Source organism: Odontesthes bonariensis, chromosome 8 (genome assembly GCF_027942865.1).
Source record: "Odontesthes bonariensis isolate fOdoBon6 chromosome 8, fOdoBon6.hap1, whole genome shotgun sequence".
NCBI lineage: Eukaryota > Metazoa > Chordata > Actinopteri > Atheriniformes > Atherinopsidae > Odontesthes > Odontesthes bonariensis.
Window position 1 is genome coordinate 41,069 of NC_134513.1, and position 70,999 is coordinate 112,067.

General features: G+C 45.8%; 1 protein-coding gene across 1 annotated transcript; it reads left to right on the plus strand.

Annotated features, from left to right (window-relative positions):
- Positions 1-10,382: 10,382 nt before the first annotated feature.
- Positions 10,383-59,886, plus strand: camk1da (calcium/calmodulin-dependent protein kinase 1Da). Its single transcript, XM_075471244.1, has 12 exons — positions 10,383-10,614; positions 37,775-37,906; positions 38,627-38,701; positions 44,720-44,858; positions 46,249-46,375; positions 48,550-48,625; positions 50,871-50,983; positions 51,414-51,492; positions 51,570-51,657; positions 52,030-52,088; positions 52,167-52,336; positions 54,618-59,886. Exons 1-12 carry the CDS (start codon positions 10,517-10,519, stop codon positions 54,740-54,742), a joined length of 1,281 nt encoding a protein of 426 aa, XP_075327359.1. The 5' UTR covers positions 10,383-10,516; the 3' UTR covers positions 54,743-59,886.
- The last annotated feature ends 11,113 nt before the right edge of the window (positions 59,887-70,999 follow it).

The window sequence follows — 70,999 nt, forward strand, 5'->3', positions numbered from 1 at the left end:
TGGTAGTTTATGCTGCTGAACTAGCCTGGTCCCAGGCAGGCTAAAGTTGAAGCTTAGCTTAGCTGCAACTCAAAAAATGTCCCACCAGCTCAAACAGACTCCCGAAAGAAATGTTCACCTAGAATTCTGCGCTCCCGCAACTCATGTCTTGTATAAAAAACTAAACAAAAACTGTGGTTATCATATCACCACTTTCACTGTCTCGAAAAATCAATCAGTCGGTGCCAGTGCAACTAAAGAAACGCAACTATACACACGTATTGAACATGACATTAAATGAGAGAGAACATGGTATTCATTAAAACTAATCAATACCTAACAAACATCCGATCTACACCCACGTAGGATCAGACTCAGAAAAATGGGGGACAGGTAATAATGTTAATGATACAAATTATTGAAAGCTCCTTTCAAAACAGTCAAGGACACTGTACAAATAAGATATTAGATAAAACGCAGGAATTAAAACATCTTACCATACTAAAAATACACAGAACGGAGCAATCAATGGAGGTAAGCCAAGTTAAACGGATGGGTTTTGAGTTAAGACTTGAACAGAGGGAGAGTGTCATTATTGCGAATGTCGGGGGGGAGGGGGACCTCTGTCCTTTCAGGCTGCTGCTCCACATTTACAGTAGCCGATAATGTAAAACAACCTAGTGGCTGAAGTATTTGCATTAACTTCATCATCTCCCTCAGGCTTCCCTAATGTTATCGGTGCACTACACTGTGCCCATGTACGCATCCAAGGCAATTTGTAGAGCACAATTCGTACACAAGGCAATTCAAAGTGCTTTACAGCTACATAAAATCACAAGAAGGGAATAAAATCATTCCAAAAAAATCATTAATTAATTAATTAATTTAAAAGTGAAGAGTGCAGATAAAATACTTTCAGGTGTCATATGCACATCTAAATAGAACTGTTTTCAGCCTGGATTTAAACATTGTCACATTGTCCAGGCCCCTGCTGGACCCGTGGAGGCTGACTATGTAAACTGAAAATTTTTCCATATCCTAAATGTACAGGTACACTTGGGGATAATTGTCCATAGACTCTGAACTGGATTTCTCATTTTGAAAAATACCACATCAACCCCTTTGAGTAATGCTGAGCAATGTTACATTTATGCCCTGTGAAAGCTCATCATTGACTCCTATCCTTCGAGCATACAGATGATCTGTGATGGAGCTCATTTCATTTCCAACATTGAGGCTAAATGGCCGGGATCAGTTCATGATTCTAGGATCTTCCGAGCATCCTCACTGGCACAGAGGTTTGCACAAGGCGCAAGAATTTTACTGACATGAAAGAGTGTACTTTTGAAGTAAGGTGTAGCATAGGCAGAATTTTGGTAATGTAATCAGAGGTCAGGTGTAGAGGTCGGGTTAAGGAATTTAAAGTGCTCGCCATACTTTATTATTGATAGCCATATAAGGCACAAATTGCATCAAATTGCCAAGTCTTAACACATTGACTCCCAAGTCACGTAAAACTACGTTTTTACTGCCCATGCGTTGGCTCCCAAATGGTAAAAATATGTTTTTACGTTTTTTTTATGGATTCTGAATCTATACATTCTAATGCACATTCTGTGTGATTTTTGTAATTATGTGATGAACAGAACTGACATAGATGGCAGTCAAAAATTGGTGTCATCATCTGGACATTTTGATCATTACGCCAATGGCTTTGCGTCAACTCAAGAACAATTTTGATAACGCTGCATTGATTGTTGTGCATTTCCGCATTTTGTCCAATCGCACGTGTCGGTTTCCAGAGGGTAACGGTAAAGTAACATAAACAAACAACAAGAAGGAGAAGAAGACACGCGACAAGTCTAAGGAGGCGGTCTTATGAACAGGTTAGCTTTGCAACATGCGACACGACGCAAATCCTCTGACCCGGATATGTAAGTATCTAAAGTGCGACAGGCTGAAAGAGCGCACGTTTCACAAAGCCCCGATATCTCAGTTTGTTGTTGATTTTGGTGGATAACCGCCTTGGTTTAGCTAAGGATAGCTCGCTAATGGCGACACCTAGAGACACGCAGAGTTTAAAGTCTCAGCTTTCAAACGAGCCATAACATGTTTCAGTGGCCCTATCACATAATATGCTGTGACTGTACAAAAAACGTCAAAAAAATGGTTTAGAACGCTGGGATTCTACGACATAATTCTGTAAAAACCGCTGGTATTCAATGTGTTAACACATGTATATCCATCCAACATTTCTCTTATTCTGCAGGAGAGTTCAATGGTGTCCTGCTTGGAGACAGAGGCTATGCATGCTGGCCGTACCCCCTCACGCCATATCCTGATCCAGGAACAAGGGCATGCACATGCACATGCACATGCACATGCACATGCACATGCATATGCACATGCACAAGCACATGCACATGCACATGCACATGCACATGCATATGCACATGCACAAGCACATGCACATGCACATGCTACAACAAGGGCACGGATAGAAATGACCTTTGGCCAAATTAAATACAGGTTCATTGCTTAAAGTTCTCAGGCACCATGGCTGACTTCTGACAGAGCCATCTTAAATTTGATAGTTAATATTTTATACATTTTGTCTTGTGGACAACTTTTCAGGCTGAAGTCTGAGTGCCTGGAGCTTCCAGTGCCTGAAAGGACTCAGTTTCTCCTGACACAGTGAGTGACCTGTACAGGGACACATATTTCCATTGATCCCTATTGTTGTGACCTTTGAGTTAGAACTTCTTTTCATAATTTAGCACTGACACAGTAGCAGTTTAAGTCAGAGCAAGTGTAAGAAGGCTAAATGGACAGAGATGATTTATAACTTTCCACACGTTAGGTCATGTTACCCCACTGTGAATATAAATGTAAAAAACACATTTCTAACACTTTGCATGAACCGTACAATAATGACAAGTTTGAGTTCAAGTTGTGTTGAATTGTTTAATTATTATTACATGTTTCTCAAGCTGTGGAGAGAAAACAGAATTAAATACAGTTCACAATACAAAATTCTCCTTTATCTGAATTTATACTAACATCCATCTCCAGTTTCATAATCTCTAGCTTGATCTTTTTTATTTTCAGTTTCTTGTGTTCCATATCTAGTTTGGTACTCTCTTTATTGGACAAACACATTTCTTCAAAGGCTACTTACCACTCTGAAACATCTTCCTGTACTTTACCTTCACCTGCTGCCAGGTACGCTTTTGGCTGTTAAGATTGCTCCTGTTGAGATGTAACAGTGAAAAAATAATATGTGGGTCACACACACAGGATAATATAGTCACTACAGTATGATGATGCGTGTCGATTATTGGGTTATTAATAAACTGAGCAGGGCCAGTATATGTGTGCTGTACATCTCATACAGAGACAATTCAGCATGTTTTATGTAAACACATTATAACACAAAGAGGAGAGCATAAATACATGAGGACAGTAAAATAAATGCCTTAACAATTGAAACTTTCAGAACTTACGCATTTAGTCTGTCTGCAGTTGTTTGCCATGCCATTTCTTCGCTTTATTGATCGCAGCTGTATAACCATTTCTGGTGATGACACTTTTAAAATCCTCATACAGCTCCATCAGCATTATTTGTTCAGCTGCCGAAAAAATAACGGCTCTTCTCGCTCTCCTTTTCACACAGATGTCCGTTTTTCCACCATCCACTCGTCAGGGTTTCTTACGTTCCTCGTGCACTCGCACTAAGCTAGGCTATGTAAGCCTCGCTAGGATTAGCCTCACCGAGATGCAGCTAAAATATCTTTGAGGAACAACTTGAAGCTTAATTGGGAGATGGCGCTAGTTCAAGCGACGCTTTCCGGCTATAGCCTGGCTTTCTTTAGCTACTTTCGAGGAATACCCCCCAGGACATAAACTGAACACCAAAACGTAACAGAAAAATTAAAACATGAGTCCCATGGCGTGACATCTTTGATCCCTCAGGTTGGGACCTCTTTAATTTAAGAGAAAAATGAGTTATTCCACTCGGTTTGCACTTTTTGTATTTATTTCTTTTTATTTCTTTTTTCTTTGATCTGAAATAAAGGCCTTGAATTTATTGGATTGGGACCGCTTTTATTTATGGTAAAAGAGATAGTTGTTGTGGGAGAGAAATGTCATGACATGGCCTAATTACATCGTGTGCCTTGTTGACTGGTTCATATTGTTATAAATTGGCTTTATTCTTAGACTTTATGTATTCATATTCTGTAGTTCTCTAGATAATCTATTTTCCTAGTTTGTACGGCACACTCTGCTCATACAACGCAAATATATGTCCAACACTTTAAGATGACGTAGCGGCATAAAATAACTGGGTCAGATAAAGCGTCTCTTAGGACAGATAGGTCTGGTACAGTAGATGCACGCCTGAAACAACACGCACACACACACACACATCGCTTATCACATCCAAAGAACATGACGAAGACGGTGGATGGCCTGCTCACAGCATGAGTAAGTGTTCAATGATACGTTGTCAAGTGTAGGTACAAGCTCTGTGATAAGGGTGAGCATAAATATGAAATGTTTCCGGATCTCGGGGCTTGGACAGACGGATTTCATGCGAGAACTCTGTCTCTCCGAGTCCAGCGCTGATACTTGACCTGTGACCTCCAATAAACACTTTGTTTAACTTACGACTGCTCCAACTGGTTCTTGGGCTTCCAATATAAAGAATCGGATCTAACAATATGAATATTGTTGCTAGTTAGAATGAGCTTGTTTATAAAAATGGCGAGAGCTAGGCGCCTCCAGAGAAGGCCACGTACGCTTGTTATGATCCAAGACAGTATAAAAGGTTGTCGCAAAATGAGGTCGTTGGAGATTTGTGAACATCCTGTACGCATGTTTGATCTGACGGCTGGTTCAAATAAACTTCCCCAATGAAAGGCTGACCGACGCGGATTCGACTCCTTTTCTCCACAACATTGTACACTCAGTTCATTTCCTGCATTGGAAATTAACCATAGATATTGTTGAAACCATATGAAAATGGGGACATGGGGAAGGCTATAAGACACAAGCTGGACTTCGGTTCGGACCTTTTACTTGGACAAAATTTAATAACTGGACCTCAGTGACTTTTAATGAATAACCTGAACATGAAGGTAAGGTGGTAACCTCTGTCAACATGTGCTATGTTGTACTGTGTGGTGTTTATCAAGGCCTTCAACCCGTCAGGAGTACACTTTGTGAGGTCTACATGCTTCTTCACAAAGTAATAACAATCTTTTAGCATGTGTGCCTGCACCGACGGAAGTAGGAGATAGTGTAGTTTGGCCAGCAAGGCAGTAGCACTTTCCAGTTCCAACACCAAACCATCAATGTCGCATTTGGAATACATGTCTCGCTCCGGTTCACTCACATACATAGAGTGGAAAGACATATGTATGTCCGCATGCAGAAAATCAGACACAGCATCACTGATGGTCTGAGAATTCAGCAATCCAACCTCCACCAGCTCATTCATGTCTTCCATGCTGAGAGATGTTTCCCTGTCGAGAGCCAAACCCAAATGAAGCCCTTTCCTCATGCACGCTCCCTTATATAGTTCTGTGAGCTGTAAAAACTGTGTACATAAAAAACATTGTGAAAAGCAATACATAGACATTTACACATCAAAACTCCCATTTAGCCACTCCCACACCACCCAGTGACACCAATTAAAGCACGCCCACCCCCATACACACCACGCCGACTTGCACACGCCCACTACCATTTGGCCACTCCCACACCTAACACAGCCACGCCCACTCCTATTTAATCACGCCCGCATCCGTTTACCACGCACACATATATTAGCTCCACCCACTTAGCTTAGGACACATTTTAGCTTAGGACACGCCCACATTGTTGTGCGTCACACATTAGCCACTCCCAATTGCTTCTGACCACGCCCTGGACACGCCCATGCCTTGTCCAGACCATGTCCACTTACACTAACTTCATTATGTATACGCACTTTACTCCATCCAAGAACCACTTCATATGACTCACAACGCTCCGAAAAGCACTCCGGTAAAGTTCCCACACGTAGCTCCACCCACCACACTTTTTGCTCAATTTCCAAAGGTCCTTGGATATGGGCAAGTGAGGTGTCTACGGACTCAATGGGGCCTGCTGAGCATGGGGAACCAACTCCCAGCTCGATATGACCTTCCCAGCCTGACCTGCACTTGAAAATGAATGGGAGTCTACGGCAGCCATAGGAAGGGAGTGGCCTAGGACCACCAAACTGGGTGGAGACCTGGGGGGGCCTTGGGAGTATACACACCAAGTTTGGTCCAATGAGCACTTTTTGATTTATTTCGAGTGAGCAACCCTAACCCTTTACTGGTTTTCATCCTATATCCCTAACCCCATCTGACACCAACGGTTGGAATACCTGAACATCTTAATTCAGGCACAGACAGTGTTCGAATTACGGGGGGTACCGGGGGGGTCTGACCCCCCCGATTGAGACTTGATACCCCCCAAATGGGACTAAATTACACTTTTGGGGGGTACTGAAAAAATGGATCTATTATTAAAATCAGGTGTTGAAAATGTCTTGTTACTTAGTATTTTTCAATGTGTACTATGAATAACCAAATAAAATGCGTTTTGGAACACCCCGTCAATGGACTGTACCACCAGCGGGCGTTTCGCATGTTCGCAGGCAGCTCGCGCATAGTCCAAAACATCGGCAGCACTGAGATGCAGGGTTTTGATGCCCGTTAAAATTATGTTTGAGATGCGAGCGGATTTAAGGTGTCATGGTGGAGGTTTCCCGTGATTTGTTAAATGAAACTAACAAATCAGACTAATATTATTTCAACTTTAAAAAGCACTGAACTTACAAACACTCAAGACAGGTGACCGCCCTTCCCTTTCTCCCATGAGAAAAAAGTTAGCCTAGGACTACATCAGAGGAATTCCATCGAGTCAACATGCACAAGTAGTCTCAGTTCAAAGACAGAGGCGGACTGCTCTAATCCAGAATACACCAACCAACATACTTGATGTCAGAAAATAAAGTACAAGGCTTATCATGTGTTTAAAGCACAATTGGAATAATATCCCTTAACTAAGTCTAAGTTAGAAAAAGGCAAATGGATAGTGTGACTCCACCAAGCAAGAAGCAAGGATAGCTGTGTCGAGCAAGAAGGCAAAAAGGATAGCATGCCCACAAAGAGGTAGGAAAAATGGGATTCCTTACCATATGTCCGCCGTGACAAATATAGGATTAATCATAATTTTGACTCTGTTTGAAGCCATTTCATGTAGCAGCTAGCAGTATACCATGACTACTAGCACCACGGGGCTGTCTGATAGCACTTTTCAATACCAAGAAAAGCGCACACTGTTTACAGCGGACATTACAAGCTATGTTGAATTTGGCAGTTGTAGTCTGATAATTTACAGCTTGATTCTGTATGCGTCATTGGGTTCACTTTGCTGATTGACATTTCTTGATTGCGTCTCATGGGCACTACATAATGTAGGCTAGTTGCTAGTTTGCTAGTGGGCTTTTGGTAAGCCATACAGCTGTTTGAAGTTGGGTCGTTGCTAGGTTTAATATTTATGTATTATTCTGCATGTGTTGGTTCTGCTGCTGTGCTTGTTGCTAACTGGAAAGTTAGCAACGTCCTGCTGCAGCAACGTGTGTGAGACAAACTTTGGCTAGGTGGTTGAACTTGACAGTGCTGCGTGCAGAGTTGAGCTGAATTCACCTGCGCAGCGCGGATTTTGCAGGGTTGCCAGATGATTTCCAAACATGCTCAAACCCCGCCTGGAGGCACTAAATCTAAACTAAACCAGTCTAAACTGAATTCTATTTATTTATATGGCCATAGAGCTATATACAGATACAGAAAAACTCGCCCAATACCCATTTTTACCCGCAGATGGTCATCCAAAACAGTCCAATCTGGCAACACGGAGTTTACGGAGACGAGTGCTTTGATGTGATCTTCCCGCGAACGTGGTCACTTGATTCATCTGAGGCTCTAGCAGGGAGTTTGCAAATGATAACGTATTGTTGTGTTTGCATATCATGATATTATCATAATTTTTTTTTGGGGGGGGGGGGCTGACGTACAGGATCCAGACACGTCTAACACAGAGGTCTGAAGGAACATAGCTTCCAACTATTGGTTCATCCCTTCAGTTTAAATGACAAAGGTTCATTCGATCAGTAAAACTGTCAGGTTTAACTATTTCAATACTGATATTGATTATTGATCACCCATAAAGGGTTTAAGAATCTTTATTCGGGGCGGTCCGTGGCGTAGTGGGTTAGCAGCCGCCCCATGTACAGAGGCTACAGTCCTCGCTGCAGCTGGCCCCGGTTCGAGTCCCGCACCGAGCGGCCCTGTGCTGCGTGTCTTTCCCCTCTCTCTGCTTCCTGTCTCTCTCCAGCTGTCCTCTCATTAAAGGCATAAAAAAGCCTAAAAAAAATACTTTAAAAAAAAAGAATCTTTATTCATTGTATGTGTGATGTGATTTTCTGCAGTGACCACAAGGGGGCACTGTTGCTCCTCCTTTAGGAAATGTGATTCATCATTCCTTTAGAACACCTTTTGGATTGACTATTGAGATTAGATTCAGGATTTAATGATCATTTCAATCAGTATTAAGTGTTATTGGGGTTTTCTCTTAAGTTGTGATGTAATTCAGTGTTTTTGCAATTCCTGTTTCAAGACTTTCAGGCTCTGACTGGGACGTATGCCCTAATCCTAACCACTTTGAACCCCTTATGGAAAACTGATTTATAATATAGACCCTGGCTTATAACTCAGCCCTAACCCTAACCAGAGAGACCCCGAAGCCCTAACCCTAATTTCTAAACCCCATCATCTTCACAGAACCCACTTCACAATGGACATTTCTTCCAGCACCACCAACTGTGGTTTAAAACAATTTTTAAAACACTTTAAACCAATTTTCCAAATAAAATAATTTTCTATTTTTAACCCTAACTCTTAGGAGAACCAATGAGTCCCCATCAGAGGCCTTTTGAGAAGTCGGAGCACCACAACCGTGATGGACTGTGCATTTTATATTTATGCAATTATAGTTTCCCCTAACCATGATTTTCTTTATACAATTCCTTTCCCATAACCCTAACCCTAACCTCAGTAAAACCCAATTTGATACTGTAATTATAAATAAAACCCTATTCAATAAACTCTAATCAATAATAACCCTAATAACGGTGGATATGTGTGGATATATACATATATATATATAGATAATGTATAATAAAGATAAGAGGATGTATTAATATAAAAAGAAGGATTTATGAATATGTATATAGATATATTTGTGTGTGGGGGGCGGAGCGGTCCTGGGTTTTTGGTGGGGGTCAGATGGAGTGTGCATTGACACGTGTCCAAACATTTCAGTGTTCTAACCCCTCCCCATCCTGACCCCCCCATCCCAGTCTGCCTACAGGATCCCAGTCGGACAGGAACGCGACTCAAGCTGACTCAGAGCAGCGGCTCTTCCTCTTCCAGGGGGAGGAAAGGGGGGAGGAGGGTCTATTTGTAATCCAAGTGGTGTAAAACGCAGCTGAGCGGAATCCCTGCTGCGCCCAGTTCGGCCGAACGGAGGATTGGCGCATTGCGATGACTCGGACAGACTGCATGAGCAGCATCCCATCAACTTATTTCATTTCCATAATATGTAAAGTGCTCCAGTAGCATTAGACTGTGATGCATCAGCTGAGGAAATCAGTGAAACAGATTTATGAAGACTTTGATTAAACGGTTGGGTGAAGAGTGGTCTGCAAACAACTGAGACATCAATTAAGGGCGTTCATGAACCTTTTCTATGAGTTAGAAACGGTAAAGCAGCCCAAACAGGAAATTCAAGGTAGCTGCCTTCAAAATAAAATCCCGGATTAAGTGGTATAGTTGTACAGGTACTGAGCCTGTTATTATGTTTGGTCCTAAGAGGCTACCATAACCCCAGAATGCCCTCGGGGCTGATTTCCTGTATAGTCAGTTCAGCCTTGAGTAAATGTTTTGGCAACCTGACTCCTGCCTGTCTCCTCGTTATTAACCTAAAATGAGGTAAATACATAACAGTAGTGATCTTGAATGAAACTAAGAGCTGTGATACAAACTGATCAATGATAGAGGAGCTCAGAAACCAGTCATAATATTATCAGGATTATTGGTGAATGATGATGATAATAATGCAGCTGGTTTTCTGGCATTATTCATGATATCTTTAATATATCAAATGTGTTTATCATCTGAAATTTTGATCCATCTATCTTTCTATCGGTGTTTGTAAATGAGCCGGATTTAATTTTGAAAGGCCGGACATGAGGACCGCTTTTCTCCTCGGAAGCTTCCAGCCTCTGGGGGGGATAAGGGAGGGAGGGAGGCAGCAGGGACGCGCTAACCTGCAGCAGGACTCACTCTGTCCTCCTGCAGCGGAGCTCACACCGCACACTCTCAGCTTCTTAGCCCGCAGCTGCAGCCCGGTGTCGGCCACACTCGGCCGGTGAAGCGGAGACATGGCTCGGGAGAACGGAGACACCGGCAGAGGAGAGACGTGGAAGAAACGAGTCGATGACATCAAGAAGATTTTTGATTTTAAAGAAGTCCTCGGAACGTGAGTACAGCGGCTGTGATTCAGCTGAGAGGTTTCCCTCTTTGGGACTCAGTGCTGAACCTTTGCTCATCACTGTTCAGTCTGCAGCTGCACGCGCATCAGCTGATGCGTGTTTATCATGTGTCATCACAGGCACGCGCGTGCTCAAGGTGTCTGGGAGACCAAACAGGAAACAACTAAAGCATAAAGCCAACCAAGCATCAACAATGCCAGAATTTCAGAAACAAACACTATTATACACTATTTTACAGTATTATACAGTATTTTACAGTATTGTACAGTATTGTACAGTATTTTAAAGTATTATACACTATTTTACAGTATATACAGTATTTTATTGTATTTTACAGTATTTTAAAGTATTTTATAGTATTATACAGTATTTGACAGTATTGTACAGTATTTTACAGTATTATACAGTATTTTACAGTATTTTCAGAAAACAATTAAATGAAATAAACACAGCAGTAAACACATCACATGTCTCAGACGTTGTGTCCTCTGAAACATTTCTGCACTTTTTGTTTTAACTGAAATGTTTTAAAGGTATTTTTGGCTTTTCTGAGTTGTTTTATAAGAGTTTGTCTTTTCTCAGTGATACCTGTCTGCACAGAGAATGTGAAATACATTTAGTTTCCCCACACAGAGCTGAGTCTGCAGTCATATTCCTGTTTGTGTTGCTTAGATAACGTACGAAGAGTGGGGGTGACTTTCAGAAAGCTGAGGCCATGGTGGCTGGAGGGGGGCGGTTAGGGTTTTCTTGTTGATGACAGCAGAATTAAAGTCTGACATCACTGACGCCCTCATAAGCTTTCTCCTGTTGGATTTAGTCTTCATGCTTTCAGCTCCATGTCAGGAAACCTTTTTCTGTTCCACTTTCTTTATTCTCAGTCAGACGACAGCGTTCAGGTCCATGCCCCCCCCCCTCTGAATCTGTGGCGTCCTGCTGATAGAACTGAGCTCTCTGTAGGCAGCCCTGCAGGAGGATGCAGATGGGGATTAACCTAAACCTGAGCACAGGGACGCTCGGTCCTGAGGTGTAATGACGGACTGAGGAGCTGTAGCTCCTAAATGTTTGACCGGATGTGAAACCCACCAGAGTGGCTCAGGACTCAGTGATCCGAGTCGGCCATGTTGCAGCCACACATTAACCAGCTGCTGACAGACATTTGAACCTGATGCATCAGCAGGAAGTCAGAGGAGAGGTGGACTCCACAGAGAGGGGGCCGGCTGCTTGGTGGTCCGCCAATGGAAACCTGTTGGCAGCCGGAGAGGGCGACAGGTCACTGAAGCCGGGATGCTGCATCAGACTGTGACAGCGGGCAGTTTCTGCTGACAGGATGTGATGTCACAGATGCTGACCAAAGCCTGTCTGACATGATGCTGCTTTAACATCTCAGGGATCGGCTCATGATGGCAGCCGTGTGCGCAGTGATGTCGTACACAAGGCTCTGCATGGTGTCTTATTACCCCCCCCCCCCAGTGTGTGTGTGTGTGTGTGTGTGTGTGTGTGTTCCTGTTGCTGAATCCTCAATTATTCATCCGAACAGGAGTGTGTTGTTTATGGCTGCAGATCTCAGCAGGAGGGATCAGGGAGCTGGAAGCTTCTTTCTTCCTCTGATTTCTACCAAAACAGCCAGAAAGCAAAATGTTCAACAGTGTTTTCCAGGTTCTGCACGTCCTTCAGCAGCTGAATTAGAGCCTGATATGAAAGCTGTTTGTTGCTGCTGTGTTTTGCTCTGATGAACTGACTCTGGGGCCAGGTTTGGACTGTTCCTCCTCCACAGTGTTCCCTACATGCAGCACTGAGCCCTGCATGGGCCTCAGCTTTGTATCTCACTGTTGTACTCAACATAATCTGAAGCTTCGTGATGTTGAGCAGCCGCCACTGCTTCCTGATTTAGATGGTTTAGTGTGGATGAATAAAAACAAAAAGAAATTTCACATCATAGGTCAGAACTTTATGCTCATAAAGTCCTAACTCAGTCCTTCTGGGAATGTGCACGGCTCACAGTAGCTCCATGTTTCTGCGTTCCAGTGGAAGGTCTTTCCCAGGAGTCCTGTAGAAAGTCAAAGCATGTGCACGTGTGTGCACGTGTGAGGGAAAGGTGAAGAAGGAAAGGACGTAATGGTGAAGGATTGTGGGAACGTCGGTGTGCCATCGAGGGCACGCTGCCCTTAATTGATGCTCCACTTCCCTGGTTCTGGTTCGGGCTCCTCCCAAAACTTCATGTCTCTCTTTATCTCCTCATTGTGTCTACGTTCAGCCGTGCACTTCCCCCAGTCCTCGTGCACTTCCCCCAGTCCTCGTGCACATCCCAGTGTCGGACTTCAAACATGATTTAAAACGTTCTTTTATTCTTGTTATAAATAGGATCCTAAAAATAGAGCAAAAGACACGAGACGATGCCGACTCCATCAGTGGACTGCCAGAACACCTTCAGCAGAGTGTGTGTGTGTGTGCGTGCACGTATGTGTGTGGTGCACATCTAATTTTATACCTGCGTGTTTGTAGATTTATGAACTCAGTGTTGTTCCCGTCGCCTCCGCCGAACCCTTCAGCTGTTTGTCTGCTTTTCAGGAGCTTTTCTAAATAACTCGTCTGTTTGGGATGTTGTTGATGGTGTCAGTTTTGTTGCTTCAAAAGTAGAAATATTCAGGAATTCTAGGTAAATCAGTTCTTTATGGTTCCTTATTCAGAAAAGGGTGGATTGGTCTCTTTGGACTTTAAACTGAGACTGGGTTAACCACTGTTCCACATGCCTCTGCTTCAGGAGTCCTTAAACAGCAAAGGGAAGTGGACCCCAGGAGTAAAGGCAGTAAACATCATGTGTTTTAGAATGAAATCACATCAGCAATGGCCTCAGAGCTAAAGAAATCTGAGCACAGGGGAAGGTTATTCATCCGTCTTTCTGTCAGAAGCAAATAAAACTCAGCTGTCATGACTTCTTTCATTTCTACATGCCGGTGATGTGAAATTACTGGGGGGGGGGGGGGGGGTGCAGACCTCTGAGTATTAATGATCATAAACTTTAGTCCATTATCGGATCAAAGCTCTATTTTAAGCCTCTTCACGACCACATCCAGCTCACAGAGGATCTGATCTGAGAGCCTGGCGTGATGAGGCGGCTCAGAACAGAAAGGCAAAGAGTTCAATGTGTTTGTCTCAGAGAAAGTCTGAATTAAGTTAATCTATTCCAGGCTGTCACTCTGACTCAGAGTTTCCAGAAAACAAGTCCTTTTATCTTTTAAACTTTCTTTTTCTTGAGGAACACAGCTGGCAGATTCTCCACGCTGGGAACAGAAAATATAAACATATTTCTGCTCTGTGTGACATCCACCATGAGCCTGAAACACATAAGGACACTAAGTGATGCTCCAGGTTGTTTACCCTGACCGGGGGATTTGGTTTCAGAGCTGCGGTGCAATCCTAAAGAGCCCTGACAACAACATCTGCTGTCTGAGAGAGAAATCAGGGCTGTGGCCCGCTGGGACTCAGCCGCCTGTTGGAATGGATTTAGCTGCAGGTGGGTGACCAGGTTTTATCTTTCAGAGACGAGACGCTGCTGGGGTCAGAAGACTCGCAGCAACGGGAGCCTTAGTGCTGACCACTGAGCTGCAGATCACAAACATCATTACATTACATTACAGTCATTTTGCAGACGCTTTTAACCAAAGCGACTTACAATAAGTGCGTTCAACATCGGTAGGCAAAAGAAATTCAGGTCACAAGAAATCATAAGTGCATTTCCTTCCAATACCAAACAGCTAAGAGCAAAACTAGTGCAGAGTAAGTGCGATAAGTCAGATACCTCAGCCTCTCACCAACTGCATACCAGTCACAGCGGGGTGGGGATTCAAACCCTGGTTCGGGTAGGGGGTAATGAAAATATAGAGGGTGCCAGTGGTGGAGGAAACAATAAGTGCGTAAGGAACTAGGACGGATCAGGGTAGTGTTTCCTGCAGAGATGGGTTTTCAGCCTGCGGCGAAAGATGGGCAGCGACTCAGCCATCCTGATATCAGTCGGGAGATCGTTCCACCATCGGGGTGCCAGAACAGAGAAAAGCCGTGACCGTGTCGATGGTGCGCAGGGACCCCTGAGTGACGGGGCAGCCAGGCGCCTGGTGGCCGCAGAGCGAAGTGGTCGGGCGGGGGTGTAGGGCTTGACCATAGCCTGGAGGTATGAAGGAGCTGTTCCTTCCACTGCCCTGTAGGCCAGCACCAGAGTATGAAACTGGATGCTGCAGCTACAGGGAGCCGGTGTAGAGAGCTGAGAAGGGGAGTGGTGTGGGAGAACTTGGGGAGGTTGAACACCAGACGAGCAGCAGCTTTCTGAACCAGCTCCAGAGGTCTGATGGCAGAAGCCGGGGCGCCAGCAAGGAGGGAGTTGCAGTAGTCCAGGCGGGAGATGAAGAGCCTGGATGAGCACCTGTGCTGCCTTGTCGGTGAGGAAGGGGCGAATCCTCCGGATGTTGTAGAGGAGGAATCGTCAGGAATCGGTCACTAATGCGATGTTTGGCGAGAACGACAGTTCGTCGTCCATGGTCACATCCAGATTCCTCGCGGTCCGGGTTGATGTCACCACAGAGTCATCCATGGTGATGGCCAGGTCTCTGAACGGGCAGCCCTTCCCCGGGAGAAACACCAGCTCAGTCTTGTCCAGGTTGAGCTTAAGGTGGTGCATCGACATCCACCCAGAGATGTCTGCCAGGCACGCAGCAATGCGTGCTTCCACTTGGGTGTCAGAAGGGGGAAAAGACAGAATCAGCTGGGTGTCGTCTGCATAGCAGTGGTAGGAAAAGTTATGGGAGTGGATGACAGAACCAAGGGATGATGTGTAGAGGGAGAAAAGAAGAGGACCCAGGACCGAACCTTGGGGAACCCCGGTGGTGAGCCTACGTGGCTTCGACACAGATCATGCAGCACCCTGGTTAAAGTAATGTACTGGTTAGTTTTACTCGGAGCCAACAGAGGACATTGTGTACATGAAACAGCTCTGGTCTAAAAATATGAGCTGCACTGTTTAAAAAGTGCTTTGGTCAGCTATTATTTGGTAGAAGTTGGCTTCGCCACACGTTTAAGTTGAAAGTTTGGATCCACGGGCGCTTTGAAAATGATGTCATCAGCGTGAGACATTTTCAGTGGCTCCATCCACAGAGCCAGCTGTTTAAACCCTTCAGTTAGCATGATGCACCTCTAAGAGGGACGATAACTGCCAGGAAAACACAAAAAGAGACATTTTGCCAGCGGAATGAGAGGGAAACATGGGAGAGAATGTGTCGCCGAAGGTGAAGCGGAAATATAACTTGGGTTATTTTCCCAAACAGATCCCACTGCATCAGTGACATGGAAGTAGCCTGGATTCAGTTAAATGATGAAGAGTAGATTAATGCAATGTGCATCGTTGTGGTCAGCTGGTGAACAATGTAACGGGAAACCCAATTAATCTGTTTAAAAGGTATTTTCCCCAGAGACTGCGCAGAAAGCAGGACAATGTGGGCCAATGGGACTCCAAAAGAAAAGCATCATCTCATCATGTTACATTTGCACAGCTGAGTGTCTCTTAACTTTGATTAAAAAAACTCTGCGTTTCTTTTATTTTATCATTGGTATACTTTTGAAAGTGACAGCATAACAAACTCTGTATTATGATCAAGATGGAGCAGCATAGAAAATAATATAGTGATCATCTCTTTGCCGTATGGCCACGCCCGACCTGGCTCCCCACATGGACACGGATATCGTCCTGTTGGCAGTCCTGTTGGCAGTCCTGTTGGCAGTCCTGTTGGCAGTCCTGTTGGAAGTCCTGTTGGCAGTCCTGTTGGCAGTCCTGTTGGCAGTCCTGTTGGACGTCCTGTTGGCAGTCCTGTTGGCAGTCCTGTTGGCAGTCCTGTTGGCAGTCCTGTTGGAAGTCCTGTTGGAAGTCCTGTTGGAAGTCCTGTTGGCAGTCCTGTTGGCAGTCCTGTTGGAAGTCCTGTTGGAAGTCCTGTTGGACGTCCTGTTGGCAGTCCTGTTGGCAGTCCTGTTGGACGTCCTGTTGGCAGTCCTGTTGGACGTCCTGTTGGCAGTCCTGTTGGCAGTCCTGTTGGAAGTCCTGTTGGCAGTCCTGTTGGAAGTCCTGTTGGCAGTCCTGTTGGAAATGATCTTGTTGCTTGTGTGAAGGGGTGAATTGGGCTTTGTGGTCAAAAACAAGAGTGGTCTTCTGCCAAAGATGGCAGTCATATCAAACGATGTCCCCCCCAACAGCTGAATTAACCTCTAAATGAAAGCTTTGCTTTTTGTATTTTTGGTTTCTGCAAAAATAAATTGAATCTGTCCTTTGAGCAAAGCATTGGATCCAACTCTCCTCAGCCTGTGATCAGGTTTGAAACAGGAATGTGAGGCAGGCTGTCACTGAAACAGAACAGACCCTGTTATCTGATAAATCAAGATTAACTATGTGTCAGCAAGTGTTGTGGTTGCCCTTGGGGAAATGCTTTCAGACTGCATCGGGTGGTGAATCATTTTAAAACTCTCAGAGCAGCCGGCAGTCCTCCCTGAGTTTATAAACCAATGTAACCTGCTTAAGCATCATTCCCATATTTCTGCTGGTCCATATGTTAAAGCCGAAGCAGGGGAAGGTTGAACGGTTCTTAGTCTACTACGTAGAATACTTAAAAAGCTGAAAGCCTTTTTTGAAAATGTGCGAGGGGAGAACTTAGACTCCAACCTGAAGAGGAAGACCAGTCAGAAAGCAGCTTAGCATATTTTCACTGAAGGCTCTGCTGCTTATGAGCCAGGAGAAATTAGAACATGATAATGGAGTGGAGGATGAGGATGAAGAAGAAGAGATAACAGCAGGAAAATTAGGAATTATAATGAAGGAGGAGAGTGGAAACCTAGGGCGTATTCACACCTACCTCGTTTGGTCCGGACCAAACGACCAAACGGACCAGATTTTCGTTGGTTCGGACCTTTTGGGATGGTCTGAATACAAACCACCGAACTCTGGTCCGGACCAAACAAGCGGACCGAGACCGAGCTGAAAGGTCGGACTCGGTCCGGATCAAACGAACCCTGGTGCGGATCTTTTGGAGGTGTGAAAGCAGACCGGACCTAATCCCAGACTTTTTGCTTTTTTTGTACCTCGGGAGCATCCGTCGTTTGTCTGCTGCTAGGTAACAGAACAGAGTGTCGTTCTTCTAATTACTAGACCGGCTGTGGTAAAGCTAAGAGCCCGAATTATCTCAGCTTGATGAGCACACATCAGCGTTATCCTCCGTAGCCGCCTTGCCCTTTGTCGTCGTTGTTGATAAATTACTTGTACAGCAGCAGAGTAATTACACAGTTGTGAAAATAGCAAAACGTTGAAAAAACATATAGTTTTGATTATATTAAAAGCAATAACGGCACGGAAAGCGTCCATGAATACATTCACTTTTGAACTTAGCACTTTGTGTTGCGCGTGTCGATTCTGACCAATAGCCAAACGACTTCAGGGCGCGTGGCTTTGTTGACATATTTTGGTCCGTTTACTGAAATGTACAGTCTGAAAGTGAACCGCACCAAAATGAAAAAAAAAGGTTCGGACCAAAGCAAGTGAACTATCGGACTTTCCTGGTCTGAATACGCCCCTATATAAGCCTGAAGAGAGGCTTCAGGGGCTTGTAGCATGGTTCTGTCCTGAAGGATGGATACACTGGGAGAGATTTTAACTTCGCTCTGCCACCATCACTGGGAGCTTATCAAGCTTTTGCTCTGAGGAGACAGTCCTCCTTTCTGGTGCCAGAAAGCATTTAAGACCTGTGCTTGAATCCAAAGTGGTGTCTAATTATGCCAAATTCAGCGTAGAGGCTAATAGGAGCCTCACAGTAATGAAGGCTCACCCCGGAGGGGATGAGGGGCTCCTTTCAGAGCCCAGAGGGAATCCTCCATCAGGTTGTGTCTGTCTGAGGAGGCGGGAACACAGAGGGTTGTACTTTAATTTCTTCTCCTGTTGTGACAACAGACCACAAGAGAACAGGCTCCTCAGTGAGGAGTTTCCAGGTTTATCAGAACTCAGTCATTTATTCCAGGAAACTGTGATGTGTGTGAGGGTTGATTTTCTGTTGAAAAACAGCACAAATAGACTTTAGACTGTGTATTAATGTTAAAATACAATTTTTGCTCCTGATCCAGGATCATGTTCATTACACACTTTCACCCCTGCAGAATATTTTGTCTTCTTCCTTGAACCCATTTTCTCAGAATCCCTCCAAAAACCCCGAGACCTGGTGTGAAGTTGGTGGTTGTAATGTAATTGTAATTGTAATTGTAATGTAATGTAATGGTTGTGATGCTGTGTGACTAAGGCCTTAGACTATATGTGCCTTGTGTTCTGACTGACCTTTTCCCTAAACCCTGCATCTTTGATGGTGGGAATGTTGTGTCCTGGAAGGCTTCATGACAGAACATTTCAGCATCAAGTGAAGGGAAAGTCAAACTCGCCGTTAGAAAGTCATGAATTCATATCAACCCAGCTGGAAAATCCATGTGATGTTCTGCTAAAATGAAAAGGATTTTATCTTTTTATCCAATATTTGTTATTTAATGGGGCTTAAATATAGAATAGGCTATGTTAAGTTGAACATCTGAAGTGGAAATATTAAGACTATATAGTATTTTGTATTGTTTAGGCTGTAAATGTTAATTCACATGACTGACGACAGCTTTGTTAATATGAGACCAGTAGGTTTCTAAAAGACCAGCGAGGACAAGGATTAGTAGAAAAGTCTACTAATCTACTAAAAAGGTGAGTCCTATTTTTGCTCAGATATTCAGCCAAACAGAGCAAATACAGGAACTCCTGTTACTCTCAGAAGATCAGCACCATGTTAAAAGCAAACGGGCCCCACGTCCCGGTGCTGTCGGGGGGACCTGGGGGTGTCTGTAGGGGACCCCACGATGCCCATTCAGGGCCTGATTCAGCTGACACCTTTCAGTGAGGGGGGAAAGGTGTCTTTATTAGTTATACATATATTCAATTCAATTCAATTCAATTCAATTCATTTTTATTTATATAGCGCCAAATACAACAAATGTCATCTCAAGGCACTTAGACACATATATGTGTGTTTGGTCAAACTCTTTGGCAGCGTACCAAGAACTCTGATCAACTTTATTCTGTCGCACTTTGCTTCTCTTATGGGGAATTTTATTAACAGGAACAACCTGGAAACATTTTACATGGAAGCAAACACAGAATTCCCAACGACAGCAGCTGGGTCCTCTTACACTCCCTGATAGCATCCTATGGCAGGGCCCCACTCCCACCCACAGGATATCATGGATAGGCCAGTGTGGCAAACACTAAATTATATTTATTATTATAATTTAATGCCATGTCTTCATTAAACAGTAATTCATCCATAATCTTATAGCAGTCTGACAGCTCAGAGTAGTTCAAGAGTAACAGCATGTACCCAAATAATGTTTGGTCTGCATTCAGCAGGGTCGCCGTAGTAACAGTCAGCCGTTGCCCATCAGTTTAACTGCTGTTAATGGAAGCACCGCTGCTGCCGGCCGGCACACACTCTTCTCCACAGGTCAGAAAAAAGACCGACTCAGCTGCCTGTGCAAGTCACAGAAACCAAACCCACAGTTTCGCTGCGTCATAGAAACATGGAGACAGTGACACACTCTGACATGAACACATTAGAATATCCACCTGCTTTCTCTTAGTCCCTCCACTGTACTTAGCTCTGTGTATGAAGCTGTTTATCTGGCTCAGCTTGGCCCAGTTACATCTGGGTGGCCCTGCAGAACACAATGCCACACCGCACAAACACATACAAACACATACAAACACACACAAACAACGCACAAACACATACAAACACATACAAACACACACAAACGCACACAAACACATACAAACACACACAAACACCGCACAAACACATACAAACACACACAAACACATACAAACACATACAAACACACACAAACACATACAAACACACACAAACACCGCACAAACACATACAAACACACACAAACACATACAAACACATACAAACACACACAAACACATACAAACACACACAAACACACACAAACACATACAAACACATACAAACACACACAAACAACGCACAAACACATACAAACACACACAAACGCATACAAACACACACAAACGCATACAAACACACACAAACACACACAAACACACACAAACTTACACAAACGCATACAAACACATACAAACACATACAAACACCGCACAAACACATACAAACACATACAAACACACACAAACAACGCACAAACACACACAAACACACACAAACTTACACAAACACATACAAACGCATACAAACACACACAAACACATACAAACAAATACAAACACATACAAACACATACACACACACAAATACAAACACACACAAACACAAACGCATACAAACACATACAAACTTACACAAACACATACACACACACAAATACAAACACACACAAACACAAACAAATACAAAAACACACAAACACATACAAACTTACACAAACACATACACACACACAAACACACACAAATACAAACGCATACAAACACACACAAACTTACACAAACACATACAAAAACATACAAACACATACAAACATATACAAACACACACAAACGCATACAAACGCATACAAACTTATACAAACGCATACAAACACATACAAACACATACAAACATATACAAACTTACACAAATACATACAAAAACATACAAACACATACAAACATATACAAACACACACAAACGCATACAAACGCATACAAACTTACACAAACGCATACAAACGCATACAAACACATACAAACACACACAAACACATACAAACACATACAAACATATACAAACACACACAAACGCATACAAACACATACAAACATATACAAACACACACAAACGCATACAAACACATACAAACATATACAAACACACACAAACGCATACAAACGCATACAAACTTATACAAACGCATACAAACACATACAAACGCATACAAACACACACAAACTTACACAAATACATACAAAAACATACAAACACATACAAACATATACAAACATATACAAACACACACAAACGCATACAAACGCATACAAACTTATACAAACGCATACAAACACATACAAACGCATACAAACACACACAAACTTACACAAATACATACAAAAACATACAAACACATACAAACATATACAAACACACACAAACGCATACAAACGCATACAAACTTACACAAACGCATACAAACGCATACAAACTTACACAAACGCATACAAACGCATACAAACACATACAAACACATACAAACTTACACAAACGCATACAAACACATACAAACACATACAAACACATACAAACTTACACAAACACACACAAACACATACAAACGCATACAAACACACACAAACACATACAAACACACACAAACGCATACAAACACACACAAACGCATACAAACACACACAAACGCATACAAACACACACAAACACATACAAACTTACACAAACGCATACAAACACATACAAACTCATACAAACACATACAAACTTACACAAACACACACAAACACATACAAACGCATACAAACACACACAAACGCATACAAACACACACAAACGCATACAAACACACACAAACGCATACAAACACACACAAACGCATACAAACACACACACACACACACACACAAACACATACAAACACACACAAACATATACAAACACACACAAACACATACAAACTTACACATACACACACACAAACACACACAAATACAAATGCATACAAACACATACAAACTTACACAAACACATACAAAAACACACAAACACATACAAACACACACACACAAACACCGCACAAACACATACAAACACACACAAACACACACAAACACACACAAACACACGCACAAACACATACAAACACACACAAACACACACAAACGCATACAAACACATACAAACAAATACAAACTTACACAAACACATAAAAACACATACAAACAAATACAAACACACACATACACACAGACCTAAAAGTGCTGAAGTCTCAGACTGAGAGGACTTAGGGGTGCTTTGTAGGAGTCGCCTGCTTCCCAGTTGGATGATAATGTTGATATATGTGTGTGTGTGTGTGTGTGTGACGGCTGTGCCACAAACTCAGTGTTTCATAGTTTAACTTGTGTGTTGAGGGGGTCCCATCCTCCTGCCCCACACTGCTTATAAAGCATTCACTTCTAATAAACCCAACTGCTGGTGGGCACATTTCACTGAGCAGCGATTCCCTCCTGTTTGCACTGCCGCCCGTTCTGTTTGCGTCTGTTTGACTTCTGTTTTTGTGACGTTGGCTGTAATTAAATTGTGATCAAGCCGAACCGAGCTGGAGTCTCTGAGTGAAGTGTTGTGCTGTAACAGTGTCTTGTTAACACCTGTCCTCCTGTGTGTGACTGAGGGTGTTACTGCAGGAGAGTTCGGCAGCTTGTATGCTGCAGAGCAGCTGGGGATGTGGATTTGTAGCATAATGAGAAAGAAATGTAAATGAGCATATATGCATGACTTCATGGCAGCACTGGAAACTGGCTACAAAAGATTATGATTACAATGAATTGAACTCCAATTGGCTTGAATTGGACAATTATTGAAATGCCTTCAGATGACATTTGTTGTAATTTGGCGCTATATAAATAAAACTGAATTGAATTCAGAAGAATCACTCTGACTATTTGCAGTAGGCTTCTTTAAACTCATTTCCTTCTCTCACAATTAGAAACTGAAATAAATGGGTTACTGTAAATGCCAAAGTTGTGGAGAGGCTGTCATTGTTTTCAATGTAAAAATCTTATGTGTCTGATTACAGTTACATTTTCCATCCCATAAAGTTGGAAACAGAGTAAAGGGCAGCATGACATGGTGCAAGCAGAGGCAAACTGCCAAACCACCCTGGATGAACCTTCGGCCAAACACCATTTCCAAACCAAGGCACACACACTTGTTTTTTTTTTTTTGTAGGATTGTATGACGTTCTTATGAGCAGCTAATGTCTTGTAATCCCAATGACTTGCTGAATGGGGCTGTAGAGCTTTTCTGCATGTAAGGAACCGATTAAATGAGAAGCTAATGCAAACTCTGAGAAATTAGTTTGATACTAGGTAGCAACCAGGTACTTAGCGCTAGCTGCCAGGTGCTGGGACATGGTCCGACCGAGGTGCTGGTCGCTAGCTGCCAGGTGCCGGGACATGGTCCGACCGAGGTGCTGGTCGCTAGCTGCCAGGTGCTTGGACATGGTGCGACCGAGGTGCTGGTCGCTAGCTGCTAGGTGCTTGGACATGGTGCGACCGAGGTGCTGGTCGCTAGCTGCTAGGTGCCGGGACATGGTCCGACCGAGGTGCTGGTCGCTAGCTGCCAGGTGCCGGGACATGGTCCGACCGAGGTGCTGGTCGCTAGCTGCCAGGTGCCGGGACATGGTCCGACCGAGGTGCTGGTCGCTAGCTGCCAGGTGCCGGGACATGGTCCGACCGAGGTGCTGGTCGCTAGCTGCCAGGTGCCGGGACATGGTCCGACCGAGGTGCTGGCCGTTAGCTGCCAGGTGCCGGGACATGGTCCGACCGAGGTGCTGGTCGCTAGCTGCCAGGTGCCGGGACATGGTCCGACCGAGGTGCTGGTCGCTAGCTGCCAGGTGCCGGGACATGGTCCGACCGAGGTGCTGGTCGCTAGCTGCCTAGGTGCCAAGCAGGGCTCTCAAGTTTTCAAGTTTGCTTGGAGTGAGATTCCGGCGGGGCAGGGGCCGGGCCATGTGCGTGGGGGGGTTTCTTTCGGGTTTTTTTTTGGGGGGGGGGGTCCCTTGCAGTATCACATCGCCATAAACTAGCTACTTAAAGAACAAAAAAATTGTTTTATTTATACCAAAATCACAAATCTTCACTTTTACACTAAATTCTGCTATATTTTAAAATAAATTGTTTTAGGTATGCAAAGTCTTAACAAACAAAAAAACAGACAAATTAAATTAAGAAAAACAAACATAACCCCAAATGGGCCCCTTGAGCAGTCCCTCTCTGTGTGTGTTTGTTTATGAGTGTTGTTGTAAGTGTTTGTGGCAGATTTTGATGCTTGATGACTGATATTGGGGGCTCCCATTTAAAGCACTGTGGCTCAATGTCAGCCATTTTCACAGTCATGATGGATGACAGAGTTCCATTCAGAAACAACGTGTTCCTGGTCTTGGTTTTATTGAGCCCCACCATGGAAAAAACCCTCTCTGCATCAGCATTTCAGTGCGGCAGAACTAATACCAGTTTGGCAATTGTAGATAGCCTTATTGGGAATCTACTCATACCAGTCACCTTTGAAAAAAATTAACCACGGAAGCCTAATTACACTCCTACATATTTTTCATTTTTCATTAAGTTGCTCATGTCAAAGGGTGTGTGCTGAATATTTAGGCCTACTACTCCAACGAACACTTTAACCGGCAGGTATTGGTCTTTTACAAAGAGTAGGAAAACTATAGTAACTAATAAAAGATTCAAATAAATGAAGATATGACCTGCTGATGATCCTGACGGTTCTCTTCCACCTCCAGCTCGTCTACAACTTCTGCACGCATTCAGAGCATAATGGGCTATGTCCGCTGTGCATTCATGGGACGCGTGCTTGCAGCTGAAAGCTATTTCACACCCGGCAACAAGAAATTCTGTTTTCTGATTGGCTGAGAAATTCTATTTTGTGATTTGCCGATGGGTTGCTAAATCAAGACAGCTGTACCAGAGCTATAGTTCTGAGCTGTACGAGCGCACAGTAACCTGCCATTGACTCATTTATAGTATCGGCCATTAGAATTTCTGTGCGACGAAGTTGATCATTTCTCAGCGTGAGAAATGGCATGTGTGGCGTGTGAGCGTGTGAACTTGTTGAAATGCGTGTGTCTCACGCTCATTGCGTGAGACTTGAGAGCCCTGGTGCCGGGAAATGGTCCGATAGCCTTTGTGTCCCTAAACTAGTTTAAATCCACAAGGAGTTTTTTTTATGGCAGAAACTTTGAAATCGACAGTTTTGAGGAACACATCAATAACTGCTGGAGTGGGACTTTAATGTGCAAAGATTATTTCAGAAGGAGAGCTTTACCAAAATGGTCCATCATGTGGAGCCTCATGAAATCACCACTGGGGGTGGTTCTTTAAGCCCAAGTTGTATTTGTAAATAAGTCACCCCTACATGCATCAGACACATGGCTCTTCTTTGCTCTCATCCTTTTGCCGTTCCATTTCTTTCGTTGCCCCCTCCCTCTCTTCTCTGTTCCTCCCTCTCTTCTCTCTTCCTCTCTTCCTCCCTCTCTTCTCTCTTCCTCCCTCTCTTTTCTCTTCCTCCATATGTCTCTCTCAGCATGGACTGACGTGGATGCTGTGCTGGCAGCATTCGTGCTGCAGTCATCCTGGAGCTTCTTGCCGCTCTAATGCTTTTGTAGTCCTTCCATTTTGTACTTGTCTGCTTTTGATGTAGATTTTCAGCCAGCCTTAAATATTAAAATTTTTAGAAAAGAAAAGACTTAAAAAAAAGTCAGGTCAGCCGAGAAACAAGTCATGGTCAAACAGATATATTATATATTAAATACTTATTTTTGATTCTATGACTGTTTACACTTTGTCACACATCACTTGTACTGACATCTGCGGTTTCCACGGTGACTAATGTAAACAGGTGGCACATGCCAGTGAATCTGTGATGTGAACACACAAAGCAAACAGGAAGCGTAATCTCTTTGGACTGCAGTCATTCCATTTTCCACAGAATTACACTCGCATACATCTTATGTCACACTGGAAGTGTCTCTCGTCTCCGAGGAATTTGTTTCATCAGGTTTTGGGACGAGTACATTATAAGAACTACAGAGCCAGCAGCAATTAAAGCAGAATCAGGTCATCGGGAAGTAATTCAAATGATGTAATGTCATCTTCTTTAAACATGCCAGCCTCTTTAACGTCTGTGTAAGGTCTATGTAACAGCATGTAACGGTGTTTCAGACTTTATATATTGATACATATATTTTGTCACAACACTGTCAGCAGAGAAAAATATGCAAGCTGACACAGTATCAGCTCACCTCATCCATCTAATAAGCTATTTTCACACATGAACACCGGAGAGTCTTTTCCAGGACACGAGCACATCACAGGAGACTTTCTGCCAGAGACTTTCTTTCCTGGCTGGAAGTATGAGGGAGAGGAAGGGGGATAATGGCTGCATGTGATGCAGGAATGATGCTGTAGATATCTCTGTGTTGTCTTTACAACATCTGGAAAATCTGATGGGAAACCCGTGCAAGAGGCCTCAGCGAATGTTGTGGACGAATATCTTTTGAACGTTTCAAACCTCCGTGCATGTGTGAAAGCAGCTTACGTGAATGTTGCTTTAAACAAACATGAAGCTGTTTGCAGTTAAATACGATGGCTTTCTTTGGCTTCTTCTACATGTTCAACATCTCAGTGGAAAGGCTCAATAAGTTCTAACTGGTGGGAACTCTTTGGCATTCAGTCCCCCGTGAGGTTATTAAGACACCACAGTTCATGTTAGGGCCGGTTTATACTATAAAGGTGTCCTTCTGTGTTGCTTTTAGCCAGATGGGTATGTTGTCAGTACAGATGGACAGATGTGCAGTCCTCCAAGAAGCTAACAGAGAATCAGCTTTAGAGATGACATTATGTACTGATCGAGTTAGCTCGAGTCGGGAGGGGCGGACAACAACCTAAGGCTACGGCTACACGAAAACGAAACGAGGTTTTTTTTGAAAACGGGTTCGAAAATTCTTGCGACCACACGGAAACGCGCAGCTGTCCAGACGACAACGATGAAACGATACAATACACACGCCGCTGTGTCACGCCACGCTGTGAGACAATAGAGAGGTGTTAAAATTGGCTCCCAGCGTCAACGTGTGGCTGACGCAAAAACGTTTTTGCTGTAACAATGGAAACGAAACGAGGCCGTTTTCAAACTTTCCCACTCTGGAACCCGTTTTCAAAAACTATCGTTTTGGGGTAGTGGGAACGCCGGCTCCGTGTGGCCGCGACAGCGAAACGATAAGAAAAAGTATCGTTTACAGTGAAAAACGTTTCCGTGTAGCCGCAGCCTAAGCTTCATCGTTTTTACTCTTACTTTCATCACATCGCAGAGCAGGTGGAAGATGACCCATTCGGACCTTTTTGGTTTTCCACAGCAGAACAAGGCTAAAGCACCAACAACGACACCAACACAACTAACAGCAGCACATCGATTGTTACACGTTTCTGAATCTGATCCCAAGTGGAAGGAAAGCATGAAAACAACCCTAAAGCACAGAGCCTTGAAAATCCTTAGGCTGCATTGTGAGTGGCTGATAAATGGCATCATAAAATGGTTCCAGTAGGCTTGTTGAAACCATCATAATGGTTTCAGTCAGTTTGTCAGTCTTCAGACCAACAGAACCAGCATTAAAAACAGGATTGATGGGTGGATCATTGGTCTGTTAAAGGAACAACATTCAGTCATTCAAACTTTGGTCACTTTTATGTAAATGTTCCTCACAGGTTCATTCAGGCCAGAGGCGATGATGTCGTAGTTAACATGCAGTATTCAAGCTTTCTGAGAAAGTATTCAGTGCTCCACTACAGAATTACAGAGGAAACCACAGAAGAAGAAAAAAATCTGGTAGGATTGGTGTCACAGGAAAACACACAGGGCTGTGGTCTGATTATAGCAACTTTTAGCTTTCTCCTGATGTTTCCCATGTGGTATCTCCAGTGAGATTGTAGTTTGACTTTTATGCCACAGCTTCAGTTCCATCATGAATTCTTTAACCGTCTCTCCGTAAGCATCCTGATGGGTTCAGTAACTTTTAGATAGATCCTTACCATCCTGTCAGTGATGGCATTTATACGAGCGTCCTGGCAAGGACCGGCTGTTGCTTCCTGCGCTGATGAGCAGGCCAAACTGTAACACATTAGCATATTGGTGAGAGGTTACATGGGCAGGCCAATCTATCCTCTGCTGGATCAATGAGCTGTACGACCTTCTGTAGCACTGAAAGAGTGTCATTTGGACAGGTTACTGAGGTTTAGACTTTCCATGTTGGAAGAGATGATCAAACTTTGAATGAAAAAGGAGCCTTTGGGTGCTCATTTAAACTCTAGTTGCTGTCAGACCAATCAAGAGCTGTCCATTAGGAGCTGGAGATTCTTTACATCCATCAGTCTTCTCCAGCCTAAATGTTTCAAAGGTTCCCATTTTCTGGTTTTTCGTAATATTTTCCTGAAGCATTGATGATGGCGATTTTTGACCATTTTGTTCCCCTCAGAGTTGAAGCAACCTCGGTGATCTCTTTTCTTTGCACGAGCACCATCCTCATTTCTTATTTTTCATTTTGCCAAACTTGTTGCTTCCAGCCTTTTATCAGAATCAGAATCAGAATTCGTTTTTTATTGCCATTGTTAGTGAACAGTGTTCACTAACTAGGAATTTGCTGCGGCGTAAGGTGCAAACATGTAACATAGGATATAATGATAAAAAATAAAGAATAAAAATATATGTATATAAAATGTACAAGGTGTGTACAACAATACACAGTAACCAATATACAGAGCAACAACAGTGCAGCTTCATTAGTGCAATTTTAATGATGGTAAAGTGACTGGGGCAGGTTATGAGGTGATTATGAAGTGTTTATAAGTCTGACTGCAAGGAGGAAAAACTGTTTTTGTGACGGGAGGTTCTGGTCCGAATGGACCGAAGCCTCCTGCCCGAGGGGAGCGGTGCAAATAGAGAAGGGTCAGCTGTGATCCGACCTGCTCGCCCCATAGTCCTGGAGACGTGCAGGTCATGGATAGATGGGAGGCTGCAGCCGATCAGCTTCTCAGCGGAGCGCACACCTCGCTGCAGTCTGTGTCTGTCCCTGGCAGAGGCCCCGGGATACCACACCGTGATGGAGGAGCCGAGGATGGACTCTATGATGGCCGTGTAGAACTGCACCATCAGCCGGGCCGGCAGCTTGGCCTTCCTCAGCTGTCGCAGGAACCACATCCTCTGCTGGGACTTCTTGGTGAGGGAGCTGATGGTCGGCTCCCACTTGAGGTCCCGGGTGATGGCGGTGCCGAGGAACCGGTGACAGTCCGCAGTGGTTATGGGGGTGTCAGTGAGGGGGGCAGGGGGGCTGTGGATTTCCTAAAGTCTACAACCATATCCACTGTCTTCTGGGCGTTGAGCTCCAGGTGGTTGCTGCTGCACCAGGTCACCAGCCGGTCCACCTCCCTCCTGTAGGCAGTCTCATCGCCGCCCGAGATGAGTCCGATGAGGGTGGTGTCGTCCGCAAACTTAATAAGCTTAGTCATGGCTGGAGGTGCAACAGTTGGTGTACAGGGAGAAGAGTAGAGGAGAAAGTACACAGCCCTGTGGAGCTCCTGTGCTTAAGGTCCGAGTTGCAGAGACACTCTTCCCCAGCTGCTGACTCTGGTCCGTTAGGAAGTCTGTGATCCACCTGCAGGTGGGGTCGGGCACGGAGAGCACAGAGCTTGTCCTGGAGCAGAGTGGGAAGAATCATGTTAAATGCAGAGCTGAAATCCACAAACAGGATCCTGGCGTAGGTTCCTGGGGAGTCCAGATGCTGCAGGATGAAGTGCAGGGCCAGGTTTATGGCGTCATCTACAGACCTGTTGGCTCTGTAGGCGAACTGCAGAGGGTCCAGCAGAGGGTTGATGATGGATTTGAGGTGGGATAAAACCAGACGTTCAAAAGTCTTCATGACTACAGACGTAAGAGCCACAGGCCTGTAGTCATTGAGTCCTGTGACACGTGGTTTCTTGGGGACAGGGACGATGATGGAGGACTTGAAACAGGTTGGGACGTGGCATGACTCCAGGGAAGAGTTGAAGATCCCTGTGAAGACCGGGGTCAGCTCCTCAGCACAGTGTCTCAAGGTGGAGGGAGACAGAGAGTCAGGGCCCGCAGCCTTGTGTGGATTCAGCCTCCTGAACAGCCTGTTCACGTCCTCTTCTCGGACTGAGAGGGCAGAGGGGGGAGGGGGGAAATCCAAGGTGGATAAGTTCAGGGTGGTGTGGGGGGTGGGGAGGGGTGAGTCCATGACTTCAAAGCGTGAGTAGAAGTCGTTCAGGTCGTTGGCCAGTTTCAGATCGTCTGAGGAATGAAGTGCTCTGGGCTTGTAGTTGGTGATCTCTTTCAGCCCCCTCCATACAGTGGCAGAGTCGTTAGCAGAGAACCGCTGCTCCAGACGTGCATTGTTCAGGGTACGTGAGGTTCAGGGTACGCCAGGTTCAGGGTACGCCAGGTTCAGGGTACGCCAGGTTCAGGTTACGCCAGGTTCAGGGTACGCCAGGTTCAGGTTACGCCAGGTTCAGGGTACATGAGGTTCAGGGTACGCCAGGTTCAGGGTACGCCAGGTTCAGGGTACGCCAGGTTCAGGGTACGTGAGGTTCAGGGTTACGCCAGGTTCAGGGTTACGCCAGGTTCAGGGTACGCCAGGTTCAGGGTACGCCAGGTTCAGGGTACGCCAGGTTCAGGGTACGTGAGGTTCAGGGTACGCCAGGTTCAGGGTACGCCAGGTTCAGGGTACATGAGGTTCAGGGTACGTGAGGTTCAGGGTTACGCCAGGTTCAGGGTACGCCAGGTTCAGGGTTACGCCAGGTTCAGGGTACGCCAGGTTTAGGGTTACGCCAGGTTCAGGGTACGTGAGGTTCAGGGTACGTGAGGTTCAGGGTTACGCCAGGTTCAGGGTACGTGAGGTTCAGGGTACGTGAGGTTCAGGGTTACGCCAGGTTCAGGGTACGTGAGGTTCAGGGTACGTGAGGTTCAGGGTTACGCCAGGTTCAGGGTACGTGAGGTTCAGGGTTACGCCAGGTTCAGGGTTACGCCAGGTTCAGGGTACGTGAGGTTCAGGGTTACGCCAGGTTCAGGGTACGTGAGGTTCAGGGTTACGCCAGGTTCAGGGTACGCCAGGTTCAGGGTTACGCCAGGTTCAGGGTACGCCAGGTTCAGGGTACCCGAGGTTCAGGGTACGCCAGGTTCAGGGTACGCTTCAAACACTGAAATCCATAAATCTGCTACTTCACAGTCCAGAGTCAAGATAACGGTTTGTTTTGTCTGCAGCTTGGAGACGGCCTTTGTCCAGATTGGCATCTATTTTTATAAATCTCTGTTTTGGTTTCCACTTCAGAGGCATCTGAGCCTCAGATCTTGGGTCTGTATGCCGCAGACATACATCCAGCCCTAACCCATGAAGTCATAAAGACGGTTTATTTCAGTTGGTAGGAACCCCTAACGAGCTCTCACCCTGCATGCTCTGGTTAATATGTTCCATGTTTTTGTCTCGCAGAGCTCCATTATCCAGCTGTTTGGTGTTGTTGGAGGAGTGGAGCTCCCTCTTTTTCCTTTGGGTGCAGTTGGATAGATTACCCTGGAAGGGTAAATGGATTGTTGTCCTAATTGCACATAAGACCGTTTTCTTTCAGCTCTCTCTGCCTCTCATCCTCATCTTGTGCTGACAGAGCTACAGTGAAAATACAGACTATAATTGGCACTTAATTGCTGCCGTGGCAACCGTGTTATTTAAGCCTACGAGCTCTGCAACAAAGACTCGGAGTTTACACATTCACAGTATTTCCCTCCTTTCATGCTGTGAATACTTTAAGTTTTTCCTAGAAATCAGTTCATATCAGAGTGTGTTTGTGCTTCACCTGTTTTTCTGCTCCATTGCATTTACACTCCAGCCGTAATAAACCCTCATCCATCATCCCTTACCTCCCATGGAGAGTTAAATCAGCAGCTTTTCACCTGTGGAACCTGGAACCTGGAACACCCCAGCAGGTCTTAGGATCATTCTGATCCACCTCGGTCCACTAGACGTGACAAACTGACCTGTAAGGCTGCATCGTGTGACGGCTGAATATCACTTCTCCCTGTTTCCTGTTATCTTCTTACTGCCCCCCCTCCCCCAACTCCTTAGAAGAAAAGCCACTCTGAGTTATCAGTGGAAAGTTGTTCTGTGAGGAAGAAATGTGTCTTCTGGGAGAATTTCTTTAATAAGCTGCTTCAGCTTTGTGAGGGAGACCGCCATCAATAAATTACCAATAACAACAACAACAAAATTATAGGAAGAGAAATTATCGTTCTCAATAGAGGCGCTGTGTCATAATGAAGTTTTTTCCATCTTAGTGGAAATCATTTGGTGAGGAAAAGGAGTTGAATCCTGTATCCATTTGCCTTCATCTTGTCCCTTTAAACTGAAAATCAATGCAATCATTTTACAAACTATGTTGTTTATTAGAACATTCTAGCTTTACATGGCTCTAATTGAGTAATCTATTATAGATGAGAGATTAGAGCACGTTATACATTTATCTGTGATGAAGTTAAAGATATTTCGTAAATTAGCTCGTCTTTCTGTCACCTGTATACTTAAAACGTTGTATGGATTGGGTTGTACAGGTGGACTTTGTTGTCTTAATATCCTCTTTAGATATTTAAACTCCTCTGCTTGAGCACTCCACCTTTTGCCGGTTCAGAACCATGGCCTTTGATCTAAAGCAGCTGAAGGTCATGAAGAAGCCAATAACACCGCATCATCCGCAACATGTAGAGATGTAACCCTGAGGTTCCTGAACCAGAAGCTCAGCAGAGGGACTGTGTCTCCCATCTGGCCTGGGAGGCTTTGATCTCCCACGAGGAGCTGGAGTGTGAAGCCACAGATATCATAGGCAGAGCTAGATTAAAGTGATGCTATCACAGGTTTTCTGACTGGTTTGCATTTTTCTGATCAGTTTATCAGCTGTTTAGTTTTTCTTTTTAAAAATCTGATCCTTGAGATGTGTCAACAAACAGAAGCATGTTCAGGAATACTAATGTGATCAACTGAAGCAGCTTTTAGCCTCAAATGTTTGGTTTGAGCAGCTTAATCTGACTGGGACGTCTCTCTGTCCACGAGACTTTTTTATAGTTTACTTCTCTTTCTGATGGAGTTCAGAAAAAAACAATTATTCCGGTTACTCTCTGCCTTTTCCTTTTCTAATCTGCTTTGTTCCTGGAGATGGCCCATGTTTTCTTTGACATGAAAACGATGGCGCACCATTCAGTCAGAATACTTTGTGTACAGAGCAGAGCAGAATAACAGCGCCTGTGTTTTAATGCGTGGGTATGGGGTCTGCCCAGTGGTGACGTCAGCACCGAGCTGGGTAATTGTCCTTGTCCGTGCTCTGTCATTATCGGGCCTTCTGCTATGTGCATGAGTGCGTGCAGAGGCAACCAATTCTCCTTTGATTAAAGTGCTAATTATTGATGGGGCAGGAGCAGACCAGCAGAGCTGACATTATCCCTCCCTGCATGCCTGTGCTTATCCAGAGAGGCAGATTAATCTGGAGAGCTAAAAAATCTGACAAAAGCAAATAAATTTTACTCCATGTTTAACATATATATATGAAAATAAATGTCTGTGTATGAAAGAGAAGCCAAAGTAAAGCATCAGTAACACCCAAAGAGAAGAGAAGCAGCCATGGACTGTGGATGGCTGGATGGAAGAGAGGTAAAGGACCAGGGGAGATGGCAGGTAAAGGACCGAGGGGAGATGGCAGGTAAAGGACCAGGGGAGATGGCAGGTAAAGGACCGGGGGAGATGGCAGGTAAAGGACCGGGGGAGATGGCAGGTAAAGGACCAGGGGAGATGGCAGGTAAAGGACCGGGGGAGATGGCAGGTAAAGGACCGGGGGAGATGGCAGGTAAAGGACCGGGGGAGATGGCAGGTAAAGGACCAGGGGAGATGGCAGGTAAAGGACCAGGGGAGATGGCAGGTAAAGGACCAGAGGAGATGGCAGGTAAAGGACCGGGGGAGATGGCAGGTAAAGGACCGGGGGAGATGGCAGGTAAAGGACCGGGGGAGATGGCAGGTAAAGTACCAGAGGAGATGGCAGGTAAAGGACTGGGGGAGATGGCAGGTAAAGTACCAGAGGAGATGGCAGGTAAAGGACCGGGAGGAGATGGCAGGTAAAGGACTGGGGGAGATGGCAGGTAAAGGACCAGAGGAGATGGCAGGTAAAGGACCGGGGGAGATGGCAGGTAAAGGACCAGAGGAGATGGCAGGTAAAGGACCAGAGGAGATGGCAGGTAAAGGACCAGAGGAGATGGCAGGTAAAGGACCAGAGGAGATGGCAGGTAAAGGACCGGGGGAGATGACAGGTAAAGGACCAGGGGAGATGGCAGGTAAAGGATCACCGTAACCTTTCCATCCATCACAGCTTGAAACACGCAGTCTGTAAAAATCTGTTGTCTTATTTCCGGGGGAATTTTTGCTAAAGAATCTGATGATTAAACAACTTTTTGGAGGTATGTAGATTCAGTTCAGCTTTCAGTTTGACCTTCTGATGTCGGTCTCTACGATAAATGTGTCAGCCGGTTCCAGCCTCTCCTGTATCTGCCTTCCACTGTTGTTGGTTTCTGTGTGCCGAACAGACTGTTTCCCTGTTGGATATGAAACACTGATGCCATCCCCGCTCGGTGCTCAGATGGAGGCGGCGGAGCTCCATACGGGAGGAAATGCAGCTGTTGTTGCCGCGGGTAACGGCGTGTGGGGTCAAACCTCTGAAACACCAGCCAGATGTTACACAGGTTCCTCTGCTCCAATCAGATGATCCGGCGTGCGTTTTAAGGTTGACATCATGTGAAGTGGACCGTGCTGCACTCCTGCTGCTGTGTGCACGTGTGTGCACGTGTAGCTTCTCTCTTTGCTTTGACCTTTTTCTGTATTTCTGTAAATGTAGGCTCAGCTGAATGTAGGTTCAGCTGAATGTAGGCTCAGCTGAATGTAGGCTCAGCTGAATGTAGGCTCAGCTGAATGTAGGCTCAGCTGAATGTAGGTTCAGCTGAATGTAGGCTCAGCTGAATGTAGGCTCAGCTGAATGTAGGCTCAGCTAAATGTAGGCTCAGCTGAATGTAGGCTCAGCTGAATGTAGGCTCAGCTAAATGTAGGCTCAGCTGAGTGTAGGTTCAGCTGAATGTAGGTTCAGCTGAATGTAGGTTCAGCTGAATGTAGGCTCAGCTGAATGTAGGTTCAGCTGAATGTAGGTTCAGCTGAATGTAGGTTCAGCTGAATGTAGGTTCAGCTGAATGTAGGCTCAGCTGAATGTAGGCTCAGCTGAATGTAGGCTCAGCTGAATGTAGGTTCAGCTGAATGTAGGTTCAGCTGAATGTAGGCTCAGCTGAATGTAGGCTCAGCTGAATGTAGGCTCAGCTGTGTGTAGGCTCAGCTAAATGTAGGCTCAGCTGAGTGTAGGCTCAGCTGAGTGTAGGCTCAGCTGAATGTAGGCTCAGCTGAGTGTAGGCTCAGCTGAGTGTAGGCTCAGCTGAGTGTAGGCTCAGATGAATGTAGGCTCAGCTGAGTGTAGGCTCAGCTGAATGTAGGCTCAGCTGAATGTAGGCTCAGCTGAGTGTAGGCTCAGATGAATGTAGGCTCAGCTGAGTGTAGGCTCAGCTGAGTGTAGGCTCAGCTGAATGTAGGCTCAGCTGAGTGTAGGCTCAGCTGAATGTAGGCTCAGCTGAGTGTAGGCTCAGCTGAGACAAGTTGATGTTCAGTAGGTAACTTTTAACAAGCTCATCATCTCAGTTTGAAGTTCAAGTTAAAGTTTATTAGAAGGCAAATGAGGCCTGTCCAGGGTGTACCCTGCCTCTCGCCCATTGACTGCTGGGATAGGCTCCAGCCCCCTCGCGACCCGACCGACGGATTCAGCGGTATAGAAAATGGATGGATGGAGAATGCAAATGAACCAAAATGAAGCACAAGAAAAACTTTGCTGGTGAACAAGTGACTCTTAAAGGTTCTACAGAGCAGTCTGGCTCATAACTGTGTGTTTGGTTCTTCCACTGATTTAGGGAACTGAATGCAAAGTTCATTTCTTCACTTAAATTAACACAAGAGAACTCTCTTGTGTTAATTTCTGGCTCCCCCTACAGTTGTGGAATATAACGCTGCTGTCCTAAAACACTTCTCTGTGAGCCACATGTTGAAGAGGCCTCAAAGACGCCATCAAAGCCCACAAAAAATGTCAAGCGACCGGAAAGCCATACGGTGCAGGATGGAAAGTCCTGAACTGTTGAATCTCAGGGATCTTTAGGGCAGTTTCTGACCCACAAATGTGCTTCAGAACAAGTCAGAGACACAAAGTTTTAAGGTTCACACACTTCTGTAGTGTTGCTTTATGTAAGCATGAACTTCAGAAGAGTTAAAAGGATTTCTGGTGGCAGAAAAGCTCATCCTGGAGTACAAGTTAAAGAAGTACAATGAGACTGTTGCCTGAGATGCCACAGGACAGCTGGAAGTCTTCATTTCAGTTCCATTCAGCAGGTTTTCTGATGTCTGGATCTGTGTCAGCTGCAGGTTTTCTGAATGTGGAGAACGAAGCTCAGACATGTTTACACGGCAGCCGACAGCTCAGACGGATTAACTCTCCATCGGCTCATCTTCATTCATCAGCCTGATCGTCCACAAACAAACCCCTTAAAGAGGCAGCTGGATTTAAACTGCCAGTTATTTTCCTGATTCTGACGTTGTTCATGTTTTATTTATCATTTTTCAAAGTAAAAATTTTCCAGCCCTGCGGTCGGTGTAAATGAATAAATAAGAAAATGTCTAATGTCACGTTCCTGTTGGCAGATCCAATCATGTTTCCACCGCAGTTTAATTTTCTGGATATTAAGATCATCCGACGCTGACTGCACCTTTTCCAAATGGCGTCTTTAAGGGAGAATTCACAAAGCAGTGAATCAGGACTTTTTAGAGACTTTAGAGACTTTAACTTTCCGTCTCATGTCAGATCAGAAGTTAGTTTTTTCCTCACAGACTTTGGATAAAACCTAAAATCATCTTTGCAGGATGTGTTATTTCTAATGAACCATTATCTGAGCAGAATGAATAAAGAGACAGGAAATGAACAGGTGAATGATGTAAACGTGTTCAGGTGAATGATGGGAAACGTGTTCAGGTGAATGATGGAAACGTGTTCAGGTGAATGATGGAAACGTGTTCAGGTGAATGATGGAAACGTGTTCAGGTGAATGATGGAAACATGTTCAGGTGAATGATGGATGGCTCTCTCTGTGTTCTCAGAGGAGCTTTCTCTGAGGTGGTCCTGGCCCAGGAGAGGCTGACGGGCCGGATGTTTGCTGTGAAGTGCATCCCTAAGAAGGCTCTGAAGGGGAAGGAGAGCAGCATCGAGAACGAGATCGCTGTGCTGAGGAGGTGAGTGAAGCCACATAAACGCACGCTTTACCGGTTACCGGGGCAACTGTGTTTGTTACGGCAGCTGATTAACAGTGGATCCCATCAGTGGGAGTATTAAATCTCTCAGACACTTAGAGGCAGCATCCAGCAGTCACTGTCCCATCACCTGCTGCCTGTTGCTGGTCCTGGAGCCCCCGTAATGTCAGTAGATGTCCATGTTAGCAGGAAAACATGCCCGGGGTAAAGGGGTAAAGCTGGGAAATGATGATGCATGTCTGTGTATCGACTTATAAAAGCCCACAGGGGGCTGGCTTTGGGACACATCACTCTATTCTGTATATGGACTCCCTCAGAGAAGAAGTTAATAAAGAAATAACACATCAGTGCAGGGATCTGTACGCTGTGGTGTCTGCAGGTGGATCATTAAAATGAGGTGGAAGTTGGAACATAAAGTATGAGCTGGGAAGCTCTTTAGCTGGGCTCTCAGCCAGTTACTTTAGCTGAAACTGGTGTGAAAACTGCTCTGGAACCCTTTCTGAATGGATCTGTTCAGTTGGCTGAAAACTGAAATGAGAAGAACACTCCGTTTTATTCTGGATTACCTCTGAGTTTTACACTGACTGACGCTTAATGGGGAAGTTCAGCAGATTAAAACTGTGACATAGGAAATAAAAAGCTTTCTGATGGTTTGTCTTTGGGAAATAAAAAGCTTTCTGATGGTTTGTGTTTGCTTTGCAGGATTAAACACGAGAACATCGTGGCGCTGGAGGACATCCATGAGACCCCCGACCACCTCTACCTGATCATGCAGCTGTGAGTTCAGCTTTCTCTCCCCAGAACTTACCTCTGTGGAATATAATATAATATAATATAATATAATATAATATAATATAAAATATAAGCAGGTCCGCTGCCCGGTTCTGGGTTTCTGACACATTTCTGAAAAATCAACTGAAGAATGATTCATGTGAAGACGCCTCTCTCTTTTTTTCTCTTTTAATAGTTATTATGGCTGAAGTATTATCAGTTTTATATTAATCGACTGAATTAAATCAAATCAAATTAAATTTATTTATATAGCACATTTCATGTACAAACAATTCAAAGTGCTTCACGTAAAATAAAAGCATTGCAGCAGGGAGTGGAAGAAGCATTAAAAATACATAAAAGAATATAAAGAGAAACAAATAAAATCATTTAAACGAATTTAAAAACCAGCAACAGTCCAGATAAGTTCAAAGATATTGTCCAGATTTCATGCATAGACACATGAGAACAGAAATGTTTTTAACCTGGATTTAAAAATGTCTCCATTTGGTGAAAGTTTAATCTCCACTGGCAGTTTGTTCCACTTGTTTGCAGCATAACAGCTAAATGCTGCTTCTCCATGTTTAGTCTGGACTCTGGACTGGACCAGCTGACCTGAGTCCTTGGATCTAAGAGCTCTGCTGGCTTTATATTCTCTGAACAGATCACAGATGGATTTTGGGCCTGAGCAGAGAGCCCTAAATGATCATATTATATAATAAAGAGTTATTTCACCTTATTGAGCTTCTGTTTCTGTCATGGGACGAGCATTTCAGCCCTAAAATGCTGCTGTAAGGTCCAGGGTTGGGTTAGTTTAGTTCAGTTTAAATGCTTTCTGTAATGAGCTGTAAGTTTAAAACAGCAGAACTGGATGTGCTGCATGTATTTATCAGTCTTTTATTTCCTCTAAAGCATCATCTGCTCATTCATTATTAAGAACAAATGAGAGCATAGACACGTTTAAGGGTAAAACAACAGTAGTTTTTGGACTTATCTTTAGTTTCCCTGGTTGGTAGTTTAATCCTGACAGATCTGTAGGAATGTTGAGAGAAAGAATTTAAAACTTTATGCTGCATTTGGTTAGCCTGGGTGCCAGCCGAACTTAGCCCCGCCCATACATTTTTTGGTCGGGAAGTTGGGTCTGGCTCTGCTCAGTTGGGAAATCTCTATGCTCGACATCGCGACAGTCGACCCAATCAGATTGCCAGGGCGGGCTTTATACGATGATGGACAGATGATCAACAGGGACATTATCGACTACGTGACTAAAGAGCGCTTGGTTTGACTTCGTTTGAAACAAACATGGCTGCCGCTGGAGAGCTAGGGTGTGTAGATTCTGCCATCGAGTCTGTTCTGCAGGATCTCCACATTGCATTCATTTTGAAAGACGAACAGAGGAACGCGATAAAGGCTTTTATCGATGGAAAATATGTTTTTGCCGTCCTTCCTACAACAAGTGTGTGTTGCTTAATCTACGTCACATACTACGTTGCTCTGATTGGTTGTAGGTCTATCCAATTGAGCGAAGAGGCATTTTCTCTCCTGGTTCGGTTGAAACACGCCCCATACTCAAAACTCTACCGAGCGGTATCAGACTCACATTCTGACTAGAATCGTGAGTATGACGTAGTAAGGCTAGCATTTGGTATCATTTAAAAAAAAAAAAGAACATCAGAACCTTTAAGAAAAGTTTAAATGTTTAAACAGAGAGGGGCCTGATAACTGAAGGCTCTGCCTCCCAAACTGGCAGCTGGTTCCAAAGAGAGGGGCCTGATAACTGAAGGCTCTGCCTCCCAAACCGGCAGCTGGTTCCAGAGAGAGGGGCCTGATAACTGAAGGCTCTGCCTCCTAAACTGGCAGCTGGTTCCACAGAGAGGGGCCCGATAACTGAAGGCTCTGCCTCCCAAACTGGCAGCTGGTTCCACAGAGAGGGGCCTGATAACTGAAGGCTCTGCCTCCCAAACCGGCAGCTGGTTCCACAGAGAGGGGCCTGATAACCGAAGGCTCCTCCTCCCAAACTGGCAGCTGGTTCCACAGAGAGGGGCCTGATAACTGAAGGCTCTGCCTCCCAAACCGGCAGCTGGTTCCACAGAGAGGGGCCTGATAACCGAAGGCTCCTCCTCCCAAACTGGCAGCTGGTTCCACAGAGAGGGGCCTGATAACTGAAGGCTCTGCCTCCCAAACCGGCAGCTGGTTCCACAGAGAGGGGCCTGATAACTGAAGGCTCTGCCTCCCAAACTGGCAGCTGGTTCCACAGAGAGGGGCCTGATAACTGAAGGCTCTGCCTCCCAAACTGGCAGCTGGTTCCACAGAGAGGGGCCCGATAACTGAAGGCTCTGCCTCCCAAACTGGCAGCTGGTTCCACAGAGAGGGGCCCGATAACTGAAGGCTCTGCCTCCCAAACTGGCAGCTGGTTCCACAGAGAGGGGCCCGATAACTGAAGGCTCTGCCTCCCAAACTGGCAGCTGGTTCCACAGAGAGGGGCCCGATAACTGAAGGCTCTGCCTCCCAAACTGGCAGCTGGTTCCACAGAGAGGGGCCCGATAACTGAAGGCTCTGCCTCCCAAACTGGCAGCTGGTTCCACAGAGAGGGGCCCGATAACTGAAGGCTCTGCCTCCCAAACTGGCAGCTGGTTCCACAGAGAGGGGCCCGATAACTGAAGGCTCTGCCTCCTAAACTGGCAGCTGGTTCCACAGAGAGGGGCCTGATAACTGAAGGCTCTGCCTCCCAAACTGGCAGCTGGTTCCACAGAGAGGGGCCTGATAACTGAAGGCTCTGCCTCCCAAACTGGCAGCTGGTTCCACAGAGAGGGGCCTGATAACTGAAGGCTCCCTGTTTCGCAGTCGTAAAAGCTAATGATGCTAATGATGCTAATGCTTCTTCAGGTCTTTTCTGACTCTGAGAAGGTAAATTAAACAACAATATCTCTGCTGTTACATCACCTAAAATCCTTCTGTTGACTCCTAAAGTCTTAATTCTGATGAAGTTGTTTAGCTTCAGTGTTAAAACCAGCTGACAGAATATTTCCTGCTGACTTCACTGTGAAATAACTCCTCAGAATGATTAATGATGTGACATCAGATTAAAATGCTGGTCATTTATAGTTAAAGGAAAAAACGGTTGCTTGGTTCAGGTAAAAGTTGAGAATGAAGGCTGACTGATGTGCTTTTTAACCGTCTTTAAAGGTTTGATTTAAAGCTGTTCCACTCGTTTACCTTCTTCTCCTCTTCTCTCTCACACCATCTGTCCTCCACTTATTGGAAGCTTCCCTTCCTTTCCTCTCATCACCTCATCTTAAACTGGTGCCATCTGCTCCTGGAACACAGCTCCGTTTCCATAGTTACGGGGTCAAAGGTCACACGGGGGTTATGAAATTTCAGGAAAACTCTGGTTATGGCAGCAGTTGGAGTTGTTAACATGTTGCATAAAATGTTAGACTCCGTCCCCTGAGCTGAAGGGAGTTTTAACCCTTTCTGGTTTCCCATTGCTCCAGCTGACCTTTCAGCTCACTGAGCATCATATTAATATATTATATAATTATAATATATTATATAATTATACCACCTGCGCCCTGAAACAGCTAACAAGCTACATTTATTTATTTATCTATTCCCCTGACCTAAAAATAAAGTGTTGGACCTAGAAGTAACTGCTTGTGTTGCTTTGTGAACATGTTCACCACACCAGAACTGATTGTTTTTGTCTTTACAGTCTTTAAAGGAATGTTCTCCATTTTTCAGTTTTAAAAAATCAAAACATGTTTAAAAAACGTGTTAAAGGGTTTTTCAAAGTTTCTCTGAGGCCTCTTGGGTCTCTGACCTTGGGGTGACCTTTAACCTTTAACATGCTAACTGAGGCCCGCAGAGTCTGAGATGTAGCTCTTGGGTTTCTGACCTTGGGGTGACCTTTAACCTTTAACATGCTAACTGAGGCCCGCGGAGTCTGAGATGTAGCTCTTGGGTTTCTGACCTTGGGGTGACCTTTAACCTTTAACATGCTAACTGAGGCCCGCAGAGTCTGAGATGTAGCTCTTGGGTTTCTGACCTTTAACCTTTAACATGCTAACTGAGGCCTGCAGAGTCTGAGATGTAGCTTTTGTGTCTCTGACCTTGGGGTGACCTTTAACCTTTAACATGCTAACTGAGGCCCGCGGAGTCTGAGATGTAGCTCTTGGGTTTCTGACCTTGGGGTGACCTTTAACCTTTAACATGCTGACTGAGGCCTGTAGAGTCTGAGATGTATCTAACCCTCCCAGGTTGATGGGCAGCAGCAGCTGCTTCTCTGGGATCGTTGCTGATGTCTTTTCTCCTTGGCATCGTGTTACCACACACCTGAATGCTGCATTATAACCACAGAACTGAATTTTCTATTTCACATACTGTGTTTTGAGTGTTTAAATAACTATCATTAATATAACAGACTGCCCCCTGAGATATAAAGTGTATTTCATCTTGTTGCTCTGCACAGAACAGTCCAAAAACACATGTTTTCAGCTCCCTATGACTTTGACTTTTAATCTTGTTTTATTCTGCTACATATTTCATGTTTTCTTATAAACTCAGAGACAGACATGTTGTGATATAAAATCAGCAGAAGAGAGAAACTCAGCTGGTGAAGCTTTTGTAACTGCTGCTTTGGCACTGATCTCTAAAGTAGAAACTAACCTAATTTATTACAATTATTAGCTTTACTGAAGCGTCAGCTTTAGTTTTTTCTTTCTTGTTTAAGAATGATGATTTTTATAAAATGTTTTCCATGTAACTGCTGCATCACAGATCAATGCAATCTGGCAGCTGCTCTTATGTAAGCGCTGGGCGGCCATCAGTCCGCACCACAATGAAAATCAATTCAATCAACATGGAGCTTAAATTATTGCTGTGTGTGTTTAAAGTCGTGTTTGTCAAAGGTTAAACACACTCAGAGGCTATTGGGGGGATTTTTCAGAGGATTCAAACGCTGAATATCCAGAAGTAGTTGGAGACAAATGTGCAGCAGACATACGAAACTGAAGGAAAAGTTTGACTCATTTAGATTTTTACCAATTTATTGACATAGCTAAAATAAATTGGTCTTTCCTTGAAAATTTATGTATGCTACTGATCTACCTTTGGATATTCAGTCGCCATATTCATTAGGGCTGTAGCGATACACGAATCTCACGATACAATACGATATGTTTTAATATGTTTTAATGTGTTTAATATGTTTTAATGTTTTTAACGTGTGCATGGTCTCCTCACACAGAAGCTTATGCAACCCTGTAGCCTGGTGTGTGTTTTCAGTTCTTCTCTCATTCCCAGACATGGCTGCCTCTGATACTGAGCTGCTGCCCTCTTTGAAGAGAGAAAGAGGATTAGCAATTAATTCTGATCCCTTTTTTCCCAGAAACTTCATTAGTTTGACGTCCACAGGCTCTAATCCGATCCTTCTTTACTCTTTCTTTCTTTTACAAACATCCCTGCTGCCGTAGCACTGCAGCCACATTGCTCAGACACTAACTTTATATATCTGCACCTTTTGCTTGTATTAAGAATAATCTCCATTAGAAAACACCAGCATTTGGTGAGCAGGAGGCATCCCTCCAGCAGGGGGAGCCGTCTGTCCACAGAAGGATCACCTGCAGAAACTCTGTCCTGTGTTGTTGTTGTTTCATGCGATCCGGAGCCCTAAAATATAAAGAAGCTGTTGAAAGACTCTGGCAGAGGGGGGAAATCTGCAGATGAACTTGAGATTTTCTTGGGTCGGTGTGAGTTTTGTTCAGTTTCTTTCAGCTTGAAAATAACAGACTGGAGACAGATTGAATATCTTGAACTGTTACTGAGTTTAAAGTCTGTAAATCTGTTGAATCACTTGGAGGACTTTAACACTTTGGAATGTTTACAGGATGTGAACCCAACAAACACACATGATGAGGCGTAATGAAAGCTGTGGGCAGCACATGGCGTGCAGCCTCCTCACTGTTGGCTGGAAACCTCTACAGCTCATAAATTAACACCCCACCCCCCATCTTTCCCACCCTGCAGGGTGTCTGGAGGAGAACTGTTCGACCGGATCGTGGAAAAAGGTTTTTACACGGAGAAAGATGCTAGCACGCTGATCCGGCAGGTTCTGGACGCCGTGAACTACCTGCACAGGATGGGCATCGTGCACAGAGACCTGAAGGTAGGAACCCGAACCCAAACCCTCCCACGCCTAGGGTAAGGTTCCCAAACCCAAACCCTCCCACGCCTAGGGTAAGGTTCCCTAACCCAAACCCTCCCACGCCCAGGGTAAGGTTCCCTAACCCGAACCCTCCCACGCCTAGGGTAAGGTTCCCGAACCCTCGCACGCCTAGGGTAAGGTTCCCTAACCCGAACCCTTCCACGCCTAGGGTAAGGTTCCCGAACCCTCGCACGCCTAGGGTAAGGTTCCCGAACCCGAACCCTCCCACGCCTAGGGTAAGGTTCCCGAACCCTCGCACGCCTAGGGTAAGGTTCCCGAACCTGAACCCTCCCACGCCTAGGGTAAGGTTCCCGAACCCGAACCCTCCCACGCCTAGGGTAAGGTTCCCTAACCCGAACCCTCCCACGCCTAGGGTAAGGTTCCCGAGCACTAACCCTCCATTTTTAACCCACTCTGGTGGTTTGTTCTCATTGGACAGCATAATGTCTGCCGGCTGCAGTGACGGCAGACTTCTGCAGGCGGTATGGGGTCAGGGAACCTAACCCTAACCTTCCCCTAGGGCAGCCATACTCAAATGGCGGCCCGCGGGCCTTTTTAGGCCCATGGGGTATCTATTTCTGGCCCACGAGCTGTTTTGAAAAGTTTTTTTTTTTTTTTAATTATGATTATTTTTTTTTTACAATCGCGCTGTCCGCTCTTATTTTGAAATCGCCCACCGCAATCTCAAGACAAGGCTGGGGATTGCCTCCATGGTAACGATAAACAGATAGGCTCTAGCAGTAGAGCCCTCGTAAACTCGAGATAGTAGTCACTCGCTCAGCAGCAGCAACACGTTTACAGACCCCCAAACATTAAGCTGAGAAAAGTGAAATAGTTCTTGACACAGCGATGCATAGTTTGTTAAACAAAGCACAAGAAATGGGCTGCCTGAAGACTATTTGTTTTGGATCTTGAACAGGGTTATGCTTGGTTTTATTTAGTTATTCATTTTAATTTATGTCCAAATGCAAATTATATTTTTATTTTAGGTAATATTTTATTAGTTATAAATGTTATACATACGTTATGTTATATTGTTATGATACGTTATCATACACGGTCCCAATTAATGGCCCCTTGAGTCATTGAAAAAAAATTTGTGGCCCCTCATCATTTCTATTTGAGTACCCCTGCCATAGGGTACCTAACCCTAGGCGTGGCAGGGTTAGGGGTTAGGGTTAGGGAACCTAATCCTAGGCGTGGGAGGGTTTGAGGTCAGCTGTACGTTGTAAATGAGGAAGAAAATAAGTTATTTCTGTTCCTGCTTAAAGTTTTTAGGTTTCTCTTTGTTAGTCTCTGAAAAACAATCATTCATAAACTAAAAGAAATTAAAGCTTCTTTCTTTCTGCAGCCCGAGAACTTGTTGTATTTCAATCCTCAAGATGAGTCCAAGATTATGATCAGCGACTTCGGCCTGTCCAAGATGGAGGGCAGTGGTGACGTCATGTCCACAGCGTGCGGCACGCCAGGATATGTGGGTAAGAGCTGCTTTAAGCTTCCATGATCTAAGCCTCTGGTCCTGATTGGTTGAACCTCAGCTTCCATGTTCTCAGCCTCTGGTCCTGATTGGTTGAACGTTGGCGCACAGATCTTTTTCACAGCAAAGCTAAAGGACCAACAACTGCTCAGTCAGCACTAAGAGCAGCTCACAGCTCGGATTGTAACTCATATATCTGACAGCAGAACATGCAGACCAACAGATCTGTGCTCAGCCTTAAAGTCAGTCTGAATCCCTCCAACAGTCTGTCATCTTCCTGCCCCAAAGGGAACCATTTTCCACCTAAACTGATGTAAAACCTGAAGATAAGTAGAGTAGAGTAGAGTGTACTTTATTGTCCCCAGGGGGAAATTTGTCTTGGGCTTCCAACAATCACTGCATAACATACAGCACTCGCACACTCAGCATACAACATAAACATAGAAAAACATTAAAAACATAGAACATAAGACTGTGCAGCGCATGTCTATCTGTCATTAAGCATTCTTATGGCAGACGGGATAAAGGAGTTCTTGTATTTGTTGAGTCTGCAGTTCAATGTCCTAAAACGTCTACCTGAGGGTAGCAGAGTGAATTCATTGTGCAGAATGTGTTGGGTCCTCTAGAATCTTCAGCGCCTCCCTGAGCACTGACTTTTCATAGATGGACTGCATATATCCCTGATCTTGGTGACCAACAATATTCAGTGCAGTTTTAACCAGACGCTAGTGCTGGGCGGTATGACCAAAAATACATATCACGGTATTTTTTCACGGTATCACGGTTTCACGGTATATCACGGTATTTTTTTTCATGCATAATTAGGTGTTCACAGCATTTTCTACAGATTGAGAACAGAATTAAAAATTAAAATAAAAATTCTTCAAAATAATTCCTTTGTTAATAATTGGTCACACAGAACTTTATTGTATTAATATTCACATCTTCATTGTAAACAAATTAATAACATTAATTACACTGGTCGGACTGTTCAGACTGATACCTCCGGTTCAGGCTGCTCCTCATCCTCAACACGCACGTCTCTTTTTCAATCGCGGAAAATATTTTTCAATACTCATCTGGATTGAAGCAGCAAACATTCAGTGTAAGAGTTTAAAAAAACTACTTTATTTGATTCACAGCTGCTAGTGTTTAGACCTCGACAACCCAACTACATTTTTTTTTTTACGGCAAACTTGCGACTAGTTAACTTTATAAAGAAGGCGTAATCGCTTGTTTGCTATGGGTCGGGACGGGACAACATTGTATTAAAAATATAAAATATTTTTATAGGACTTTTTAATGTGTGATTTTATAAAGTTGCACGTGATACCAACCTTTTGTGAATTTCGCCAGCCGTCTTCTTTCGGTTGAGCTAATCTAACGCGGCGCTGAAGCTAGCAAGCTTCCACGCTTCCCAGGCATGATCTCGCTGATGGAGACACACGCGGTGTGCACGGAGGGGAGGGGCTGTGTGTGTGTGTGTGTGTGTGTAGGCTATGTGAGAGAGACGCGTGACTGACAGAGAGACGGAGGGAGAGCAGGGAAAGGAAATGCAGCTTAACGAATACGAGTATTTTTTAAATAGCTTTAAAAATAGACAGTAAACATGCGTGTTTAGAAGCGCAACACTGAAAAGAGTCCCGTCTTAAACAATGTCGCGCGACGCAGCGTTCCCCTCGTTGTGTAAATCAAATACACCGGTATGGCGGTATATTAAAAATTCATATCATAATGAAATTATAAACCGGTATTCGGTGTGAACCGGAATACCGCCCAGCACTATCAGACGCCCCAACTTGGCTTTTAACTGAACAGTCAGATTAACGGGAAGATTTAGTTACATTTTTTGTCTTTCAGTTTTATTCTGTTACTTTGGGTTAAAGTCTTGTTTTTTTCTGTTTTCTTGTTCACGCCTGGTCGTCTGAGGTCAGTTATCTCAGCTGCTGATTGTTAATCAGCCTCCTGCACATTTAGGCTGTTTGGTTTCTTCAGTCTGTCAGATCCTCACCGTCGTTCCTCCACTTGTTGTTGCTTTCCTGTCTCCTGGTTGGGTTAGCTTTGCTCTCCAGCCTCATGGACCAGACTTTTCTTATGTTTATAACCAGACTGCTGCCTCATGGGGCTCGTTGGAAAACTGTTTTCTCTGTAAGCTCTGGTCTGTGTCTCCCTCAGCTCCAGAGGTTCTGGCTCAGAAGCCTTACAGCAAAGCCGTGGACTGCTGGTCCATTGGAGTCATCGCCTACATCCTGTAAGTATGAGCTCATCCATCCCAGCAGGTTCACAGTTCACCACAGAGCTTCACACCAGATAAATCACAGTTATCAGACCAGTCAGACAGGAAATCTGCACTCCTGATGCTGTTTGCAGCTTTATTGAGAACAGGAGGTTTCCAGCAGTGGTCCATATTCTCTTTGTTCTGGCTGAGGCCATCTCTCACTTAGCTTTAAGCCCCCCTGCAGTGTTGTGGTGGTATTTTAACACATTTTATGTTAACTAAAAGAAAAAGTAAATTTCAGATGAATCAGTCTGTGGCATCAGGGTTAGGGTTAGGGTTAGGTCTGTGGCATCAGCACCAGTGTAGGGTTAGACCCAAAGGAAGCAACCGGGCCCAGACCAGAACCCTGGGGAACACCTGAAGACAAAGACAAAGGAAGCAAACAGCACCGGGATCAGAACAGGACCCTGGGGAACACCTGAAGACAAAGATAAAGGAAGCAAACAGCTCTGGGACCAGAACAGAACCCTGGGGAACACCTGAAGACAAAGGTTCAGACGTGAAATTACAAACATTCACTGAGAAAGACCTTCCAGAAAGATAGAAAAATAGAAAGATAGAAAGACGAGCAGTTAGGAGCAGTTCCTGATGTCGTCCCCACGCTGCCTGAACATAATCTGATCTACAGCATCGAATGCAGAACTGAGGTCCAGAGCCAGTTCAGAACCACCTCCTGCATCACGCTGCATCTGAAGGTCATCAGTACCTCTGAGAAGTGCTGTTTCAGGTCATTAAAGACAACAGAAGCCAGTCTGAAAGATATTTGTATGTGTGTACGGAAAGAAAAAGCAGCTCTGCTGGAGATCCCATCAGGTAATCAGGCATCATAATCACTCAGGACCTTCAGTGTGTGTTTGTGGACTCTTTCCTTCTACCCTGGCCTGTGTGCTGGACGGGTGGAGACTAATCAGAGTGGCAGGAAGGTTTGTAAGTAAAGTTTTTCTGCCTCCCAGCAGGAAGGATCCTCGTGTCCGTTTTCCCTCTTTTCCTGTTTTCCAGTGTGTATCGATGGGGAACGGCATTTTAATGAGTTTCTGAAACTGTTTGCTAACGAGGGGCAGATGATGTTTTTGGTTGAGCAGAAACTCTGCTTGGTTCAGTTGGCTCGTTAAGAAGAATCAGACTTCAGCTAGTTTGTATTCACTTGAACTGGAAAGCAGCTATCTCGTGTTAATGTGATTATTGTGATACAGCCAACAGCACATCTGCCTGTTGGAGCTTCTGCTGTCACTACAACGCACATCGGGTTTATTTCCAGAATATAGTGGATAAGAAAGTCCAGTTGGTTGAATGATTCCACAGAACAGCATCCTCAAAGCTTCGTGGCTTCTCCAGAAGCTTTGTGTGGAATGGAGACAGTTGTCCTGGTGCTTTGTGGTTACCGCCTCATATCTCCTTCATGCCTTCAGTGTGAGCCGCTGAATATCTGACATCCTCCAGAGGTTAGAATAAATAAGTCCAGAGATCACTAAGGTGTCCCAGGAGTTTTAACTTCAGAGAATAGGCCGGTCATATCGGTTGTAATGAGGCACCTATGATAAACCAACCCTGAACCTGACATGGTCCTCCACCTGCTCCTTTTTATCACCACTTAACTTTTCCAAGGGTTTGAATCCTGGCATGTTGCTGCGATCAAATTTAAAATCAGCTGCTGGTGTTTTTAAGCTTCTGTTGATCTTTAATTTTAAAGGAAAGTCTGTGTGGGGAAATGATCTATCCTGGTGCTGGCAGCTCCAGCAGACTCTAAGGAAGAGTTCTGATAACCTGACGTGGAACACCACACATCCACTGTGTGTGTGCATCCTGAGTTGGGCTGAAAAAATATAGCTTTAAAGCTTGTGTTTAAAAATTAATTATAAAACATGATGGGTACGTTCTGCTGATCGAGAGAATAAACTCAAACCCTTGATGCACTCTTGAAATTCTATTAAAGCACATGAGCACCTCTCCATGTCACAACAAAAGTTTAGTGGTTGAGCACATACAATTCTCTATAAATATATATATATATATATATATATATATATATATATATATATAAACTTCTCCACATGTGGAGGGAAAACCTTGCACCCTTCCCCTCAGATGGGAGGAACCACTGATCTACTGTACCATCATGTATTCATGTTAGTGAATAGTTAACCACAGTTAACCTTTTTACTGTTCACCAGTTCATGATTATTGGATGAACAGTAATCAACAAAGATCTCGTCTGCAGGCTGTGTGGTTATCCTCCGTTCTACGATGAAAACGACTCCAAGCTGTTCGAGCAGATCCTGAAAGCCGATTATGAGTTTGACGCGCCGTACTGGGACGACATTTCAGACTCAGGTGAGCCTCCCTTCCCCTCTGCACCACATGGTGCCCTAACTCTAAACCTACCCTAACCCAACCCTATCCCTAACCCATGGTGCCCTAACCCTAACCTAAGCAGGTTCCCCTAACACTAACTCTTCAGTATTTCCACTCAGGTCTAAGAATGTCTTCACACTTTTAGTTTGTTTAAAATGAGCTCAGGTGTGATTGCTCTGTTGGTGCAACTCACTTTTAAAATGGTTTTTAGGAGGCTCGGTTGTTTGGACTTTAGAGCTCTCTGCAGTTTGAGCTGATTCCCTTTAAACACCTCAAACTGCAGAGATCCTCCAACCCTGACTCTGACCTAACCCTACTTGTATTTCCACTAATCTCTGATTCCTTTAAAACAGAATCACATCATATTCTGTCACATCAAGCATGACAGTTCTCAATGTTTCCTTCTCAGCCAAGGATTTCATCAGCTGTTTGATGGAAAAAGATCCTGCCAGGAGATTCACGTGTGAACAGGCCCTGAGACACCCCTGGTGAGACACTAAAAGCATGAAATCATTGGAGATGCTCATATTTTATACTTATGAGTTTATGTGTCTGTATATTTCAGGATTTCTGGGGATACGGCTCTTTGCAAGAACATCCATGAGTCCGTCAGCCGGCAGATGAGGAAGAACTTTGCCAAAAGCAAATGGAGGGTAAGTGCGCATCTTTTGTTTTCTGTGGTTCTGGCTCCACTGTAGCAGATTATTCTATTACTTCCTCAGCTGAGTGTGTTTTTAGAAGCTGAAGGATTTCCCCCAAAGACCTGCAGGAAACGGGAGCATCTTCTGTTTTCCACAACTTAAACACAGAAAGAAAAACATTTGTTGTTGTCATATTACAAAACAAATCCCAGCATGATCCTTCCTTCTGATCCCAAACCAACAGGGTGAAGTAGAAGCCATCATGAGTTATTTAACAGTCTCTCAGCATCCAGCTGACTGAAGACTTTCCTGTTTTAACAACACAAAGATGACAGGATGCTGTCAGAATTATTATTTTTTCACATCTTTCCTTTCTCTCTGCAGCAAGCGTTCAATGCCACCGCCGTAGTGCGGCACATGAGGCGCCTGCAGCTTGGCAGCGCGGGCGGCAGCGCGGGCGGCAGCGCGGGCGGCAGCGCGGGCGGCAGCGCGGGCGGCAGCGCGGGCGGCAGCGCGGGCGGCAGCGCGGGCGGCAGCGTCGACTCCTCCAACCCGTCCACGAGGCAGACCCAGACGCAGAGGGCGGCCCAGAACCAGGCGGCTCAGAGCCAGAACCAAACGGCTCAGAGCCAGAGCACCAACAGCAAAAACTCCTCCGTGGACAACAACATGGCGGCTCCCCACAAGGAATGTGAGTCAGTGGTGTCACCAGAAAATGAACATCAGTCAGAGATTCAGAGCAGTTCTCAGAGGGAATCTATATCATATTTATCTCTCCTGCAGTTCTGGGTCTTTATATGAAGCTTAAAGCTGTCAGTAAAACAGAATGTTTGGAATTCAAACTGTAAATAATAAATCTCCTTTCTGTTCGTCCATGTGCTGAGAAGCAAACATTTCATTACAGTGGAAACCGCTTATAGTGGTCACGGATATAGTAATCAACCGCTTATATAAATCAAAAGGCTTGGGACGGAATCATTTCTATACAAATGCTGTTTAAATAATTCGTTTATAGTGATCAAGAAATCCGCTTATAATGTTCATTTTTGGCCATTTTATTAATGTAAACATGTGAAAAAATAATTTTAAAACTACGTGTAGCTATTTTATTTTTTACTCCCTTGATTCCTTTCTGGACGTCTGCTTCTGCCTCGCTAGCCAACGTAACGAGTTGACACCGGGCAGCAAGCGCGCGAATCATGGCTGGAAAAAGGAAGTCATTGAGGAGCATGTGTCCGAGGATGGGTGCTGGAGAGCGGATTGAATGCGCGTGTGACCGCTGGAAGCTCCAGGCTGGTTCTTGTAAGATGGGAGGCCGGTGTTCATTCGATTTCTCCTACTTGTTGAGAATTGCTACTTTGTGGTTTTGCGCATGCGCCAAGCCGATTTTCTAAGTTTCGTTTTCACGCCAAGTAGCACAAATCGACAGAACACCGGCACGGAGGAGCATAGATCCGAGCAGGGGTGCTGAAAGGCGGATTGAATTCAAACTTTATTTTCAGACTTGTAAGAAAAAAAATGCACCGGCGGCACAGCAGAGAATAAGTAACGTACTGTATTTGAGTTAGCCTACAGTATGTCTGCGCACTGCGCAGTACTGTAATTAAACTTGCATGATAATAAAATTCAGTAAATGCTGAAGCTATCCGTTTCATTTAATTTTTCTCATTGAAAAACGATACAAATGGCATTTAGATGATATTCTGCATAAAAAAATAAGTGAAATACCTGTACTGTAATACAAATTCGGTTTTAGTAATCAACCATTTATAGTGTTCAAATTGGCTCTGGACCAACGTGATCACTATAAGCGGTTTCCACTGTATATATATATCAATTATATTTATTTTTCTTATTTATCCATTTACACAGAGCTGCTTTGCTCTCTCTCCAGTCACTTTCATTACTTTTCTTACCTGGAATTTACAGCTTTTTAAAGCTTTAAGACACATTTTACCAAAGTTTCATCAGGCTGTAGGTCAGTCAGGCTGTTGGTCAGTCAGACTGTAGGTCAGTCAGGCTGTTGGTCAGTCAGGCTGTTGGTCAGTCAGACTGTTGGTCAGTCAGGCTGTTGGTCAGTCAGACTGTTGGTCAGTCAGGCTGTTGGTCAGTCAGGCTGTAGGTCAGTCAGGCTGTAGGTCAGTCAGGTTGATGGTCAGTCAGGCTGTTGGTCAGTCAGGCTGTTGGTCAGTCAGGTTGTAGGTCAGTCAGGCTGTAGGTCAGTCAGGTTGATGGTCAGTCAGGCTGTAGGTCAGTCAGGCTGTTGGTCAGTCAGGCTGTAGGTCAGTCAGGCTGTAGGTCAGTCAGGCTGTTGGTCAGTCAGGCTGTTGGTCAGTCAGGCTGTTGGTCAGTCAGGCTGTAGGTCAGTCAGGCTGTTGGTCAGTCAGGCTGTTGGTCAGTCAGGTTGTTGGTCAGTCAGGCTGTTGGTCAGTCAGGCTGTAGGTCAGTCAGGTTGTAGGTCAGTCAGGCTGTTGGTCAGTCAGGCTGTAGGTCAGTCAGGTTGTTGGTCAGTCAGGCTGTTGGTCAGTCAGGCTGTAGGTCAGTCAGGTTGTAGGTCAGTCAGGCTGTAGGTCAGTCAGGCTGTAGGTCAGTCAGGTTGTTGGTCAGTCAGGCTGTAGGTCAGTCAGGCTGTTGGTCAGTCAGGCTGTAGGTCAGTCAGGTTGTAGGTCAGTCAGGCTGTTGGTCAGTCAGGCTGTTGGTCAGTCAGGCTGTAGGTCAGTCAGGTTGTTGGTCAGTCAGGCTGTAGGTCAGTCAGGTTGTAGGTCAGTCAGGCTGTTGGTCAGTCAGGCTGTTGGTCAGTCAGGTTGTAGGTCAGTCAGGTTGTTGGTCAGTCAGGCTGTAGGTCAGTCAGGCTGTTGGTCAGTCAGGCTGTAGGTCAGTCAGGTTGTAGGTCAGTCAGGCTGTTGGTCAGTCAGGCTGTTGGTCAGTCAGGCTGTTGGTCAGTCAGATGTCTGCTCACCTGCCTCTTTCAGGTGTCACTGCCCCCATCACCCCCTGCAGTCTGGCTTCTGCGGCGTCTTCGCCCCCCGCGGGGGCGGAGCAGAGCCGGCCCCGCCCTCCGGCCGGCCCCTCCCCCATGCTCGCAGAGACCAAGTGACGCCAGGTTCCGCGGGGCACCAGCTGGGAGGCCACGGCCCTGTGAGGCCCCTGGCCTGGAGGCCCCGGCCCCTGAGGCTACGGCCCTGTGAGGCGGAGAGAACCCAAAAGAGACGGAGGAAGGCCTCTCTGCTTCGTCCCTCCTGCTCTTTGATGCTTTCTCTCTTGGATTTGCCCCCCCAGCTAGTTCCCTGCCCTGCTCCCAGGGGAGCGGAGGACTTTACCTCCACCCCACCAACTCATCATCGCACCAGGACCGGTGCAGGAAAGCATCCACCCACTCCCACTGAGGAAGTTTGCTGTAATTATTGGCTGTTTATATGTGAAGACCGCTGACTGCATCCTGCTGGTGGAGCCGGTGGAGCTGGTGACATCATGTCTCAGTCAGTAATCTTCCCTCCAGAATGGGGTCCTTCAGCACCACTTTATTGGACTTTGTCTCCATCTGTTCCATTGTTCTTCAGGCTGCTGGTTCTAAAGGTGACACCTGGAACTTCTAACCAACACTTCCTGCAGCTGCAGCCTGATTACTGTAAATAAAAGAGACGGCTTACCTCCTTCATCTTTATTAGCTGCTGTTGGACTGAAAGCATTCATAGAAGTGAAGACTTCCCAAAAATATTTCCACAGATTCTGAATATGATGCAAAACTTTAAACAAATTGAACTATTGTTGCAAACTGATCTGCCAATGATTCATCGGTGTGAAAACTCTCCACGTAGCACCTTTAAGAGCTTCTGTCGACCCTGATGAGTGTTTCTGTTGGTTTGGGCTTTAAAGATCATGACTGTTGAGATGTGGAAACACAGACGGGTCTGATGTGTGGTCCCAAGATGAATCAGCTGCCAGACTCCTGTGGTTATCAAACCAGAGACTGTACACCTATGAAAGGGGAGACGCATACAGGTTACTGTGAGACATGAGAAAGGATAGAGATGTTTATCTCATAGAGTTAATGAGCAGCTATAAGTTGCCCTCTGACCTCCTAAAGGAGGCAGCATAGCGTAGTTTTAGGGTGGTGCACCACCGGTTTGCTGGTACCGGGCTTTCAGACCCAGCTCGTCCTGCTGCCTCACACACATATCAGATTAAAAGCATTTTTACTTCTCCCTTTATTGTGAATATTAGCCAAAGAGTCGGGCTGGTTTTAGGACAGTTTGATCCATTTTGAAGTGGTTAATAAATGTGAAGCTCCTCAGAACTGAAGCTAAAGCTAAAGCTAATTATGCACCGTGCATGCTGTAATCTGCCTCAGTGGGCCTCAGAGAACATCTGGATAAGAACCCCGGGAAGGCAGAGGACAGTAAATCATCAGGCTGAAGCTTTACGGCGTTCTCTTTGACACTTGGCATCATTTTGTGTTTGAGCTTCACCTGCCGGGCTCAGAAATTCAGCTGTGGATCTAAATCTGTCTGAATCCACCTTTGGTTATTAACAGCAGCCTTTTCCTCACTGATGTCAACAACAACAACTCAGCGTGTGTCGGGATTTTTAGCTTCTCTCATTGGAAGAAAAAGATTTATTCATTAAAAATAATTAAAATATCCCCCTCAGAAGCCCAAAGCATCAAGAGAAATGACGTTTACCCACGATGACACAGTTCTAACCTTTCAGATGCTCCGGCCCACAGTGCATCATGAGATACGAGCGTCTTTCCATCCCATAACATTCATGAAAGAGTCATTTTAAAACGCTGAGATCCTCATTTCTGAGCTCAGGCTGAGCATCTGCTGCCCACCTGAGCTCAGATGTTCGACTGTTGTTCAGGGATTGACGCATCATTTGTTGCATTTGTTACAGAAACAGAGAGTAGATGATTAATGACAGATTTTACTGTGTTCAGCCCCTTTAACGGAGTTTGGGCTCCGCTTTATTTGGCTGCTTTAAATGAGGTATTAAAGGTAGTTTTACCTGCAGCAGGCAGCATTTATAGGCCTCTGAGCCCGGAGAATCTGGGAAGGAAGCCGTGAGAAATGCACATTTCTTTCCATTCAGACCTTTAAAACTTTACAGCAGCGTGTTGCCCCCCCGTCCTGCAGCTTAAAGCATGAACCCACTAATTAAACAACAGTCTGATGCTGAAGGGAAAAAGAGGACAAATTCTGGGGAACTTATTCCCAGTCAACAGTGTAACCACCATTAAAGCAGCTAACCTGCTGACTCTCCAGGCTTTACTGCTTTCCTGCAGATTCAATTCAATTCAATTCATTTTTATTTATATAGCGCCAAATACAACAAATGTCATCTCAAGGCACTTAGATAATAAATGGCTGCTCACGGGCATGATTTCCACCTGAAGCCCGTTTCTGAAGGTGGCTGATATTTTTAAACCAACAGATATTTTCAAAGGAAAGAAACACACAAGACTGGAAACTCTGAAGAGATACAGATGTCAGCATGTCTTCAGATATTAATATATTCATTAATATATTACAGTTTAGAACACCAGTAAACCTGCTGAGAATATAAAGCTTATAGCTGGAATCCCATCAGATGGAAATGTGTTCAGATGATGCTTCAGATTCCAAAGCTGTTCTGTTAGAATAAGACGGTTATGGAAGTCGTTCGGATGAAAACTGCTGAACTCTTTCTCTTATTATTATTTATCTTCCACTGATGAGATTTGGACTAATCTTCGATTTTAAATGTAAAACTTAACCCCTCTGGCTCAGGTTTAGATGGAACAACTGAGCTCTTGTGGCCTTTTCTGAGTAGCTTTTGTCTTCATCCTGATTCTCCAAACTGAGAGCAATCCTTTAAAAAAAGTAAAACTGAATTTCCCTTTAATGTTTCTTATTGAATCCCAGCACAGTGAAGCTCTCAGAAAGTCTGTTTTAGTCTCCTGTGTTCTGGGTGGAAACTGACATCCATGTAAGGGCTTTATGGAAACGATTCCCCTGATCTGATATAGCATTTAGTTGTTCCTGTTGATCGCTATGCATCCATTTATTTTTATTTCTGAATGTATGGTAAATGCTTTGCTTTAAAATCAGGATCAGGAAACATCAGCAGCTCCAGGTTAAAGGTGTAACACATCTAAGACTTGATGCTTTCCTGATTTCTGTTGGAGGATGTGTGTAGTTGAAGGGTTAGGTGTTAGGGTTAGGGTTAGGTTTGCTACGCTTCATTAGCTGAGATGGGTTAGGTTTGGGTTAGGGTTGGGGTTAGGGTTAGGGTTAGTTTAGGGTTAGGGTTAGGTTTGCTACGCTTCATTAGCTGAGATGGGTTAGGTTTAGGGTTAGGTTTGCTACGCTTCATTAGCTGTGATGTGGTCGGCGTATTGACGACGTCTGTAAATGAGCTGTGAGGCAGGCAGAGGGTTCAGCTTCCTGCACCTCTGGATTTATGTTGTTTCTGTTTCCAAAGACAGGGAATATCCATTTTATCTGAATCTTACCACTGTAAATACTGTAGATTGTGAATATGAATGATGGAGATATTTCCAAATGTTTTGCTATTCACGCACGTGTGAATGTGTGTTGGGGGAAGCTGATTGTATTCTTTAAAGAATGTTAAAAACAAAGCTGAACTCCCCTTTGCTCCCTGGCTGCAGTTCCCTTTCAGAGTCTCCGAAGTTTTACGCCATCAGTGTTCCACCGTCCAGCTGCAAGTGAACGCATGATTTACTGAACTCAGGCTTTTCATTCTGAAGGAAGGAACCCAAAGCTGTGATGGACTCAGAAACACTGTTACGGACATCTGTCGCTCTTCTCCTTCTGAGCTCACGGACTGTTTTTTTTTTATGATGATGCCACAGAAGAAAAACCCAAGCATGTTGAAAAAAGAGTGACTGCATTATCCTGTGAGCCCGTGTATGATGTTTGTGTCGCTGTGTTATGTAAAATGTAACTGACGTAAGACGCATGGGACCACAAACAGCCGGGTTCAAACAGTTTGGGCCCTACGGACAGACTGAATGTGACAAAAAGATTTAATCAACCCGCACCACAGCTGGCAGAATCCCAGGAAAAATTCAACATTTCAGTATCATTTATCCCGTTTCATTTTTTCCTCACTAAGTTAGCTTTTATGCCTCGTTGGAAATGTAGCTTCCCTAAGTCGTTAGCTTATATCGTAGAGCTCAATTTGAACAAAGCGAAGACTCAGAAGTAGCATCGATTAGAACTCAGCTAGCAGAGGATGTGAAGAAGAAACATCCACAGAACAACATGAAATCTGATCAAACATGTTAAAGATCCCAACGAATGAATCCAAACAGTACAATGATTAAAGGTCTTTGGTTCCACAGATCAGAGATAAAAAGCTCAGCCGGTAACATCAGATCAATCATTTATTTGATTAAAACCTGGTTCCAAACTAAAAAGCTTGATGTGCAGATCAGCTGCAGCTTGTTCAGGTCAGTCACAGCAGCAGGAACCAAAAACTTCATCCAGATGGAAGAAGAAGCTTCAAATCCCTGAACAAAGGATGGAAGGCACCATTTAAAATGGGTTCAGCTGAGCACTGCAGCTGTCTGTGGTGCAGGGACGCTGGCAGAAGCCACCGGACCACCGGTCAGACCACCGGACCCTTTAAGGAGTTCTTCTCTGTAAATAAGTTTAAACCATAACACCACAGAAGAAGACAGGACTGATTGGCTAAAAGCAGGTAAACAGGGTTGATGTGCTAATCGACAGCAGCTGCAGGCTGAAAAACAAGTCGATTATTTTTATTTATACGTTCATGTATCTGTATAAATTATTAGCATAGAGACATTTTATCAGCAGAGTCTCTGCTGTAGGAAAACATTTGCCTGATTTTGTTAGTTAAATGTTAACGTCTGAACCTAAAACTCTCTGGATGAGAGGATCGTTCCCAGGACTAAAACACGGCTGTTTGTTGGAACCCAGCGTCTCCCTGTGGGCGTCCTCGTCCAGAGCCGGCTGAGTGAGCCGGCTGTATTTACTCTGCATGTGATCACATCAGATTCCCATCCTGTGCACTACTCTCATGTCTCGGAGCGAGCACCGCCCACCGCACTCATGGTAGTGTGTTGATGATGACGACTTCCTGTTAATGGGGCTCGTATATGAGATGCCTTCGACAATCATGTGCACATATCAGAGTTACCATGACAAAACAGGCCAGAGCGACTAATTGTGTTTTGTTTGTTTCCTGGAATAAACCCAGAATGGTCTGATCTGACTCCTCACCTATCACTTTCTTTGGATGCACGTTGGTATGGGTGTAGGTTGGTACGGATGCAGGTTGGTGCAGGTTGGTATGGTTGCAGGTTGGTACGGATGCAGGTTGGTGCAGGTTGGTATGGTTGCAGGTTGGTACGGATGCAGGTTGGTGCAGGTTGGTACGGATGCAGGTTGGTACGGATGCAGGTTGGTGCAGGTTGGTATGGTTGCAGGTTGGTATGGATGCAGGTTGGTATGGATGCAGGTTGGTATGGATACAGGTTGGTATGGATGCACGTTGGTATGGATGTATGTTGGTACGGATGCAGGTTGGTATGGATGCATGTTGGCATGGATGCAGGATGGTATGGATGCAGGTTGGTACGGATGCAGGTTGGTATGGATGCAGGTTGGTACGGATGCAGGTTGGTACGGATGCAGGTTGGTACGGATGCAGGTTGGTATGGATGCAGGATGGTATGGATGCAGGTTGGTACGGATGCAGGTTGGTATGGATGCAGGATGGTATGGATGCAGGTTGGTACGGATGCAGGTTGGTATGGATGCAGGTTGGTACGGATGCAGGTTGGTACGGATGAAGGATGGTATGGATGCAGGTTGGTACGGATGCAGGTTGGTATGGATGCAGGTTGGTACGGATGCAGGTTGGTACGGATGCAGGTTGGTACGGATGCATGTTGGTATGGAAGCAGGTTGGTACGGATGCAGGTTGGTACGGATGCAGGTTGGTATGGATGCAGGTTGGTATGGATGCAGGTTGGTATGGATGCATGTTGGCATGGATGCAGGATGGTATGGATGCAGGTTGGTATGGATGCAGGTTGGTATGGATGCATGTTGGCATGGATGCAGGTTGGTACGGATGCAGATTGGTATGGATGCAGGTTGGTATGGATGCATGTTGGCATGGATGCAGGTTGGTACGGATGCATGTTGGCATGGATGCAGGATGGTATGGATGCAGGTTGGTATGGATGCAGGTTGGTATGGATGCATGTTGGCATGGATGCAGGTTGGTACGGATGCAGATTGGTATGGATGCAGGTTGGTATGGATGCATGTTGGCATGGATGCAGGTTGGTACGGATGCAGATTGGTATGGATGCAGGTTGGTATGGATGCAGGTTGGTACGGATGCATGTTGGCATGGATGCAGGTTGGTACGGATGCAGGTTGGTATGGATGCAGGTTGGCATGGATGCATGTTTGTATGGATGCAGGTTGGTAAGGATGCAGGTTGGTATGGATGCATGTTGGCATGGATGCAGGTTGGTACGGATGCAGATTGGTATGGATGCAGGTTGGTATGGATGCAGGTTGGTACGGATGCATGTTGGCATGGATGCAGGTTGGTACGGATGCAGATTGGTATGGATGCAGGTTGGTATGGATGCAGGTTGGTACGGATGCATGTTGGCATGGATGCAGGTTGGTATGGATGCATGTTGGCATGGATGCAGGTTGGCATGGATGCATGTTTGTATGGATGCAGGTTGGTAAGGATGCAGGTTGGTACGGATGCAGGTTGGTACGGATGCAGGTTGGTACGGATGCAGGTTGGTATGGATGCAGGTTGGTACGGATGCAGGTTGGTATGGATGCAGGTTGGTATGGATGCAGGTTGGTAAGGATGCAGGTTGGTACGGATGCAGGTTGGTACGGATGCAGGTTGGTACGGATGCAGGATGGTATGGATGCAGGATGGTATGGATGCAGGTTGGTATGGATGCAGGTTGGTAAGGATGCAGGTTGGTACGGATGCAGGTTGGTATGGATGCAGGTTGGTAAGGATGCAGGTTGGTAAGGATGCAGGTTGGTACGGATGCAGGTTGGTACGGATGCAGGTTGGTATGGATGCAGGTTGGTAAGGATGCAGGTTGGTAAGGATGCAGGTTGGTATGGATGCAGGTTGGTACGGATGCAGGTTGGTATGGATGCAGGTTGGTATGGATGCAGGTTGGTATGGATGCAGGTTGGTATGGATGCAGGTTGGTACGGATGCAGGATGGTATGGATGCAGGTTGGTACGGATGCAGGTTGGTAAGGATGCAGGTTGGTACGGATGCAGGTTGGTACGGATGCAGGTTGGTATGGATGCAGGTTGGTACGGATGCAGGATGGTACGGATGCAGGTTGGTAAGGATGCATGTTGGTATGGATGCAGGTTGGTATGGATGCATGTTGGCATGGATGCAGGTTGGTACGGATGCAGATTGGTATGGATGCAGGATGGTATGGATGCAGGTTGGTACGGATGCATGTTGGCATGGATGCAGGTTGGTATGGATGCAGGTTGGTATGGATGCAGGTTGGTAAGGATGCAGGTTGGTACGGATGCAGGTTGGTATGGATGCAGGTTGGTAAGGATGCAGGTTGGTACGGATGCAGGTTGGTATGGATGCAGGTTGGTAAGGATGCAGGTTGGTAAGGATGCAGGTTGGTACGGATGCAGGTTGGTACGGATGCAGGTTGGTAAGGATGCATGTTGGTATGGATGCAGGTTAGTACGGATGCAGGTTGGTATGGATGCAGGTTGGTACGGATGCAGGTTGGTATGGATGCAGGATGGTATGGATGCAGGTTGGTATGGATGCAGGTTGGTATGGATGCATGTTGGCATGGATGCAGGTTGGTACGGATGCAGATTGGTATGGATGCAGGTTGGTATGGATGCATGTTGGCATGGATGCAGGTTGGTACGGATGCATGTTGGCATGGATGCAGGATGGTATGGATGCAGGTTGGTATGGATGCAGGTTGGTATGGATGCATGTTGGCATGGATGCAGGTTGGTACGGATGCAGATTGGTACGGATGCAGGTTGGTATGGATGCATGTTGGCATGGATGCAGGTTGGTACGGATGCAGATTGGTATGGATGCAGGTTGGTATGGATGCAGGTTGGTACGGATGCATGTTGGCATGGATGCAGGTTGGTACGGATGCAGATTGGTATGGATGCAGGTTGGTATGGATGCAGGTTGGTACGGATGCATGTTGGCATGGATGCAGGTTGGTACGGATGCAGGTTGGTATGGATGGAGGTTGGTATGGATGCATGTTGGCATGGATGCAGGTTGGCATGGATGCATGTTTGTATGGATGCAGGTTGGTAAGGATGCAGGTTGGTATGGATGCATGTTGGCATGGATGCAGGTTGGTACGGATGCAGATTGGTATGGATGCAGGTTGGTATGGATGCAGGTTGGTACGGATGCATGTTGGCATGGATGCAGGTTGGTACGGATGCAGATTGGTATGGATGCAGGTTGGTATGGATGCAGGTTGGTACGGATGCATGTTGGCATGGATGCAGGTTGGTACGGATGCAGGTTGGTATGGATGCAGGTTGGTATGGATGCATGTTGGCATGGATGCAGGTTGGCATGGATGCATGTTTGTATGGATGCAGGTTGGTAAGGATGCAGGTTGGTACGGATGCAGGTTGGTACGGATGCAGGTTGGTACGGATGCAGGTTGGTACGGATGCAGGTTGGTATGGATGCAGGTTGGTAAGGATGCAGGTTGGTACGGATGCAGGTTGGTACGGATGCAGGTTGGTACGGATGCAGGATGGTATGGATGCAGGTTGGTACGGATGCAGGTTGGTATGGATGCAGGTTGGTAAGGATGCAGGTTGGTACGGATGCAGGTTGGTATGGATGCAGGTTGGTAAGGATGCAGGTTGGTAAGGATGCAGGTTGGTACGGATGCAGGTTGGTACGGATGCAGGTTGGTATGGATGCAGGTTGGTATGGATGCAGGTTGGTAAGGATGCAGGTTGGTAAGGATGCAGGTTGGTACGGATGCAGGTTGGTACGGATGCAGGTTGGTATGGATGCAGGTTGGTACGGATGCAGGTTGGTATGGATGCAGGTTGGTATGGATGCAGGTTGGTACGGATGCAGGATGGTATGGATGCAGGTTGGTACGGATGCAGGTTGGTAAGGATGCAGGTTGGTACGGATGCAGGTTGGTACGGATGCAGGTTGGTATGGATGCAGGTTGGTACGGATGCAGGATGGTACGGATGCAGGTTGGTAAGGATACATGTTGGTATGGATGCAGGTTGGTATGGATGCATGTTGGCATGGATGCAGGTTGGTACGGATGCAGATTGGTATGGATGCAGGATGGTATGGATGCAGGTTGGTACGGATGCATGTTGGCATGGATGCAGGTTGGTATGGATGCAGGTTGGTATGGATGCAGGTTGGTAAGGATGCAGGTTGGTACGGATGCAGGTTGGTATGGATGCAGGTTGGTAAGGATGCAGGTTGGTAAGGATGCAGGCTGGTACGGATGCAGGTTGGTATGGATGCAGGTTGGTAAGGATGCAGGTTGGTAAGGATGCAGGTTGGTATGGATGCAGGTTGGTAAGGATGCAGGTTGGTAAGGATGCAGGTTGGTACGGATGCAGGTTGGTACGGATGCAGGTTGGTAAGGATGCAGGTTGGTAAGGATGCAGGTTGGTAAGGATGCAGGTTGGTACGGATGCAGGTTGGTACGGATGCAGGTTGGTAAGGATGCATGTTGGTATGGATGCAGGTTAGTACGGATGCAGGTTGGTATGGATGCAGGTTGGTACGGATGCAGGTTGGTACGGATGCAGGTTGGTATGGATGCAGGTTGGTAAGGATGCAGGATGGTACGGATGCAGGTTGGTACGGATGCAGGTTGGTACGGATGCAGGTTGGTATGGATGCAGGTTGGTAAGGATGCAGGATGGTACGGATGCAGGTTGGTATGGATGCAGGTTGGTATGGATGCAGGATGGTAAGGATGCATGTTGGTATGGATGCAGGATGGTAAGGATGCATGTTGGTATGGATGCAGGTTGGTACGGATGCAGGATGGTACGGATGCAGGTTGGTAAGGATGCATGTTGGTATGGATGCAGGTTGGTATGGATGCATGTTGGCATGGATGCAGGTTGGTACGGATGCAGATTGGTATGGATGCAGGATGGTATGGATGCAGGTTGGTACGGATGCATGTTGGCATGGATGCAGGTTGGTATGGATGCAGGTTGGTATGGATGCAGGTTGGTAAGGATGCAGGTTGGTACGGATGCAGGTTGGTATGGATGCAGGTTGGTAAGGATGCAGGTTGGTACGGATGCAGGTTGGTATGGATGCAGGTTGGTAAGGATGCAGGTTGGTAAGGATGCAGGTTGGTACGGATGCAGGTTGGTACGGATGCAGGTTGGTAAGGATGCATGTTGGTATGGATGCAGGTTAGTACGGATGCAGGTTGGTATGGATGCAGGTTGGTACGGATGCAGGTTGGTATGGATGCAGGATGGTATGGATGCAGGTTGGTATGGATGCAGGTTGGTATGGATGCATGTTGGCATGGATGCAGGTTGGTACGGATGCAGATTGGTATGGATGCAGGTTGGTATGGATGCATGTTGGCATGGATGCAGGTTGGTACGGATGCATGTTGGCATGGATGCAGGATGGTATGGATGCAGGTTGGTATGGATGCAGGTTGGTATGGATGCATGTTGGCATGGATGCAGGTTGGTACGGATGCAGATTGGTACGGATGCAGGTTGGTATGGATGCATGTTGGCATGGATGCAGGTTGGTACGGATGCAGATTGGTATGGATGCAGGTTGGTATGGATGCAGGTTGGTACGGATGCATGTTGGCATGGATGCAGGTTGGTACGGATGCAGATTGGTATGGATGCAGGTTGGTATGGATGCAGGTTGGTACGGATGCATGTTGGCATGGATGCAGGTTGGTACGGATGCAGGTTGGTATGGATGGAGGTTGGTATGGATGCATGTTGGCATGGATGCAGGTTGGTATGGATGCATGTTGGCATGGATGCATGTTTGTATGGATGCAGGTTGGTAAGGATGCAGGTTGGTATGGATGCATGTTGGCATGGATGCAGGTTGGTACGGATGCAGATTGGTATGGATGCAGGTTGGTATGGATGCAGGTTGGTACGGATGCATGTTGGCATGGATGCAGGTTGGTACGGATGCAGATTGGTATGGATGCAGGTTGGTATGGATGCAGGTTGGTACGGATGCATGTTGGCATGGATGCAGGTTGGTACGGATGCAGGTTGGTATGGATGCAGGTTGGTATGGATGCATGTTGGCATGGATGCAGGTTGGCATGGATGCATGTTTGTATGGATGCAGGTTGGTAAGGATGCAGGTTGGTACGGATGCAGGTTGGTACGGATGCAGGTTGGTACGGATGCAGGTTGGTACGGATGCAGGTTGGTATGGATGCAGGTTGGTAAGGATGCAGGTTGGTACGGATGCAGGTTGGTACGGATGCAGGTTGGTACGGATGCAGGATGGTATGGATGCAGGTTGGTACGGATGCAGGTTGGTATGGATGCAGGTTGGTAAGGATGCAGGTTGGTACGGATGCAGGTTGGTATGGATGCAGGTTGGTAAGGATGCAGGTTGGTAAGGATGCAGGTTGGTACGGATGCAGGTTGGTACGGATGCAGGTTGGTATGGATGCAGGTTGGTATGGATGCAGGTTGGTAAGGATGCAGGTTGGTAAGGATGCAGGTTGGTACGGATGCAGGTTGGTACGGATGCAGGTTGGTATGGATGCAGGTTGGTACGGATGCAGGTTGGTATGGATGCAGGTTGGTATGGATGCAGGTTGGTACGGATGCAGGATGGTATGGATGCAGGTTGGTACGGATGCAGGTTGGTAAGGATGCAGGTTGGTACGGATGCAGGTTGGTACGGATGCAGGTTGGTATGGATGCAGGTTGGTACGGATGCAGGATGGTACGGATGCAGGTTGGTAAGGATGCATGTTGGTATGGATGCAGGTTGGTATGGATGCATGTTGGCATGGATGCAGGTTGGTACGGATGCAGATTGGTATGGATGCAGGATGGTATGGATGCAGGTTGGTACGGATGCATGTTGGCATGGATGCAGGTTGGTATGGATGCAGGTTGGTATGGATGCAGGTTGGTAAGGATGCAGGTTGGTACGGATGCAGGTTGGTATGGATGCAGGTTGGTAAGGATGCAGGTTGGTAAGGATGCAGGCTGGTACGGATGCAGGTTGGTATGGATGCAGGTTGGTAAGGATGCAGGTTGGTAAGGATGCAGGTTGGTATGGATGCAGGTTGGTAAGGATGCAGGTTGGTAAGGATGCAGGTTGGTACGGATGCAGGTTGGTACGGATGCAGGTTGGTAAGGATGCAGGTTGGTAAGGATGCAGGTTGGTAAGGATGCAGGTTGGTACGGATGCAGGTTGGTACGGATGCAGGTTGGTAAGGATGCATGTTGGTATGGATGCAGGTTAGTACGGATGCAGGTTGGTATGGATGCAGGTTGGTACGGATGCAGGTTGGTACGGATGCAGGTTGGTATGGATGCAGGTTGGTAAGGATGCAGGATGGTACGGATGCAGGTTGGTACGGATGCAGGTTGGTACGGATGCAGGTTGGTATGGATGCAGGTTGGTAAGGATGCAGGATGGTACGGATGCAGGTTGGTATGGATGCAGGTTGGTATGGATGCAGGATGGTAAGGATGCATGTTGGTATGGATGCAGGATGGTAAGGATGCATGTTGGTATGGATGCAGGTTGGTATGGATGCAGGTTGGTACGGATGCAGGTTGGTATGGATACAGGTTGGTACGGATGCAGGTTGGTACGGATGCAGGTTGGTATGGATGCAGGTTGGTACGGATGCAGGTTGGTATGGATGCAGGTTGGTATGGATGCAGGTTGGTAAGGATGCAGGTTGGTACGGATGCAGGTTGGTATGGATGCAGGTTGGTATGGATGCAGGTTGGTAAGGATGCAGGTTGGTACGGATGCAGGTTGGTATGGATGCAGGTTGGTAAGGATGCAGGTTGGTAAGGATGCAGGTTGGTACGGATGCAGGTTGGTATGGATGCAGGTTGGTAAGGATGCAGGTTGGTAAGGATGCAGGTTGGTATGGATGCAGGTTGGTAAGGATGCAGGTTGGTAAGGATGCAGGTTGGTACGGATGCAGGTTGGTACGGATGCAGGTTGGTAAGGATGCAGGTTGGTAAGGATGCAGGTTGGTACGGATGCAGGTTGGTACGGATGCAGGTTGGTAAGGATGCATGTTGGTATGGATGCAGGTTAGTACGGATGCAGGTTGGTATGGATGCAGGTTGGTACGGATGCAGGTTGGTACGGATGCAGGTTGGTATGGATGCAGGTTGGTAAGGATGCAGGATGGTACGGATGCAGGTTGGTATGGATGCAGGTTGGTATGGATGCAGGTTGGTATGGATGCAGGATGGTAAGGATGCATGTTGGTATGGATGCAGGATGGTATGGATGCAGGTTGGTAAGGATGCATGTTGGTATGGATGCAGGTTGGTATGGATGCAGGTTGGTACGGATGCAGGTTGGTATGGATGCAGGTTGGTACGGATGCAGGATGGTACGGATGCAGGTTGGTAAGGATGCATGTTGGTATGGATGCAGGTTGGTAAGGATGCAGGATGGTATGGATGCAGGTTGGTATGGATGCAGGTTGGTACGGATGCAGGATGGTACGGATGCAGGATGGTACGGATGCAGGTTGGTACGGATGCAGGTTGGTACGGATGCATGTTGGTATGGATGCAGGTTGGTACGGATGCAGGATGGTACGGATGCAGGATGGTATGGATGCAGGATGGTATGGATGCAGGTTGGTACGGATGCAGGTTGGTACGGATGCAGGTTGGTATGGATGCAGGATGGTATGTATGCAGGATGGTATGGATGCAGGTTGGTACGGATGCAGGTTGGTACGGATGCAGGTTGGTACGGATGCAGGTTGGTATGGATGCAGGTTGGTATGGATGCAGGTTGGTACGGATGCAGGATGGTACGGATGCAGGTTGGTAAGGATGCATGTTGGTATGGATGCATGTTGGTATGGATGCATGTTGGTATGGATGCAGGTTGGTACGGATGCAGGATGGTACGGATGCAGGTTGGTACGGATGCAGGTTGGTACGGATGCAGGTTGGTACGGATGCAGGTTGGTACGGATGCAGGTTGGTATGGATGCAGGATGGTATGGATGCAGGATGGTATGGATGCAGGTTGGTACGGATGCAGGTTGGTACGGATGCAGGTTGGTACGGATGCAGGTTGGTATGGATGCATGTTGGTACGGATGCAGGATGGTACGGATGCAGGTTGGTACGGATGCAGGATGGTATGGATGCAGGTTGGTACGGATGCAGGTTGGTATGGATGCAGGATGGTACGGATGCAGGTTGGTACGGATGCAGGATGGTATGGATGCAGGTTGGTATGGATGCATGTTGGTATGGATGCAGGATGGTATGGATGCAGGTTGGTACGGATGCAGGATGGTATGGATGCAGGTTGGTACGGATGCAGGTTGGTATGGATGCAGGATGGTACGGATGCAGGTTGGTACGGATGCAGGATGGTATGGATGCAGGTTGGTATGGATGCATGTTGGTACGGATGCAGGATGGTATGGATGCAGGTTGGTACGGATGCAGGTTGGTATGGATGCAGGATGGTACGGATGCAGGTTGGTACGGATGCAGGATGGTATGGATGCAGGTTGGTATGGATGCATGTTGGTATGGATGCATGTTGGTATGGATGCAGGTTGGTACGGATGCAGGATGGTACGGATGCAGGATGGTATGGATGCAGGATGGTACGGATGCATGTTGGTATGGATGCATGTTGGTATGGATGCAGGTTGGTACGGATGCAGGTTGGTATGGATGCAGGTTGGTAAGGATGCAGGTTGGTATGGATGCAGGTTGGTAAGGATGCAGGTTGGTACGGATGCAGGTTGGTATGGATGCAGGTTGGTAAGGATGCAGGTTGGTATGGATGCAGGTTGGTAAGGATGCAGGTTGGTACGGATGCAGGTTGGTATGGATGCAGGTTGGTATGGATGCAGGTTGGTAACGATGCATGTTGGTATGGATGCAGGTTGGTAAGGATGCAGGTTGGTACGGATGCAGGTTGGTAACGATGCAGGTTGGTATGGATGCAGGTTGGTAAGGATGCAGGTTGGTAAGGATGCATGTTGGTATGGATGCAGGTTGGTATGGATGCAGGTTGGTACGGATGCAGGTTGGTAACGATGCAGGTTAGTATGGATGCAGGTTGGTATGGATGCAGGTTGGTATGGATGCAGGTTGGTACGGATGCAGGTTGGTATGGATGCAGGTTGGTATGGATGCACGTTGGCATGGATGCATGTTTGTATGGATGCAGGTTGGTACGGATGCAGGTTGGTATGGATGCAGGTTGGTATGGATGCACGTTGGCATGGATGCATGTTTGTATGGATGCAGGTTGGTAACGATGCAGGTTGGTATGGATGCAGGTTGGTATGGATGCAGGTTGGTATGGATGCATGTTGGTATGGATGCAGGTTGGTATGGATGCAGGTTGGTATGGATGCAGGTTGGTACGGATGCAGGTTGGTATGGATGCAGGTTGGTATGGATGCACGTTGGCATGGATGCATGTTGGTATGGATGCAGGTTGGTATGGATGCAGGTTGGTATGGATGCATGTTGGCATGGATGCAGGTTGGTATGGATGCAGGTTGGTATGGATGCAGGTTGGTACGGATGCAGGTTGGTTTGGATGCAGGTTGGTATGGATGCACGTTGGCATGGATGCATGTTGGTATGGATGCAGGTTGGTACGGATGCAGATTGGTATGGATGCAGGTTGGTATGGATGCATGTTGGCATGGATGCAGGTTGGTACGGATGCATGTTGGCATGGATGCAGGTTGGTACGGATGCAGATTGGTAAGGATGCATGTTGGTATGGATGCAGGTTAGTACGGATGCAGGTTGGTACGGATGCAGGTTGGTACGGATGCAGGTTGGTACGGATGCAGGTTGGTATGGATGCAGGTTGGTAAGGATGCAGGATGGTATGGATGCAGGTTGGTACGGATGCAGGTTGGTATGGATGCAGGATGGTATGGATGCAGGTTGGTAAGGATGCATGTTGGTATGGATGCAGGTTGGTACGGATGCAGGTTGGTATGGATGCAGGTTGGTACGGATGCAGGATGGTATGGATGCAGGTTGGTACGGATGCAGGTTGGTAAGGATGCAGGTT

Bases quoted from the DNA above. Each gene is read 5' to 3' on its own strand.
- camk1da (XM_075471244.1), top strand. From the start codon at position 10,517: ATGGCTCGGGAGAACGGAGACACCGGCAGAGGAGAGACGTGGAAGAAA. The intron at 38,702-44,719 runs GTGAGTTCAGCT...CCCACCCTGCAG, and splicing joins CTCTACCTGATCATGCAGCT to GGTGTCTGGAGGAGAACTGT. The intron at 52,337-54,617 runs GTGAGTCAGTGG...TGCCTCTTTCAG, and splicing joins GGCGGCTCCCCACAAGGAAT to GTGTCACTGCCCCCATCACC.